This window comes from Balaenoptera musculus, chromosome X (assembly GCF_009873245.2).
Source record: "Balaenoptera musculus isolate JJ_BM4_2016_0621 chromosome X, mBalMus1.pri.v3, whole genome shotgun sequence".
In the NCBI taxonomy this organism is placed as follows: Eukaryota; Metazoa; Chordata; class Mammalia; order Artiodactyla; family Balaenopteridae; genus Balaenoptera; species Balaenoptera musculus.
The window spans coordinates 57,059,523-57,130,767 of record NC_045806.1 but is presented as its reverse complement, the minus strand read 5'-3'; the positions used below and the strand labels follow the sequence as shown (position 1 = coordinate 57,130,767).

Below are 71,245 nucleotides of genomic sequence, written 5' to 3'. Positions count from 1 at the left end.
GTCAATCAGATGATGAATGGATAAACAAAATGTAGCATACCCATATAATGGAATATTTAATCCATGATACAACATGGATGAACTTTGAGAACACTTTGCTAGGTGAAAGAAGCTAGATATAAAAGGCCATGTATTGTATTATATGATTCTATGTATATTAAATTTCCAGAATAAGCAAATCCATAGAGATAGAAAGTAGCTTATTGGTTGCCGGGGGCTGGAAGAAAAAGGTGATGGGTAGTGGTTACCGATTGGTACAGGGTTTTATTTGGGGATGATGAAAATGTTCTGGAAATAGATAGTGGTGATGGTTGCACAACCTTGTGAATATACTAAAAGCCACTTCAGTGGTTTTAAAATGCAATTCATTGTGCACTTTAAAATGTTGAATTTTATGGTATATGAATTATATCTCAAAAAAAAGACCTATGAATGAGGCTTTTCCATGGAGCTGCCAGACTGGTCAATTAGTGATGATTCTCTGGGGATGGGGCTTTTTTGGCTCCTCCAAACTTATTCTGTCCTTTTCATTGCCTCCTAAGCTAATATGGTTCCCAATCTACTGGTTTTCAAGGCTTTTGCAGGGCTGGAGAGGGGGATAAAATGAGCAATTTAAAATACTACAGGCTTGTTGCCCTTACCAAGTTCTTTTATTCAAGAAAAATCAGCTGATTTTCTTGAGTAAACACCTCTAAGATCGTTGCAAACTCTTTTTTAATTTCCAGAGTTCTGAAAAACTTAATTTTGACAATTTTTGCCGAAGTCCTCATTGCTTTCCTGGAGGAATGGAGTTTCAGAGATCTTTAAGTCACCATTCTAGAAGTGATTCTTCCAAAATTGATTTTCATATGTTGATCTTGCATCTTTTTTTTTTTGGCTGCTTTGGGTCGTGAGCTTTCTCTACTTGCAGTGGCGAGCGGGGGCTACTCTTTCATTGCGGTGCGTGGGCTTCTCATTGTGGAGCACAGGCTCTAGGCGTACGGGCTTCCGTAGTTGTGGTGCATGGGCTTAGTTGCTCCACGTCATGTGGGATCTTCCCAGACCAGGGCTCAAACCTGTGTCCCCTGCATTGGCAGGTGGATTCTTAACCACTGCGCCACCAGGGAAGCCTGATCTTGCATCTTATCTCTTTGCTGAATTCACTTATTCTAGAATTTTTTGGTAAATTTCTTGGAATTGTCTGTGTAGACTAACTATCATGTCATCCGCAGATAGGGACAGTTTTATTCCTTTCCAATCTGTATTCCCTTTATTTCCTTTTCTAGCCTATTGTGCTGGCTGGGACTTTCAATACTATGTTGAATAAGAGTGGTGAGGATGAATGTGATTTTTTTGGACATGTTATAATGGAATGTGTCAACCTTGGTGTAGCTACATAACTCAGTTAACCAATATTTTCCAAATTACCAGTTCATATTGTTACAAAATCATGCATGGGTAAAAGATGGAGTCAAAGTGTAAGATAGATCCATGGGTTTTAATGTAAAAGTTCATTCATGAAAAGTTCACTTGTATGGTTCCAGAATTCACACTGCAACTAACCTTTAAGAAGCTGCCACTTGCTTAGTTTTGGTCTTGTATCAAAGAAGAATAGCTTCAATTATCTGAAAAGACTATTTTCCAACTACATATATTTGTAAGAATGGATTTCCTTCATGTACTTCAATCAAGACAACATTATAGTAGGTATAATGCAGAATCAGATATGAAAATCCAGGTGTTCTATTAAACCATTTACAGATCTGTAAAAATGTAGTACAATGGTACTTTCTGCTAATTTTTTTTTGAAAATATAGTTTTCACAAGAATGTGTTATTTATATTAACATAGTCAACCTCATTTTTCAATGAATGTTTTTTAAAATTTCAGTTTTAATTTATAATATGGTAAATATTGATAGCTTTAAGGTAGATAGACAAAATCGCTTTGAGTCCTCAATAATTTTTAAGAGTTATAGGGCCCTGAGACCAAAAAGAATCAGAACTGGGACTTCCCTGGTGGTGCAGTGGTTAAGAATCCGCCTGCCAGTGCAGGGGACATGGGTTCAAGCCCTGGTCCAGGAAGATCCCACATGCCACGGAGCAACTAAGCCCGTGCACCACAACTACTGAGCCTGTGCTCTAGAGCCCTTGAGCCACAACTGCTGAGCCCATGAGCTGCAACTACTGAAGCTTGCGTGCTCTAGGGCCTGTGTGCCACAACTACTGAGCCCGTGTGCTGCAGCTCCTGAAGCCTGCATGTGGCTAGAGCCTGTGCTCTGCAACAAGAGAAGCTACTGGGATGAGAAGCCCGTGCACCGCAACGAAGAGTAGCCCCTGCTCTCCACAACTAGAGAAAGCCCCCACGCAGCAACGAAGACCCAACACAGCCAAAAAATCAATCAATCAATGAATCAATCAACTATTAAAAAAAAAAAGAATCAGAACTGTTTTGGTGTAGGATTGGTCTAGAGCCGTGATTCTCAAAGTGTGGTTCCTGGACCAGCAGCATCAATATCACCTGGGAACTCGTTTGAAATGAAAAGTCTTGGGTGCCACCCCAGACTCAATGAATCAGAAATTCTGGAAGTAGGGTCCAACAATCTGTGTTTTAGCAAGGCTTCCATATGATTCTGTTTATGCTAAAATTTGAGAAGCATTAATACAGCATATTCTGTCAGGATGTTTGACAATGAGAAGAAAAATTGAGTTGTAGCTGCTGAGAGAAGCACAGTCAAAGGAACGTTATTTTCAAAATAGAATATATAGGAACACATTATAGGTAGAATATGAAAAGGCAGGAAGAAGATTGGAGGAGTTGGATAAAGAGGAAGGCATAATTAATGGGTCATATACCAGAAGGAGATGGAAATGAATCTGATCAAATACGTGTACAGAGGGATAAACATTTATTTAGTGCCTGCTGTGTAAGTCAATGCTCTGTGCACTAGAGATAAAAAAACCAGGGAATTCCCTGGCGGTCCAGGGGTTAGGCCTCAGTGCTTTCACTGCCGTGGCCAGCTTTCAATCCCTGGTCAGGGAACTAAGATCCCGCAAGCCAGCAGTCCCCAACCTTTTTGGCACCAGGGACTGGTTTCGTGAAAGACAATTTTTCCATGGGCCGGAGAGGGGCGGGATGGTTTCGGGATGATTCAAGTGCATTACATTTATTGTGCACTTTATTTCTATTTATATTACATTGTAATATATAATGAAATAATTATACAACTCACCATAATGCAGTACCAGTGGGAGCCCTGAGCTTGTTCTCCTGCAACTATATGGTCCCATCTGGGGGTGACGGGAGACAGTGACACCTGAAGTGTTTTGCTTATGTCCAGTCTACTCCGTAATCTCGTTTTGGTTGCTGTCACTGCAGAAAACCCTGCTTCACAAAGATAGGATGTTGGAAATGGAAGCAGGCTTTTCAGTGCTTTTGTGGCAATCTCAGGATATTCCGCCTTGACTTTAATCCGTAACGTATGGAGAATTGAAGTTGTCTCAAACATACTTTTAAGGCCACCATCATTTGCGATCTCAAGCAGTTGATCCTCTTCTAGCACGGACAAAGTCAATTCACCTGGCTTATTTACAAATGGGTTGCGGATCCATTCCTTCCCAGCTTGGGGGTCTTTTGTGGTTGGGAAGTAATGCTCAAACTCTTTTAAAAGCTGAGATAGGTGATCATGCACCAGCTGGGAGAAAGGAGGCCCTGGCTCAGTTTCTTTCAAAATCTCTGCGAATGTTTGAAACATGTCAGAAATCCCAATTTTCACTCATTGCCCCCATAATTCCAGTTTGGCTTTGAATGCAGCCACTTTATCTGCCCACTTGAACACAGTTGTTGTTTTCCCCTGAAGTGACAGTTTGAGTTCGTTGAGCAGGTTGAATATGTCACACAAGTATGCAAGTTTTGCGACCCATTCTGTGTCAGTAAAATGCGCTGCCATTGGTGACTGTTTTTCTAAAGAAATCTCTGGAGCGGCTCTCATAACTCAGAAACTCTGGCCAGTGATCCACCTTTAGAAAGCCATCTCACTTCTGTGTATAAGAGAAGACGTGTGTGCTCTGTGTCCACCTCCTCACAGAGCTGCGCAAACAGACGTGAGTTAAGGGCACGTACTTTAATGTGGTTGATAATTTTTTTAAAAATTTATTTATTTATTTATTTTTGGCTGTGTTGGGTCTTCATTTCTGTGCGAGGGCTTTCTCCAGTTGCGCCGAGCGGGGGCCACTCTTCATCGCGGTGTGCGGGCCTCTCACTGTCGCGGGCCTCTCCCGTTGCGGAGCACAGGCTCCAGACGCGCAGGCTCAGTAGTTGTGGCTGATGCGCTTAGTTGCTCCGCGGCATGTGGGATCTTCCCAGACCAGGGCTCGAACCCGTGTCCCCTGCATCGGCAGGCAGACCCCCAACCACTGCACCACCAGGAAAGCCCCGTGGTTGATAATTTTAATCACATCCTGCAAAATGTTGCTAAGTTCAGGTGACATTTTTCGGCTAGCCAGCATTTCTCTATGGATGACACAGTGCGTAGACTCACATTCAGAAGCAACCTCTTTGACCCGAGTAGTGAAACCAGAAAGACATCCAGTCATGGCAGCTGCTCCGTCCATATATACACTGACACAAAAAGACCAATTCAGTTTTCCTGATACGTAATCATTCAAAGACTTGAATAGTTCTGCAGCTGTGGTGCTGGCTGGCAACAAAAGTGCACATAACATATCCTCATGCACATTCTCCTGAAAAATATGTCACACTAAAACAAGCATTCTTACCTTGTTGTCAACGTCAGTAGACTCATCAACTTGGATTGCATACCATGGTGACTCATTAATCCTCTCTAACAATTGTGCCTCAGTATCCTCTACTACTTCATCAAGTCGTCTAGTATGGTGCTAGCCAAAAGAGGAACACGTGCCACCTCTCCTAAAAGTTCACGACAGATGTCCTTAGCAGCAGGCAGGATCAACTCTTCACCAGTAGTAAAGGGCTTCTTAGCTTTAGCAATGTGGTTAGCCGCTAAGAATGATGCTCTCAGTGCAGACACATTTAATGAAGTGGTGGCCTTCAATAATTGCTTCTGTTCTTCATGTTCATGTTTTTTTCTTTTGAAAAACTCCAAAGGCTTATCTTTTAATGCAGGGTGCTTGGTCTCCATGTGGCAAAGCAGTTTTGAAGGTTTCATGGCTTCGTTGGTTAGCCGGTCACCACATATTATACAAAGCGGGCTTGGAGAATGTGAATCACCTGTTGCAATGAACCCGTAATTTAAGAAGGACTCTTGGTATTTTCTTTTAAATGCAGCTTTCTTTTTGTTGGCAGTCTTAGAGTCTTCTGCTTTCTCATCATTGGGTCTTTCCCCCTTTTCAAAGAAGCTCTCTGGCACGTTTGTTTTTTACTCATTTTGACTAGGGTTAGCCTGTGGGCTTACCAAAACTGTGATTGAGACAAGCGCACAGTGCGGGAAACAAACGTGGACAGAACTGGTAAATAAAATAATGGGTGGGCCATGCGCAGACTAAAATAAGTGTCAGATCCTGACTTAAAACCTGCCACCAGATGCAACTGTACAATTGAAGTACATCAACTCACTTGCCACTATAAAGCCTGCCACCAGATGCAGCTTAATTGTCACTCCCCACTCACTGATAGGGTTTTGATATGAGTCTGCAAGCGATTGATTTATTATGGTCTCTGTGCAGTCAGACCTCTCTGCTAATGATAATCTGTATTTGTAGCCTCTCCCCAGCGCTAGCATCACTGCCTCAGCTCCACCTCAGATCATCAGGCATTAGATTCTCATAAGGAGCGCGTAACCTAGATCCCTCGCATGCACAGTTCCCAGTAGGGTTCACACTCCTATGAGAATCTAATGCCGCTGCTGATCTGACAGGAGGCGGAGCTCAGGTGGTAATGTGAGCGATGGGGAGTGGCTGTAAATGCAGATGAAGCTTCCGCCCAGTGGCCCGCCGATCACCTCCTGCTGTGTGGCCTGGTTAGGGACCCCTGCCGCAAGCCACGTGAGTGGTGTGGCCAAAAAAAAAAAATGTTAATGTGTGGTGCCTCTCTTATAGGAGCTTAAGGTAAGTTTTGTGGAAGATACAGATGTATAAACAGATACATTACACTAGGATAATTGTTTTCATATGAATGAAGTTCCAGTTCCACAGTAAAACAAAAGGTGAACAACTAATTATGCTGTGAAAATTAAGAAGACTGTGAATTTTCTCTGGTTAGGAAAGGGACATAAGTTGGGTATTTTACACTGCAAAGAAGAATTAGATGTTGAGGAGCGCATGAGTTTTTTTAATAAGGTGGAAGGTGAAGTAATTTTTGGGAGAGGTGCAGTAGGAGGTTGTGGTATGTTATGGAGCACTTGAAGAAAACGAAGAAGAGCTGGAACATCTGGGTGGGAAATGTCCTAAGAAAATCAACAAAGAAGGAAACTAATTTTTACTGAGCATATACTATATACTTGACATGGTGCTAGGAGCTGTAACATTCTTGTTTGCTGAGCTAAAGTGAAGGTCCAGTTGAAGTTAGCATACATTTTTAGTGGATCCATTCAGCATAGTTTACTGTCTTTGGATTGATTGTGTTGTCATCATCACTTAGTAGCATATTAGGTGATAGTCTGTCTAGCATTTAGTTCCTTGCATAATGGCAATAATCCTTTGCAGCAGCAGTTCAGGTCCAACCTTGGAGTTTTTCTTCTCTCTTCTAAGGAAGGGAAATTTAAGGTTCCTTGATCCATCAGTATAAGTTGTAATACTGTATAGACCTGCTAGCATATGATTTTACAAGCAGTGAGTACCACACAAGAACAGATAACTTCCTTTGTTACAATTCTTGGCACTGGTGGTAGTTTTGACTGTTAAATATGTTAACATTCTTGTATACTGCCTTACAGTTTACAAAGTGCTTTCATATCTGTGATCTCATTTGATCCTCATAAGATCAATCCTATGTGGTAGACATTACTATCCCTATTTTACGATAAAGGAAATTGAGGCTCAAAGAGGTTGTGACTTGCCTAAGTTCACTGAGCAAAGAAGAGGGGAAGCTGGGAATCCAAATCCTGTATTCTTTTTACTACATCAGTATAGGCTGGGCATCATCCCAGACCTAATGATTCAGAATCTCCAAGTGGTGGGACCTGGGCATGTGATTTCCAGAAAGCTCCACTGGTAAGTATGATGCTCACCAAAGGTTTCTACAGCATTACATCATGCTGCCTCTTCCTTAAGACTTCTTTTACTGGAATTCTATATCATTTGGATTTGAAATATTGATTTCTGGCCCAACAAGATGAATAAATTTTCAAAACTAGCTTGAATTATTAGACCTGTTATTTCCTCTGAGGTAAAATCTCAGTATTTATTTTGTTGTTGAAAGAAAAAGATGTTTAATTTTAGATTATTTACTTAACAATTCAAATTTAGAAATTAAATAAAACAATAAAACAAGATCCAAACTCTACAAATATAAACCTAGATGGTTTTGAAAGGAAATATACCCGAATATCAGTAGTGATCATCTGAGTTTGGAGATCATAGTTGATTTTATTCTTTAAAAATATTCTGTATTTTAAAAGATCCCTGTAAAAGTCATATATTCTTTAAGAAGAAAAAACCAATAAATTGTATTTTATCAATTTCTCATTGAATAAGTTTTTTAATAGTTGCCTTCTACCTCAGTAAGTTTTAGGAAGACATGAAAAGACCTTTGGACCTTTGTAAAATCTGAGTATTGATAGACACTTTATGGATTCTTTGACTATTAAAGGCTTGTATTGTTTTATATCTTTTAAGAACAGAAAGCATCCTCCTCTGATATGATGTTTGTCACTCAGTGTATCTCCTTTATAATAAGATTTTTTTCACCTTGAATAATGTATCAATTAGCATGTATTCATCAAACATTTATTTGTATAGATGGGAATATTATTTTGTAATCTCTATAGATAATTGAGATTTGGCTTATTGAGGTTCTTGTGCTTACAGTTTTTTTTTCTCCTTTAACAAAATCTACTATTAATGCCTTAGAGAAGGGTATCTACTCAGCAAAATGTCAAGCTTAAGATTCAGCAAGTAGATAGAGGAGAAAACTAGAGAGAAGCTGGCTTCTTACATTCTTCATCTTTTCTTCTCTCTACTCAATTCTTTTATTATCCAAAGCACAAAAATATTTGACACCACATAAGGAAGAGAAAAGAAAATAGTGAATGTAGGGATTTTTGCCCCGAGAAAGTACTTCAGAAAATTATTTTTTTGTATATGTCCACGTTTCTTTTAATATGCCTCACCAGCTAAATTCTTTAATGACTGAAACAAGCCTCTTCTATAAGTGTGGAAGTAACGTGTGATTGATGTTTTCGTTCATTTGAGTGTCATAGAATGGTAGAACTGAAAGAAATCTTAAGAGATAATCTAGTACAGTATCCTCGTTTTATAGATGAGGAAGCTAAAGCCATGAGAGCATAAGGTTCAAGGTTATAAGTAATAAATATCAGAGTAGCTCTTCTAGCTCCAAGATAGGATTGCACTAAACTGCCTTTCATAGCAGATGTTCACAGCATTTCAGACTATGAAGTTACTATGAGCCTGTTTTAGGACAAAAGACTGCTATTTAATGTAAAAAACTCCTATAATGTGGAGATAAATACAAGAGCTCTTCAAGCTGGGGAAACATCTCTCAGACATGGCATTATATCATAATATAATAAGATTGTATAATACACCAATTTTGATATTTCCAGAAAAATGAAATAACTCTTGTCGTTCAGTGTCAACTTTGTCTTACCCAAGATTCTTATCACTTATTTCTCTGTATTTTGAGCTGGCTGTTATGTTTAGCTCAACCAGTTAGCATTGCTAAGAAGATTAGAAAAGAAATTAAGACTTTTTAACACCAGTTAAAAATATGTTAGATTTGACTTATAGACAAATAGCTTGTTATTTCATTTTAACCAGTTACTGACATTTTTTTGCTTTCCCAGGCAATTGCTCAAGAGGATTTTCCAAGAGCATCTGCATGTATACTGCACTGTAAAGATATGTTGATGAGGCTGCCCAATATGGTGAGTGAAATCTCTGCCTTTATTCTCTAAGCATTTGAAAATATGCTATATCAAGTTCTAGGAAGAATCATTACTATTTCATGTGATCCTTTAGAGATTATATTTTAGATCAGATGTACTTACTTAGCGAAGCTTTGAAATATTTTGCTTCCTTTGTTCTTTACTAGAAAGGGTTTTTGAAAAAGTGATATGGGTTTTTTCTTTTTTTTTTTTAATAGATCTTGATTGGAGTATAATTGCTTCATAATACTGTGTTAGCTTCTGTTGTACAACAAAGTGTATCAGCCATATGCATACATATATCCCCATATCCCCTCCCTCTTGAGACTCCCTCCCACCCTCCCTATCCCACCCATCTAGGTGGTCACAAAGCACCGAGCTGATCTCCCTGTGCCATGCAGCTGCCCACTAGCTATCTATTTTACATTTGGTAGTGTATATATGTCCATGCTACTCTCTCACTTTGTCCCAGCTTATCCTTCCTCACCCTGTGTCCTCAAGTCCATTCTCTATGTCTGTGTCTTTATTCCTGCCCTGCCACTAGGTTCATCAGTACCATTTTTTTTGATTCCATATGTATATGTTAGTATACAGTATTTGTTTTTCTCTTTCTGACTTAACATCACTCTGTATGACAGACTCTAGGTCCATCCACCTCACAATAAATATATCAATTTTGTTTCTTTTTATGGCTGAGTAATATTCCATTGTATATATATGCCACATCTTCTTTATCCATTCATCTGTTGATGGACATTTAGGTTGCTTCCATGTCCTGACTATTTGTAAATAGTGCTGCAGTGAACATTGTGGTACATATCCGTTTTTGAATTATGGTTTTCTCAGGGTATATGCCCAGTAGTGGGATTGCTGGGTCATATGGTAGTTCTATTTTTAGTTTTTTAAGGAACCTCCATACTGTTCTCCATAGTGGTTGTATCAGTTTACATTCCCACCAACAGTGCAGGAGGGTTCCCTTTTCACCACACCCTTTCCAGCATTTATTCTTTCTAGATTTTTTGATGATGGCCATTCTGACCGGTGTGAGGTGTTACCTCATTGTAGTTTTGATTTGCATTTTTCTAATAATTAGTGATGTTGAGCATCTTATCATGTGCCTCTTGGCCATCTGTATGTCTTCTTTGGAGAAATGTCTATTTAGGTCTTCAGCCCATTTTTTAATTGGATTGTTTGTTTTTTTGATTTTGAGCTCCATGAGCTGTCTGTATATTTTGGAGATTAATCCTTTGTCCGTTGTTTCATTTGCAAATATTTTCTCCCATTCTGAGGGTTGTCTTTTTGTCTTGTTTATGGTTTCCTTTGCTGTGCAAAAGTTTTAAGTTTCATTAGGTTCCATTTGTTTATTTTTGTTTTTATTTCCATTACTCTAGGAGGTGGGTCAAAAAATACCTTGCTGTGGTTTATGTCAAAGAGTGTTTTTCCTATGTTTTCCTCTAAGAGTTTTATAGTGTCTGGTCTTACATTTAGGTCTTTAATCCATTTGGATTTTATTTTTGTGTATGGTGTTAGGGAGTGTCCTAATTTCATTCTTTTACATGTAGCTGTCCAGTTTTCCCAGCACAGCTTACTGAAGAGGATGTCTTTTCTCCATTATATATTCTTGCCTCTTTATCAAAGATAAGGTGACCATATGTTCATGGGTTTATCTTTGGGCATTCTATCCTGTACCATTGGTCTATATTTCTGTTTTTGTGCCAGTACCATACTGTCTTGATTACTGTAGCTTTGTAGTATAGTTTGAATTTGGGGTGCCTGTTCCTACAGCTCTGTTTTTCTTTCTCAAGATTGCTTTGGCTATTCATGGTCTTTTGTGTTTCCATACCTATTGTAAAATGTTTTGTTCTAATTCTGTGAAGAATGCCATTGGTAGTTTGATAGGAATTGCATGGAATCTGTAGATTGCTTTGGGTAGTATAGTCATTTTCACAATATTGATTCTTCCAATCCAAGAACATGTTATATTTCTCCGTCTGTTTATGTCATCTTTGATTTCTTTCATCAGTGTTTTATAGTTTTCTGAGTACCAGTCTTTTGCCTCCTTAGGTAGGTTTATTCCTAGGTATTTTCGTCTTTTTGTTGTGATGGTAAATGGGATTGTTTCCTTAATTTCTCTTTCTGATTTTTCGTTGTTAGTGTATAGGAATACCAGAGATTTCTGTGCATTAATTTTGTATCCTGCAACCTTACCAAATTCCTTGATTAGTTCTAGCAGTTTTCTGGTAGCATCTTTAGGATTTTCTATGTACAATATCGTGTCATTTGCAAACTGTGACAGTTTTACTAATTCTTTCCCAATTTGTATTCCTTTTATATCTTTTTCTTCTCTGATTGCATGGCAAAGACTTCCAAAACTATGTTGAATAAGAGTGGTGAGAGTGGACATCCTTGTCCTGTTCCTGATGTTAGTGGAAACGCTTTCAGTTTTTCACCGTTGAGTATGATGTTTGCTGTGGGTTTGTCATATATCGCCTTTATTGTGTTGAGGTAGGTTCTCTCTATGCCCATTTTCTGGAGAGATTTTATCATAAATTGGTGTTGAATTTTGTCAAAAGCTTTTTCTGCATCTATTGAGATGATCATATGGTTTATATTCCTTAATTTGTTAATATGGTGTATCACAGTGGTTTGCGTATATTGAAGAATCCTTGCATCCCTGGGATAGATCCCACTTGATCATGGGGTATGATCCTTTTAATATGTTGTTGGATTCTGTTTGCTAGTATTTTGTTCAGGATTTTTGCATCTATGTTCATCAGTGATATTGGTCTATATTTTCCTTTTTTTGTGATATATATTTTTGGTTTTGGTATCAGGGTGATGGTGGCCTCGTAGAATGAATTTGGGAGTGTTCCTTCCTCTGCAATTGTTTGGAAGAGTTTGAGAAGGATCGGTGTTAGCTCTGCTTTAAATGTTTGATAGAATTAGGCTGTGAAGCCATCTGGTCTTTGACTTTTGTTTGTTGGAAGATTTTTAATTACAGTTTCAACTTCATTATTTGTAATAGGTCTGTTTATATTTTCTAATTCTTCCTGGTTCAGTCTTGGAAAATTGTACTTTTCCAAGAATTTGTCCATTTCTTCGTGGTTGTCCATTTTATTGGCCTATAGTTGTTTGTAGTAGTCTCTTATAATCCTTTGTATTTCTGCAGTGTCAGTTGTGATTTCTCCTTTTTCATTTCTAATTTTATTGATTTGCATCCTCTTCTTTTTTTTTCTTGATGAGTCTGGCTAAGGATTTATCAATTTTGTTTATCTTCTCAAAGAATCAACTTTTAGTTTTATTGATCTTTGCTATTGTTTTCTTCATTTCTGTTTCATTTATGTCTGCTCTGATCTTTATGATTTCTTTGCTTCTACTGACTTTGGGTTTTCTTTTTTCTTCTTTCTCTAGTTGCTTTAGGTATAGGGTTAGATTGTTTATTTGAGATTTTTCTTGTTTCTTGAGGTGAGATTGAATTGCTATAAACTTCCCTCTTAGAGCTGCTTTTGCTGTGTCCCATAGGTTTTGGGTCGTCGTGTTTTCATTGTCATTTGTTTCTCTGTATTTTTTAAATTTCTTCTTTAATTTCTTCAGTGATCTCTTGGTTATTTAGTAACACACTGTTTAGCCTCCTTGTATTTGTGTATTTTACAGATATTTTCCTGTAATTGATTTGCAATCTTATAGCGTTGTGGTCAGAAAAGATGCTTGATATGATTTCAATTTTCTTAAATTTTCTGAGGCTTGACTTGTGACCTAAGATGTGATCTATCCTGGAGAATATTCCATGTGCATTTGAGAAGAAAGTGTATTCTGCCACTTTTGGGTGGAGTGTTCTATAAATATCAGTTAAATCTATCTGTGTCTATTGTGTCATTTAAAGCTTGTGTTTCCTTATTTATTTTCTGTTTGCATGATCTGTCCATTGGTGTAAGTGGCGTGTTAAAGTCCCCTACTATTATTATGTTACTGTCGATTTTACCTTTCATGGTTGTTAGCATTTGCCTTATGTATTGAGGTGCTCCTATGTTGGGTGCATACATATTTATAATTGTTATATCTTCTTGGATTGATCCCTTGATCATTATGTAGTGTCCTTCCTTATCTCTTGTAAGAGTCTTTATTTTAAAGTCTATTTTATCTGATACGAGTATTGCTACTCCAGCTTCCTTTTGATTTCCCTTTGCATGGAATATCTTTTTCCATCCCTTAGCTTTCAGTCTGTATGTGTCCCTAGGTCTGAAGTGGGTCTCTTGTAGACAGCATATATATGGGTCTTGTTTTTTGTATCCATTCAGCCAGTTTGTGTCCTTTGGTTAGGGCATTTAATGCATTTACATTCAAGGTTATTATCAATATGTATGTTCCTATTGACATTTTATTAATTGTTTTGGGTTTGTTTTTGTGGGTCTTTTTCTTGTCTTGTGTTTCCCCCCTAGAGAAGTTTCTTTAGCATTTGCTGTAAAGCTGGTTTGGTGGTGCTGAATTCTCTTACCTTTTGTTTGTCTGAAAAGCTTCTGATTTCTCCGTCGAATCTGAATGAAATCCTTGCTGGGTAGAGTAATCTTGGTTGTAGGTTCTTCTCTTTCCTCACTTTAAGTATATCCTGCCACTCCCTTCTGGCCTGCAGAGTTTCTGCTGAAAAATCAGCTGATAACCTTATGGGGATTCCTGTGTATGTTATTTTTTGTTTTTCCCTTGCTGCTTTTAATATTTTTTCTTTGAATTTAATTTTTGTTAGTTTGATTAATATGTGTCCTGATGTGTTTCTCCTAGAGTTTATCCTTATGGGACTCTCTGCACTTCCTGGACTTGGTGACTATTTCATTTCCCACGTTATGGAAGTTTTTGACTATAATCTCTTCAAATATTTTCTCAGACCCTGTCTTTTTCTCTTCTTCTGGGACCCCTATAATTTGAATATTGGTGCATTTAGTGTTGTCACAGAGGTCTCTGAGATTGTCTTCAATTCTTTTCATTCTTTTTTCTTTATTCTGCTCCTTGGCAGTTATTTCCACCATTTTGTCTTCCACCTCACTTATTCCTCCTTTTGCCTCAGTTCTTCTGTTATTGATTCTTTCTAGTGTATATTTCATTGCAGTTATTGTGTTGTTCATCTCTGTTAAACATTTCTTGTAATTTTTCAATCCGTGCCTCCATTCTATTTCTGAGATTCTGGATCATCTTTGCTATCATTACTCTGATCCTTTTTCAGGTAGATTGCCTATTTCCTCCTAATTTATTTGGTCTTGTAGGTTTTTACCTTGCTTCTTCGTCTGTGATGTATTTTTTTGCTGTCTGTGTTTTTTTTTTTTTTTTTTTTTTTTGTTGAGTGGGATTGTGTTCCTGTCCTACTGGTTGTTTGGACTGAGGCTTCCAATACTGGAATTTGTAGGCTGTTTGGTAGAGCTGGGTCTTGGTGCTGAGATGAGGACCTCCGTGAGACCTCACTCCTATGAATATTCCCTGGGGTCTGAGGCTCTCTGTTAATCCAGTGGATCGGACTTGGAACTCCCACCGCAGGAGCTTCAGCCCAACCCCCGGCTTGTGAACCAAGATCCTGCAAGTCACACGGGGTGGGAAAAAAAAAAAAGAACAATAACAAAGTAAAAAATAAAATTAGACTAGGAAACTAACAGATACGTTATGAAGAATATAAAGATAAACATATAGATGAAACAACAACTGGAAGGTAAAACTGAACCACAATAGTAAAAAAGAGGAGGAGAAAAAAGAAAAAGTGGAAAAGGCCATGGCTGTGGTGGGTGGGGCCTAAGCAGGGGCAGGGTTTGGATGGTGGGCGGGGCGTATGCTTAGGACCCACAGGGCTGGAAAAGGCCCTGGGGCGTTTAGGGGGTGGGGCTTAGGCTCAAAGGAACTGAAGGGGCCCTGGCGTGCTCTCTACCTCTGATCTCCCTAGCCTCCCTCCTATGCCCCCAGGACCCACATGGCCTCGAGGGGGCCATTGAGGGTGGGGGACCCGGCCTGGGAGCCCAGCAGGTTTCCTGGGCTTGGGTGGGCGGGGCCCACGCCCTCCACTCCTCTCCCACTCCTCTGGTCCTGGAGGGGCCCTCCTGACTGCCTGTCTTCTCCCCCCAACCCCTGGCCTCTCCTGTTCTCCCCCTACACTCGCAGGACCAGCACGGCACAGAAGGGGCCTCTGAGGGCGTAAGACCCTGCCAGAGAGCCGGGCAGACTTCCCCAGCCTTGAGCAGGGGAAATCCTGGGTGCGCTCACCCCTGATCCAAGCCCCTGAGGGTCCCTCCAGGTGTGGGAACCCCTCCCCCTTCTCAGCCACCCCTCAGGGGTTACAAAACTATTATAGGAATAGTACAAAGAACTCCTGTATACCCTTTTACCAGAGACCCCGTTCAAGTTTCTCAATATTGTTCTTTACACAGAATGGATTCAACCTAGGATTCACCTAGTCGCCAGTCTCTTTCAGTGGAACACTTTCTCACTCTTCCCTTGACTTTCATGACCTTGACAGTTTTGAAGATTACAGAACAGTCATTTTGTAGAATGTGACTTAATTTGTTTTTTAAAAAGTAAAAAGAAATTTTATTGAGATATAATTGACATATAATATTGTATAAATTTGAAGTGTATGACATGTTGATTTGGTACACTTATATGTTGCAATATGATTACTGCAGTAGTGTTAGCTAACACCTTTATCATGTCACATAAATATCATTTTATTGTGTTGAGAACAGTTAAGCTCTAGTCTTTTAGCAATTTAAAAATTTATAGCACAGTATTGTTGACTGTAATCACTATGTTGTACATTAGATTTCTAGAACTTATCTACTAGTTGCAAGTTTGAACCCTTAAATCCTTCCCAGTTCCCCCATGCTTACCAAATTAAGGTTTGTTCAAAGTTGCCTCATGATTAGACCAGGTTATGAATTTGGGGCCAAAAGATCATAGAAGTGATTCTATTGGGTGGCATGCAGGATCAATTTACTCTATTGTTGGTGGTGCTAACTTGGATTTCTTAGTTAAAATGGTGTCTTCCAGGTTTCGCCTATGTAAACTTAAGTATTTTTTCCCTTTGTTATTTCTAAGTGTTTTGTGAGGTGATACTTTGAGACTATGTAAAATCCAATTTCTCATCCCACTTGCACCATCCATGGAGATTTCTTGCCTAAATTAGTACTGTGAAGGTTGACAACTGGCTATTTTTCTAATTCCATCCTTCTTTTTATATTCATTTGCTGACATTCTACTATAATTTTTACTGTGCTAAAATATATAAAATTTGCCATTTTAACCATTTTAAGTGTACAATTCAGTGGCATTAAGTACATTCACAGTGTTGTACAACCATCACCACTCTGTACCCATAGAAATTATGTACCTATTACACAATTACTCCTCATTACTGCCTCCCCTGCTAACCTCTAATTTACTTTCTGTCTCTATGAATTTGCTTCTTCTAAATATTTCATATAAGTGGAATCATACAATATTTATCCTTTTATGTCTGGCTTATTTCATTTAGCATTAATATTTTCAAGGTCCATGTTGTGGCATGTATCGAAACTGTATTCCTTTCTATGGTTGAATAATATTTCATTTTATGTATATACCTCATTTTGTTTATCTGTTCATCAATTGATGGATGCTTGAGTTGTTTCCACCTTTTGGTTATTGTGAATAGTGCTGCTATGAACATTGATGTACAAGTATCTGTTCGAATTCCTGTTTTTAATTCTTTTGGATATATATCTAGGACTGGAATGGTTGGTAACATGGTAATTTTATGTTTAACTTTTTGAAGAACCACCAAACTGTTTTTCATAGTGGCTGCACCATTTTACATTCCCACCAGCAGTTGAATGAGGGTTCTAGTTCCTCCACATCCTCACCAACACTTGTTATTTTCTGGGCTTAAAAAAATTATTATTCTAGCCATCTTAGTAGGTGTGAAGTGGTTTCTCATTGTGCCTTTGGTTTGCATTTTCCTGATATCTAATGACATTGAGCATCTTTTCATGTGCTTATTGGCTATTTATATAGCTTCTTTGGAGAAATGTCTACTAAAGTCCTTTGCCTCTTTTAAAATTCGGTTGTTTTTTTAAGATTACAAATGTATTAATATCAAGTTAAATGTTGTTATAAATGGTGTTATAAGCTGCTGAACATTAAAAGAAATTAGCATTTCTTCTGGTGCCAGTTTTTACAAAATGCTGTGAACTGAACTGTGTCCCCTCTGCCCCGAGTTCAGATGCTGAAGCCCTAACTCTCAATGTGTTTGGTGATAGCACCTTTGGGAGGTAATTAGGTTTAGACGAGGTAGGGCCCTTGTGATGAGATTAGTACCCTTATAAGAAGAGGCACCAGAGAACTTGCTTTCCTCGCACCCCCTGCCCCACCATGCAAGAAGGAAGCTGTCTGCAAACCAGGAAGAGAGCCTTCACCATAGAAGAGTGTTGGCTAAACCTTGATCTTGGGACTTTCTAGCCTTCAGAACTGTAAGAAATAAATCCTGTTGTTTAAATAAAAAAATAAATAAATAAAATTGGGTTGTTTTTCCTACAGTGAGGTATCACCTCACTCCAGTCAGAATGGCCATCATCGAGGTTCTTCCCTGATGGCGCAGTGGTTAAGAATCTGCCTGCCAATGCAGGGGACAAGGGTTCGAGCCCTGGTCCAGGAAGATCCCACATGCTGCAGAGCAGCTAAGCCTGTGTGCCACAACTACTGAGCCTGAACTCTAGAGCCTGCGAGCCACAGCTACTAGGCCACGTACCACAACTACTGAAGCCCGTGCACCTAGAGGCCGTGCTCCGCAAAAAGAGAAGCCACCGCAATGAGAAGCCTGTGCACTGCAACGAAGAGTAGCCCCTGCTCGCCGCAACTAGAGAAAGCCTGTGCGCAGCAACGAAGACCCATTACAGCGATAAATAAATAAATAAATAAATAAATTTTTAAAAAATTAAAAAGAATGGCTATCATCAAAAAGTCTAAAAATAAATGCTGGAGAGGGTGTGGAGAAAAAGGAACCCTCCTACACTGTCAGAGGGAATGTAAATTGATGCAGCCACTATGGAGAACAGTGTGGAGGTTCCTTAAAAAACTAAAAACAGGGTTACCATATACGATCCTGCAATCCCACTCCTGGGCATATATCCGGAGAAAGCTATAATTCAAAAAGATACTTGCACCCCAATGTTCATTGCAGCACTATTTACAATAGCCAAGACATGGAAGCAACCTAAGTGTCCATCAACAGATGAATGAATAAAGAAGATGTGTGTGTGTGTGTGTGTGTGTGTATATATATATATGTATATATGAACACAATGGAATATTATTCAGCCATAAGAAAGAATGAAATAATGCTATTTGCAGCAACATGGGTGGACATAGAGATTATCATACTAAGTGAAGTAAGCCAGACAAAGACAAATATGATACTGCTTATATGTGAAATCCAAAAAAAAAAGATACAAATGAGCTTATTTACAATATACAAACAGACTCAGAGACATAGAAAACAAACTTTTGTTTACCAAAGGGGAAAAGTGGGGGGAGGGATAAATTAGGGGTTGGGATTAACATATACACACTACTATTTATATAAAATAGATGACCAACAAGGACCTACTGTATAGCACAGGGAACTATGCTCCATACTCTGTAATAACCTATATGGGAAAAGAATCCCTCTCTCTCTCTCTCTCTCTCTCACTCTCTCTCTCTCTCTCTCTCTCTATATATATATATATACACACATGTATATATAATATACATATATATATGTATATATATATGCAAACGTATATATATATATACATATATATATGTGTATATATATGTATATATATCTGAATCACTGTGCTGTACACCTGATAGCATGACATTGTTAAAATCAACTATACTTCAGGAAAAATAGGGCTGTTTTGCTTTTGGTTGTTGAGTTGTAAGGCTTCTTTATATAGTCTGGATATTAAACCCTTATATGATTTGCAAGTATTTTTGCCCATTTTGTGGGTTGTCTTTTCACTTTTTTTTTTTTTCACTTTTTTTGATAGTGTCCTTTGATGAACAAAATTTTTTCATTTTGATGAAGTACAATTTATCGGTTTCTTTTGTTGCCTGTGCTTTTGGTGTCATATTTAAGAAACTATGACCAAATTCAAGGTCATGAAGGTTTTCCCCTATATTTTTCTCTGAGAGTTTTACAGCTTTAGCTCTTAAATTCAGGCGTTTGATCCATTTTGAGTTAATTTTGTGTATGGTGTAAGGTAAGGGTCTAACTTCATTATTTTACATGTGGATATCCAATTATTCTAGTACAATTTGTTGAAGAGATTATTCTTTCCCAATTGAATGTTCTTGCATCCTTGTCGAATCCTAAAGATGCTACCAGAAAACTACTAGAGCTAATCAGTGAATTTGGTAAAGTAGCAGGATACAAAATTAATGCACAGAAATCTCTGGCATTCCTATACACTAATGATGGAAAATCTGAAAGTGAAATTAAGAAAACACTCCCATTTACCATTGCAACAAAAAGAATAAAATATCTAGGAATAAACCTACCTAAGGAGACAAAAGACCTGTATGCAGAAAATTATAAGACACTGATGAAAGAAATTAAAGATGATACAAATAGATGGAGAGATATACCATGTTTTTGGATTGGAATAATCAACATTGTGAAAATGACACTACTACCCAAAGCAATCTACAGATTCAATGCAATCCCTATCAAACTACCAATGGCATTTTTCACAGAACTAGAACAAAAAATTTCACAATTTGTATGGAAACACAAAAGACCCCGAATAGCCAAAGCAATCTTGAGAACGAAAAATGGAGCCGGAGGAATCAGGCTCCCTGACTTCAGACTATACTACAAAGCTACAGTAATCAAGACAGTATGGTACTGGCACAAAAACAGAAATATAGATCAATGGAACAGGATAGAAAGCCCAGAGATAAACCCACACACATAAGGTCACCTTATCCTTGATAAAGGAGGCAAGAATACACAGTGGAGAAAAGACAGCCTCTTCAATAAGTGGTGCTGGGAAAACTGGACAGGTACATGTAAAAGTATGAAATTAGAACACTCCCTAACACCATACACAAAAATAAACTCAAAATGGATTAAAGACCTAAATGTAAGGCCAGACACCATCAAACTCTTAGAGGAAAACATAGGCAGAACACTCTATGACATACATCACAGCAAGATCCTTTTTGACCCACCTCCTAGGATAATGGAAATAAAAACAAAAATAAACAAATGGGGCCTAATGAAACTTAAAAGCTTTTGCACAACAAAGGAAACCGTAAACAAGACCAAAAGACAACCCTCAGAATGGGAGAAAATATTTGCAAGGGAAGCAACTGACAAAGGATTAATCTCCATAATTTAAAGCAGCTCATGCAGCTCAATATCAAAAAAACAAATAACCCAATCCAAAAATGGGCAGAAGACCGAAATAGACGTTTCTCCAAAGAAGATATACAGATTGCCAACAAACACATGAAAGAATGCTCAACATCACTAATCATTAGAGAAATGCAAATGAAAACTACAATGAGGTATCACCTCACACCAGTCAGAATGGCCATCATCAAAAAATCTAGAAACAATAAATGCTGGAGAGGGTGTGGAGAAAAGGGAACCCTCTTGCACTGTTGGTGGGAATGTAAATTGATACAGCCACTATGGAGAACAGTATGGAGGTTCCTTAAAAAACTAAAATAGAACTACCATACGACCCAGCAATCCCACTACTGGGCATATACCCTGAGAAAACCATACTTCAAAAAGAGACAAAAAAAAAAAAGAGAGAGACATAGGGACTTCCCTGGTGGCGCAGTGGTTAAGAATCCGCCTGCCAATGCAGGGGACCCGGGTTCGAGCCCTGGTCCAGGAAGATCCCACATGCCACAGAGCAACTAAGCCCATGTGCCACAACTACTGAGTCTGTGCTCTAGAGCCCGCGAGCCACAACTACTGAAGCCCACATGCCTAGAGCCCGTGCTCTGTAACAAGAGAAGCCACCACAAAAAGAGAAGCCACCACAACAAGAGAAGCCCGCGCACCGCAGCGAAGAGTAGCGCCCACTCGCCACAACTAGAGAAAGCCACGCGCAGCAACGAAGACCCAATGAAGCCAAAAATAAATAATAAAATAAATTTAAAAAAAAAAGAGACATGTACCACAATGTTCATTGCAGCTCTATTTACAATAGCCAGGACATGGAAGCAACCTAAGTGTCCGCTGACAGATGAATGGATAAAGAAGATGTGGCACATATATACAATGGAATATTACTCAGCCATAAAAAGAAACGAAATTGAGTTATTTGTAGTGTGGTGGATGGACCTAGAGTCTGTCACACAGAGTGAAGTAAGTCAGAAAGAGAAAAACAAATACAGTATGCTAACACATATATATGGAATCTAAGAAAAAAAAATGGTCATGAAGAACCTAAGGGGCAAGATGGGAATCAAGACAGACCTACTAGAGAATGGACTTGAGGATACCGGGAGGGGGAAGGGTAAGCTGCGACAAAGTGAGAGAGTGGCATGGACATATATACACTACCAAACGTAAAGTAGATAGCTAGTGGGAAGCAGCTGCATAGCACAGGGAGATCAGCTCTGTGCTTTGTGACCACCTAGAGGGGTGGGATAGGGAGGGTGGGAGGGAGGGAGACGCAAGAGGGAAGAGATATGGGAACATATGTATATGTATAACTGATTCACTTTGTTACAAAGCAGAAACTAACACACTATTGTAAAGCAATTATACTCCAATAAAGATGTTAAAAAAATAAAATAAACTAAAATCTTCACCATCTTAAAAAAAAATCATTTGACCATAGATATCAGTTATATTTCTGTGCTTTCTATTGTATTGTATTGGTCTATATGTCTATTTATATACCAGTATCACACTGATTATTGTAACTTGGTTGTACTGTACATTTGAAATCAGGAAGTGGGAGACCTCCAACTTTGTTCTTTTCCAAAATTATTTTGGCTCCTCTGGGTCCCTTGAGAATCTATATGAATTTTAGCATAGGTTTTTTTTTTTTTAGTTTTATTTATTTATTTATGGCTGTGTTGGGTCTTCATTTCTGTGCGAGGGCTTTCTCTAGTTGCGGCAAGCGGGGGCCACTCTTTATCACGGTGCATGGGCCTCTCACTATCGTGGCCTCTCCTGTTGCGGAGCACAGGCTCCAGACGCGCAGGCTCAGCAATTGTGGCTCACGGGCCCAGTTGCTCCACGGCATGTGGGAACCTCCCAGACCAGGGCTCGAACCCATGTCCCCTGCATTGGCAGGCAGACTCTCAACCACTGTGCCACCAGGGAAGCCCTTAGCATAGGTTTTTAAAATTTCTTCAAAAAGGGCTATTGGGCTTTTGATAGGTGTTACGTTGAATCTATGTATCTCTTTGGATAGTGTCATTTTTACAATACTGTCTTTCAACCCATGAGAGTGAGATGTCTTTCTGTTTATTTAGGTCTTTAATTTCTTTCAGCAGTGTTTTCTAGTTTTCAGTGTACAAGTCTACACCTCCTTGGTTAAGTTTATTCCTAAATATTTTATTCTTTTTGATGATATTGTAAATGGGATTTTTTTCTTAATTTTCTTAATTGATTGCTCATTTCTGGTGTATAGAAATGTAACTGATTTTGTGTGTTGGTTTTGTAACCTGCAATTTTGCTGGATTCATTTATTACCTCTACATTTTTAAAAGGTTCTTTAGGATTTTATACATAGAAGATCATGTCACCTGTGAATAGACATAGTTTTACTTCTTCCTTTCCAATATGGATGTCTTTTGTTTCTTTTTCTTGTTTAATTGCTCTGACTAGAACTTCCAGTACTAAGTTGAATAGGAGTGATGAAAGCTGGCATCATGTCTTGTTCTTGATTTTAGAGGACAAGCTTTCTGTCTTTCACCATTGAATATGATGTTAGCTGTTTCTCATATACAGCTTTCACCATGTTGAAGAAGTTACCTTCTATTCCTTCTTTGTGCGTTTTTATTGTGAAAGGTTGTTGGACTTTGTGAAATGCTTTATTTTTAATCAATTGAGATTTGCGTGTGTTTTTTTCTATAAATTTTGATACATCATATTGTTTTCTTTATTGAGAGAAGATTGCGCTCATCAGGCAGCTTTACTGCTTAGTACTTCAGTGTATATTTCTTAAGAATAGAATAGCCCCTCTTTATAAACACAGTAAAGTGATCAAATTCAAGAAATTTAACATTCATAAGTTCTTTTTTTTTTAAGGGCATGTCCTAAAGCTTTTTTATTTTATTTTATTTATTTTTTGGCTGCATTGAACCCATGGCCCCTGCATTGACAGGTGGATTCTTAACCACTGCGCCACTAGGGAAGTCCCATAAATTCTTTAGTGTACAATCCATATTCTAATTTTGTTAATTGTACTTTATTATTAATTTTTTTAATAATTTTTTTTTTGGCCATGCGGCATGTGGGATCTTAGTTCCCTGACCAGGGTTCAAACCTGTGCCCCCTGCATTGGAAGCATGGCATCTTAACCACTGGGCCACCAGGGAAGTCCTAATTGTACTTTATAGCATATGTTTTTTCCCTCCAGTCCAGGATCCAGTTCAGGGTTATGCTTTGCATTTAGTTGTTCTGTCTCTTTAGTATCCTTAGTAATTTGCCTTTATCTTTTATGAAATTGGCATTTTCAGAAGAGCTTTATTGAGGTATAGTAAATCACATACATTTAAATTGTACAGTTTGATGAGTTTTGGCATATGTGTACACTCATGAAACCATCATTACAATCAAGATTATGAGCCTTTCCATAACCCCCAAAAGATTTCTTTTGTCCTTCCTCTTCCCCCTCCCCTGCCACCTCCTTCATACCCAGGCACCACTGATTAATTTTGTCTTTATAAATTTGTCTGCATTTTCTGGAATTTTTATGTAAATGGAATCATACAGTATATCCTTTTTTTGATTTGGCTTCTTTCACTCAGTATAATGATTTTGAGATTTATCCATGTATTTTTTCATATCAATAGTTCTTTTTTATTGCAGAGTAAAATTCTATTATATGGATATACCACGATTTGTTTATCCAGTCATCTGTTGATGTATATTCAGATTTTTTCCAGTTTTTAGCTGTTTTTAAATCTAATACAAATAGAACTTCTTTAAATATTCATGTATAAGTTTTTGTGTGGATATATGTTTTTATTTCTCTTGGGTATCGTAGGAGTGGAATGGCTGAGTCATATGTTAGATGTATGTTTAACATTTTATGAAACTAGTACAGTGTTTTCCTAAGAGGTTGAACCATTTTATGCTCCCACCAGCAGCATATGAGAGTGCAGGTTGCTTTACATCCTTACCAACACTTGGTATGGTCAGTCCTTTTACTTTTACCTATTAGAGTTGTGATATAGTGGTTTTATTGTTCCTTTATAAGAATTGAATTGCTTTTCTATTTGTTTTCATGATTATTCCTTTGTCTTTAGTTTTCAGCAGTTAGCTTATGGTGTGTCTGAGCATGATTTTTTTTGGACTTATCCTGTTAGGGATTTGCCGAGCTTCATTTTTTTAAACAATTTTATTGAGGTGTGATTGACAAACCAAAAACTGCATAATTAATCTATAAAGTTTGACAAGTTTAGAGGTAAGTATACATCTGAGAATTCATCACCACCAATCCGTGCCATAAACATATTAATTACCTCCAAAAGTTTCCTACCACCCTCTTTATTTATTATTATTTTTATAAGAACACTTAATATAAGATCTACCCTCTTAGAAAAATTTTAAGTATACAGTACAGTATTGTTAACAGGCAATATGCTGTAAAGTAGATCTCTAGGACTTATTCATCTTGCATAACTGAAACTTTGTACCTTTTGACTAATACCTCCTCATTTTCTCCTTCCTCCACCCCTGGAAGCTACCATTTTACTCTGTGTTTCTATGAGTTGGACTATTTTAAATTCCTCATATAAGTCAGATCATGTAATATATTTGTCCTTTTGCACCTGCTTTTTTTCCCCTTAATATTTATTTATTTGGCTGCATTGGGTCTTAGCTGCCGTGCACAGTCTTCTCTCTAGTTGTGGCGCGCAGGTTCCAGAGCGCATGGACTTGGTTGCCCCTTGGCACGTGGGACCTCAGTTCCTGGACCAGGGATCAAATCCGCGTCTCCAATACTCGGTCTCCAATTTTGAGCTCTCTTTCTCCTTTCTTGATTGAGCCGGCCTCTGAAAGGTTGGAAATAGATTCACTGGTGGTTTTTGTAAGGTTGCTGATCTGAGACATAGCTGAAGGTTCCTTTGCGGTTGGCTGGGGCGATTTATGGGGAATATTTGAGGGGGTGGCTGGGGAAGAGGACACCATGCTGGCTGTTGAAGTGGACAGAGGCGAAGTCGCTCTGGATGCATGAGTTGTCTGCAGGCCGTCGGCTTCATCTTCTGCCTGCACCTTCCTCGTCAACTTTGAAGGTCGGGTGAATATGCCCTTTAAAGGCTCACACTGGAAATACCGAATTCCTGCCACTGAACCATCATTCTTGCCTATGGGTTCATCTAAAACGATCCTGGCCCGTTGGCCTGGTGCAAACTGGGTTTCTCCCAGGAACTGGATAAATCCAGTCTTGTTCCCATTCACCCAGACTCACTCTCCAACTCGAAAATCATCCACAAACTCCTCTTGTGTCTCAGCAGACGGAGTGCTTGATGCTTTTTCACTGGTTATTGTTTTTTCTCTTGGAGCTGCAACAGAAGCAGGTGTCTTTAAGGCTGTGCTTCCAGGCTTAAGGATCTTCGTAGGGGCCTTAAGCCCACTTGGTTTTAGCATACTCATTGTCCTTAGTATATCAGAGCTGTTTTTCCTTTGCCTGTTGCCACTATCTTTCTCCAGTCATTGATAGAACTGTGGGTGTTTCTATAGTGGAGTCAGTCTCTGGGTTAAATCATCGCTCGCTGCCGCCACCTCGGTCGCCGCCAGTCACCGCCACCTGCCCCACTGCAGCAGCAGCAGCAGTAGCAGTAACAGCAGCCGCGCGGCCACCGCCTGCTGCCTCCGGGCTCGTCGGCTCCGGGTGGGGGAGAGCGTGACGCGCCGCCGCGGGGCCGGGCAGGCGGGCATGTGCCGCCTCTGCACCTTTTTTTTTAATGTAGCGTAATGTCCTCCAGGTTCATCAATGCTGTCACAATTGGCAGTTTTTCCTTCTTTTTTTTATAGCTGAATGATATTCCAGTGTATACATATACCACATTTTCTTTATCCATTCTTCCATCAGTGGACATTTAAGTTGCTTCCATGTCTTAGCCATTGTGACTAATGCTGCAGTGAACGTGGCAGTGCAGATATCAATTTGAGATTATGATTTCAGTTCCTTTGGTTGGATCACATGGTAGTTATGTTTTTAATTTTTTGAGGAACCCATAGTGTTTTCCATAGTGGCTGTACCAATTTATCAATTTACATTGCATTACAAGGATTCCATTTTCTCCACATCCTCAGTAGCATTTGTTATCTCTTGTCTTTTTTTTTATTCTTTTTTTAATAAATTTATTTATTTTATGTATTTATTTTTGGCTGTGTTGGGTCTTTGTTGCTGCGCGTGGACTTTCTCTAGTTGCGGCGAGTGGGGGCTACTCTTTGTTGCAGTGCGCGGGCTTCTCACTGCGGTGGCTTCCCTCATTGTGGTGCATGGGCTCTAGGCGTGTGGGCTTCAGTAGTTGTGGCACGCGGGCTCAGTAGTTGTGGCACACAGGCTCAGTAGTTGTGGCGCACACGCTTAGTTGCTCCGCGGCATGTGGGATCTTCCCAGACCAGGGATCGAACCTGTGTCCCCTGCATTGGCAGGTGGATTCTCAACCGCTGCGCCACCAGGGAAGCCCCTCTCTTGTCTTTTTGATAATACCCATTCTAAAAGGTGTGAGGTAATATCTCATTGTGGTTTTGATCTACAATTTCCTGATGATTAGTGATGTTGAGTACGTTTTCATGTACCTATTGGCCAAGTGCCTGGGACACCAATGGTTGGGAATTTAGGGTTTTTTTTGTTATAATCTTATAGGTACTTGATGCTCTGTTCTCTTTTTTTCAGTCTTTTTTCCTGTCTGCTTTTTAGACTGGATAATTTATATTGATCTATTTTCAAGTTTACTGTCTCTCTCCTTTTTCACATCCATTCTGCTATTGAGTCCATCCAGTGAGGTGTTTGGGTTTTTTTTTTTTTAATTTTGCTTATTATATTTTCCAGTGTGAACATTCCCATTTGGTTCTTTATAGCTTCTATTTCAGGTGTTAGCAAACTTTCTGTAAAGGACAAGATATATTTTAGGCTTTGTGAATCACATACAGTCTATGTTGCATAATCCTTTTCAACAATCTTTCAAAATGTAAAAATAATTTTTGCTCATAGTCTGTGTTGGCCCACAGCTTGCAGTTTGCTGATCTCTGTTCTGTTTATTTGATGAGAGTTTCTATTTTTCTGTTTGTGTTGAGAGTGTTCATAATTGCATGTTCGAACAGTTTTATAATGGCTGCTTTAAAGTCCTTACTAGGTAATTCCAAATTCTGTGTCATCTCATTGTCAACTTCTGTTCATTGTCTTTTTTCATGTGAGTTGAGATTTTTAAGGGTCTTCATAGATTAGTTTTTTATTGTGTCTAGATATTTTGAATATTATGTTATGAGCCTCTGGGTCTTGTCTAAATTTTATAGAAATGTTGATGTTTTTATTTTAGCTGTCAATCAACCTGGTTAAATTCATGCCACAGTTTTTCAAATTCTGGGGGCTGTGGTTCCAATATCAATTTAGTTTTCAAAGCCTGTGCAGTGCTATTCAGATTTGTCCTGCATGTGCAGGACACTCATTGGTCAGTCTGGTACTAGTGGATGTCTGTCCCTTAGTTCAGTTCTCACAGTCTTTGGTATGCTGATCAGGATTAGATCCATGCTTGCTCAGGCTGTTTATAAACAACATGATGGTGTTGCTTTTCTGGGCTCCTCTCTCCATCATCTTTTTAGTAGGTTCTGGTTCCCTTGAGCTACCCTTTTCAGTCCTCCAGCCAGTGACTCTCCATATCTGCAGTTGGACTACATCTGGGGCCAACCAGTGGGAAGTCAGAGAGAAAAAAAGCAATGTTTTTTCCCCATCCTCTTGGAACTGCAGCTCCCTGAATGGAGAGAAAGGTTTCTCTCCTCAAAGTTTCAATTCTTGTGGTTTCCCCTAGCTGCATTGTTGTTGCCACCATGGAATTGCTTGGGGACTGAGTCACAGAGAATGGAGGAAAGAAAAAATAAAAACCAAAACAGGATTTCTGTACTCTCTCTGAATAACTCAAGCCAGAACTAGAGATGCTTTCTCAGTCTGAAGCACAATGCTCACTGCTTAGTTTCTGGCTATGCATTAATTTAGACTAGGGTATACCAGAGGGAAAGAATGGTAAGTTCACTACCAGGTTGGTGTTACTTTGAATTCTGGTATTCTTCCCCTATCTGCCTTCTGTTCTTTTCTTTTCCGAGACTTTGAATAGCTCCATGCAGTTAGTTCAGGTTTTATAGTTAACATTCATTCAGTGGGAGAGAAAGGGTGGCATGTGTTTATTATATCTTACATGCTCAGAACTGTAACTCTATTTATTTTGATACTCAAATTTTCCCAGATTTGGCCGCTAGGAGCCCCTTTAAGCCGACTTCTATGTCTTTTTAACATATTGCTATCGCTTGTGAACATTTCTTTCCTTTCTGGCTCCCTAAAATGTTCCAGGCTCGTCCTGTACTCTCCTGCTCAAGCCATGGAATTAGCTCTTTTTCTCTCAGGAGCCTTGGTTCCTTTTGGTGGAAAATGTTATTCAGAAGCCAAAATCTGGGCACTAGGTGTGCTTATTGTTTTGGGGTGTCACTGCTGTCAGATCCTCTCAGTGAACTGAGCATATATATACACTTAAACATTTGTTTATATACATATATATTTATATATAACATATACATATGTAATATATACACACATTTCCACCCATATTTATCTGTGTCATGTATCTATCTATCTATCTATCTAATCTACTGAAAACCATGATACCTTCAATTCTAGTCCAACACCAAAGTATTCATCTTAGTGTTCTTCCTTTCCATATTTCTAATTCTCTTCTCCAGTAATGAGGAACCTGGCTTCTATTATCCTTAATGTATTTGCTTATTTAATCAGTCCCTCTGTATGTAACCAGTCTCCCATCCCCTCTGCCACCCTCTCCAGTGTGAGGGTGCCCTACTCTCCCTGTTCATGCTCTGAATCTTTATTCTGGGTGTACATCCTCCTCACCCTGGTCCAACACCGTATGCCTGGCCATTACTCCATGTAGATGCTCTGTTACTGGGCTCTGACTCTCTGTGCTCATCCCCTGGGTGAATGAACAATACATTTTTATACTGCTAGAATCTTATCAAGGAAACCACGCAGTTCCCAGAGTCTCTGTCCCTCTGGAAAATTATAGAACTTTAAAAGTAAATTCCTGAAACCCTGTAAGTCAAGTGATTATGTTACAGAGAAGAGAAAGTGTACACAGAAACTGGGTACGAGGCATGGCTGACTTGATGTCAACATGTCTGTATTCCTTAGAAGAGGATTTTATGAAGTTCTAAAAAACCAAAAACCAAAATACCTACTCTAAAGTAAAACTCAATTAGCTTCTATTTTAAAGTACATGTATGCCACACAACACTTCTAGGAGCTTGATGGAAGTGTTGCGAAATCATGCGAATCATGCGAAATAATGAAATGGTTGGAAATAATTGGTTTGGTGTATAGCTTCTGTAGGTACATAGTGAAAAATCAATTAACTGGATTAATTGGGACATAGTGATATGTTGTTTAACTGAACTTCGTTTTGTGAGAGGAAATTCTAGCAATTTAAGCATTTATTTAAAAGTTTGCATATACTTACTTACCTTGGTAAGTAGAACATAGAGACAGTTTCTTTGATATTTGAGACTCTTGTAATTACTCAAAACAAGGTTCATGATCTGTGTAGAATATTATAGAAGGGACTACTTACTAGAGTGGCCAGTTGTAAGATATTTCACTGCTCTGAAAATCAGTGTCCTCATCCTGTAAAATGATTGCATGACAACAAGTTAACAAGTGTCCCTTCAGTACAAAAATTCCTATTCTTGATTTAGAGAGGCCCTGGGCCAGATCCCAGAATGTATGTGTCTATGTGTGCATTTTTAATGGCAAAAATCTCTTAACAGGTTGTTTACTTATTTAACTTTTTCTCCTCAAAGTTTGAAACTTTAATCAGAATTTTATTTTTATTAGTTGATTTGTGTGTTCGACTTGCTTTTATCTTTCATTTCTATTCTTAGCTTGCTCTAGAATTTATTTTCAGTGTAGAGTTTTAATTCATTATGAAAGTTTCATTTACACAAGGAAAAAGGCCAGTGGGACTCTGGAACCCTTCGAAGTAATTAATTCAAGATCCAGCTAGATTTCATTGCTGTTCTGTAGGGGCACAAAGCTTTTAAGTGAAGTCTAAGCTGCCTGGACTTTATTATCATGATTTTATTCTCTTTTGCCTACTTAAACTTACCATTTTATAGCCAAATATTTGAAACATATGTGTAAGATTGTGTATGTCTCTCCTTCCATAGCAAACTCTAATCTCATAGCACACAAATGAATTACTCCTCTGAAAGTAAAATTCAGTTTTCTGCCTGTTGTGGCTAGTGGGATATGATTGCTTTCTCTGACCCTTTCCACCCACTGCTTCGTGTATCTGGGAGAGTGTTAACTCACTTAAGGGTATCAACTTCATTACAAACTCAGAATCATTTGAGCCTTAAATATGACTTACTGGAATCTTTGTAATGGCATGTTCCATTAAATTTTAAGTGAGTTATATACTTTTTAACTAAATACCTATAGCATATGGAAAGCCTGGTCAGACTTGTTCATGTTCTTGGCTGCAGTGAGGCTCTTTATGTAGCCATTAGAACATTAATGCTTCCAACAAATATCAATGTTTATTTTTAATTCAGGCTATCATTGTTATTTTTAAATGTATATGGTTTACTTTTTATGCCTACTTTTTATGCATAATTTTAATTTTTTATCAGTGTATATATGCACATAGTTTAAAGAGAAAAATAATTCTACAATTCATGTTTCAAAATTACCTGTCCCACACCCCTCTTCTTTTAGTACCTTTAAAATGTTACTCTACCATCACTTCTATCTAGTTACAGAACATTTTTAGCACCCCAAAGTAAAATCCCATACTGTTGGAAACACCAGTCTGCTTTCTATATCTATGGATTTAATTTGTGACTGAATGATATTCCATTGTATGGATATACCACAGTTTCTTTATCCATCATTGGTTGATGGACATCTGAGTTGTTTCCACCTTTTGACTATTGTGAATATTGCAGTTATGAACATTTGAGTACAAGTATTTGAGTACCTGTTTTCAATTTTTTTAGATATATACCTAGGACTGGAATTGCTGGGTCATATGATAATTCTGTGTTCAACTTTTTGATGAAGTGTCAAATTGTTTTCCACATTGGCTATATATACCACTTTACATTATCATCAACAATGTATGAGGGTTCCAGTTTCTCCATTTCCTCACCAATGCTTCTTATTTTCCGACTTTTAAAATTAAAGCCATCCTAGTGCGTGTGAAGTGGTATCTTGATTTGCATTTCCTTAATGACTTAATGTTGAATGACTTAACGTTGAACATCTTTTCATGTGCTTGTACAAATGTTCACCATTTGTATGGCCATTTTCTGTTCTTTGGAGGAATGTGCGTTCAAGTCTTCTGCGCATTAAAAAAATTTTTTTAATTAAAAAAATTTTTGACTGCACCGCATAGCTTGCGGGATCTTAGTTCCCCGACCAGGGATTGAACCTGTGCCCCCTGCAATGGAAGCGTGGAGTCCTGACCACTGGACTGCCAGGGAATTACCATTTGCCCATTTTTAAATTAGATTATCTTTTGTTGACTGAGTTATAGTATTTTGGCTACTACACGTGTGTCAGATATATCGTATGATTTGCAGATATTTTCTGTATACTCTATGTTGTATTTTCATTCTCTTGATAGTATCCTTTCATGTACAAAAGTTTTAAATTTTTTTTTAAGATTTTTTTAATGCTTTTTATAAAATTTATTTTTTTAATTTATTTATTTTTGGCTGCATTGGGTCTTCGTTGCTGTGCGTGGGCTTTCTCTAGTTGCGGAGAGTGGGGGCTACTCTTCGTTGCGGTGCGCAGGCTTCTCATTGTGGTGGCTTCTCTTGTTGGGGAGCACGGGCTCTAGAGTGCAGGCTCAGTAGTTGTGGTGCACGGGCTTAGTTGCTCTGTGGCATGTGGGATCTTCCCAGACCAGGGCTCAAACCCGTGTCCCCTGCATTGGCAGGCAGATTCTTAACCACTGCGCCACCAGGGAAGCCCCAGAAGTTTTAAATTTTGATGAAATCCAACTTATTCACTTTTTCTTCCATTGCTTGTGCTTTGGGGTGTCAGATCTAAGATTCCACTGCCAAATCCAAGGTTATGATAATTTACCCATGTATTTTCTTCTAAGGTTTTTTTTTATAGTTTTAGCAGTTAAAATGATAAGAATCTTTGACTCATTTTGACTTAATTTTTGTATATGGTGTTAGGTAGGGGTCCAAATTCATGTAGAAATCCAGTTTATCATTTGTTGAAGAGAGCATTTTTTCTCTTAATTGGTTTTGGCACTTTTGTCAAAAATCAATTGACTTTAGATGTCAGAGTTTATTTCTGTGTTCTCAGTTCTATTCCATTGGTCTGTATGTCTTTTCATTATGCCAGTACCATACTGGTGTTTTAAAATTATTTATTTAAAAAATTTTATTTTATATTGAAATACAGTTGATTTACAATATAGTGTTAGTTTTAGGTGTGCAGCAAAGTGATTCAGTTATACCTATACATATATCCATTCTTTTTCAGATTCTTTTCCCATATAGGTTATTACAGAATACTGAGTAGAGTTCCCTGTGATATACAGTACCATATTGTTTCAATTGCTGTAGCTTTATTGTACTGTACATCTGAAAAACAGATGTTTGAGACTTCCAAATTGTTTTTCTTTTTCAAGATTATTTTGGCTATTCAGGGTTCATCGCAATTCCATCTCAGTTAGAGGATTGGCTTTTCTATTTTTGCAAAAAAAGGCTGTTGGGATTTCGATAGGGAGTCCATTGAATCTGTAGATCACTTTGGGGAGTATTGCCATCTTAACAATGTTAATTTTCCCATTCCATAAACATGGGATGTCCTCACATTTATTTATGTTTTCTTTAGTTTCTTTCAGCAATATTTTATAGTTTTCAGTGTACAAGTCTCGTACCTTCTTGATTAAATTTATTCCTAAGTATTTTAATCTTTTTGATGGTGTCGTAAATGGAATTGTTTTCTTACTTTCCTTTTCAAGTTGTTCATTACTAACATATAGAAATATAACTGATTTTTGTGTGTTGATTTTATATCCTGCAACTGTGCTTAAATTCACTTATCAGTTCTAGTAAGAATGTGTGTGTGTGTGCACTTTAACTTGTGTGTATTCCTCAGGATTTTCTACATTTGGGATCATGTCATATGTGAATAGAGATAATTTTACTTCTTCCTTTCCAATCTGGAGGCCTTTTATTTGTTTCCCTTGTCTAATTCCTCCAGTTAGAACTTCCGGTACAATGTTGAATGAAGTGGTGAAGGCAGGCATCCTTGTTCTTCATCTTAAGGGGAAAGTTTTCGGTCTTTTATCATTGAGTATTATGTTAGCTGAGGGTTTTTCAAAAATGCCCTTTATTAGATGGATGACGTTCTCTTTCATTTCTAGTTTGTTTAGAGTTTTTTTTTCATGAAAGAGTGTTGGGTTATTGTTAAATGCATTTTTCCGCATCAGTTGAGCTAGCACGTGTTTTTTTTTTCTTTCATCCTATTAATGTGGTGTGGTACATTGATTTATTTTCTTATGTTGGACCACCTTTGTATCCTGGGATAAATTCCACTTGGACATGATATATAAATTAATCCTTTTTGTGTATTCCAGGATTCTATTAGCTAGTACAGTAAGTCCCCTACATACGAACCTTCAAGTTTAGAACTTTCAAAGATGCGAACGTGTGTTTGCATGTCCAGTCATGTAACTTAGTTCACGTGTCTGGTGTACATTGTCACGTGCATGCATCCTCTACAAGTGGTTGTGCTTTTTTGTGCTTTACTGTACATTACTGTATACAGTACAGTAGTACAGTAACTTTATTTCAAGCCCAGGATGTCTGGAAGCAAGCGTAAAAGCAGCGGTGATGTAGCTGGTACTGCTAAGAAGCGCCAAGCGATAGTGATAGAAACAAAAGTGAAAATAATTGAGAGAGTGGAGCGAGGCGAAAAGATGGTAGACGTCACTCGTTCTTATAACATGAGTCATTTAACCATCGGCACAATTCTAAAGAACAAGGACAAGATCATGGAACATGTGAAGTCCGCTGTGCCAGTGATGTCGACAATAATATCGAAGAAGTGTGTAAAAGTGATGGAGGAGATGGAGAAACTTCTCAGTGTGTGGATGCAGGATCAGCATCAGCGTCGAGTCCCGTTCAGCTTAATGCTGATTCAAGAGAAAGCTAAAAGCCTTCAAGAGAAACCTAAAAGACTTGAGAAAGAAACATGGCGAAGAATCAGAGGGAGCATCTTTTAATGCCAGCCATGGGTGGTTTCATCGGTTCAAGGTTAGAGCCAACCTTCACAATGTAAAAGTAAGTGGTGAGGCAGCGAGTGCAGATATGGTAGCTGCCTGGGAAGTTCCTGAAACGCTTTGAGAAATTATTGATGAAGGCACGTATTTACCTGAGCAGGTTTTTAATGTGGATGAGATAGGACTGTACTGGAAGAGGATGCCAGACCAAAGTTACATCAGTAAGAAAGAAAAGTTGATGCCCAGCTATAAAGCAGCAAAATAGGCTAACTCTGTTGTTTGTTGGCAATGCTTCTGGCAATCTGAAGCTGAAGCCTCCCTTAGTTTATCATTCAGAGAACCGAAGAGCCCTTAAAAACATAGCCAAGGGCTCTCTTCCTGTTGTGTGGAAGAGTAACCCCAAAGCCTGGATTACACAGGCCATTTTCCAGGACTGGTTTTTCCACCACTTTATCCCAGAGAGAGAGAAATATTGCTTGGAGAAGGACATCCCATTCAACATTCTTTTGCTGCTCGACAGTGCTCCAGGCCGCCCCCCATTCATGGACGACTTTCATCCCAACGTCAGAGTAGTGATTCTGCCACCAAATACTACTGAATACATTGCTCATCCAGCCTATGGACCAGGGATTTATAGCGACTTTCAACAAATGTTATTTACGTCACACTTTTCATCAGACAGTAAAGGTTAGTGACGAATCAGGAACAACCTTGCAGCAATTTTGGAAGGATGATAATATCTACAAGGCCATAAAAAACATTGACTTTGCTTTGTGTGAGGTTGTGGCTGTCACCATGAATGGGGTTTGGAAGAACCTTTGGCCGCAGTTTGTTCATGATTTTTGTGGATTTGAGAATGTGGATGAGGAGTCCAAAGAGGTCTTCAGCAACTTAGTGACCCTCAGCGAGAAGCTGGAGCTAGATATGAAAGAGGACGACTTCACTGAACTCCTTGCTGTGCAACACGAGGAGCTTACTAATGAAGACCTGATGGAATTGGAGGCCCAGAGAAAGGACGAAGAGAGACAAGAGGAAGAAGTAACTGAAGAACTGAAGAGATTCACGATGCAGGAGATGGCAGCGGATTTTCTTTATTTGAGGAGGCACTGTTAGTTTTTGAGGCATAGGACCAAACGTAGAACAGTACTCGAAGGTTGCAGCAGCTGTTCAGAATGCAATCCAGTGCTATGGTGTCACCTATGATGAGAAAAAAGGAGCTACTACCCAGACATCACTGGACCGTTTTTTCAAGAGAGTAGATAGAATTGAATCCAGCAAGGAACCAGAACCTGTGCCACCAACGTCAGACATGAGTGAGATTGCAGCTTGCCCTCCGTCACCTATTGCTGATGATCCTTCAGCTCTACCATCTCCCACCTCCTCTCCTGTTCACTCAATGCCAACCCCTGTATGCCAGCTGTTGTACTACTCTACTTTTCAAGGTGCTGAACTGTAAGATTAAAAATTTGTGTGTGTGTGTGTTTGTTTTTTATGCATTATTTGTGTTAAAAAGTATTATAAACCTATTACAGTAGAGTACTATATATCCGATTGTGTTAGTTGGCTAACTTTGTTGGACTTATGAACAAATTAGACTTATGAATACGCTGTCGGAATGGAGCTCATTCGTATGTAGGGGACTTACTGTATTTTGTTGAAGATTTTGCATCTATATTCATAAAGGACATTGTAGTTTTCTTATTTTGTGATATCTTTATCTGGCTTTGGGATCAGGGCAATGTTGGCTTCATGGCATGAGTTAGGAAGGGTTCCCTCACATTCTATTTTTTGGAAGAGTTTTAGAAAGATTGGTGTTAAATCTTCTTTAATTGATTGATAAAATTCACCAGGGAATCCATTTGGTCCTGGACTTTTTTCAGAGGAGTTTTTTGATTCCTGATCCATCTCTTGTCATAAATCTATTCAGATTTTCTATTTCTTCTTGAGTCAGTTTTGGTAGTTTATGTGTTTCTAGGAGTTGTCCAACTAGGTTATCTTACTTCTTGGCATACTATGTTCATGGTAATTCCTTATAATCCTTTTTATTTCTGTAAGGTCCATAGAAATATTCCCACTTTCATTTATGATTTTAGTAATTCTTTTTAGAAACTTCTTTTTTTGTTAGTCTAGCTAAAGGTTTGTCAATTTTACTGATCTTTCAAATAACAAACTTTTGGTTTGATTAATTCTATTGATTTTCTTTTCTCTATTTTATTTATCTCTAATTTTTTAATTTTCTTCCTTCTGCTAGCTTTTGGTTTAGTTTGCTCTTCTTTTCCTACGTGTTGATTTGAGATCTTTATTTTTAAAATTTATTTTATTGAAGTATAGTTGATTTACAATGTTGTGTTAATTTCTGCTGTACAGCAAAGTGACTCAGTTATACATAATTCTTTTTCGTATTCTTTTCCATTATGGTTTATCACAGGATACTGAATATAGTTCCCTGTGCTATACAGTAGGACTGTTGTTTATCCATTCTATATATACTAGTTTGCATCTCCTAATTCCAAATTCCCAATCCACCCCTCCCCCAGCCCCCTCCCCCTTGGCAACCACAAGTCTGTTCTCTATGTCTGTGAGTCTGTTTCTGTTTCATAGATAAGTTCACTTGTGTCGTATTTTAGATTCTGCATATAAGTGATAACATATGGTGTTTGTCTTTCTCTTTCTGACTTCACTTAGTATGATAATCTCTAGGTCCATCCATGTTTTTGCAAATGGCATTATTTCATTCTTTTTTATGGCTGAGTAATATTCCTTTATATATATACCACATCTTCTTTATCCATTCATCTTTTGATGGACATTTAGGTTGCTTCCATCTCTTGGCTATTGTGAATAGTGTTGCTGTGAACATAGGGGTTTATGTATCTTTTTTGAATTATAGTTTTGTAAGATTTTTTTTTTAATGTAGGTGTATATAGCTATAAATTTCATTCTGAGCATTGCCTCTGCTGAATCCCATAAGTTTTAGTATGTTGTGTTTTTATTTCCATTCATCTCTACATATTTTCTAATTTCTCTTGTGATTTCTTCTTTGACCCATTGCTTGTTTAAGAGTTTGTTGTTTAATTTCCACATATTTTTGAATTTTCCAGTTTTCAAGTTTTATTCCATTGTGGTAGGAAAAGATGCTTTGTATGATTTCAGTGTTGTAAAATTTATTGAGACTTGTGGCACAACATATGATCTATCCTGGAGAATGTTCCATGCGTACCTGAGGAGAATGAGTATTGTGCTGGTTTGGGGTTGAGTGTTCTGTATATGTTTATTAAATCTAGGTGGTTTATAGTATTGTTCAAGTCTTCTATTTTCTTTTTGATCTTTTGTCTGGCTTTGTACATGATTGAAAGTGAGGTGTTGATATCTCCAACTGTAATTGTAGAACTGTTTGTCCTTTCACTTGTGTCAGTTTTAGCTGCATATATTTTAGGGGTCTGTTGTTAGGTGTATATATGTTTATAATTGTTATATTTTCTTGATAAATTTACCCTTTTATCAATATGTAATGTTCTTTGTCTTTTGTAACAATTTTTGACTTAAAGTCTATTTTGTCTGATATTAGCATAGGCACTCAGCTCTCTTTTGGTTCCTATTTGCTTAGAATATCTTTTTTTCATGTTTTCATTTTCAGTCTATTTTTGTCTTTGGATGTAAACTGAGATTTTGTAACCAGCATATAGTTTGATCATGGTGTGTTTAAAAAAAATTTAGCCAATCTGCCAATCTCTGCCTTTTAATTGGGGAGTTAAATTACATGTAATTACTGTAAGAAAGGACTTCTGCCATTTTCCTGTTTGTTTTCTATATACCTATATATGTGTCATATCTTTTTGTTCCTCATTCCCTCCACTACTACCTTCTTTTTTGTTTAATTGCTTTTATCTAGTATTCCATTTTGATTTCCTTCTCATACCGTTTTCACCATATGTTTCAGTTACTTTCTTACTGGTTATTCTGAAAAATATAATTAACGTCGTAAACTCATAAGAATCCAGTTTGAATCAATACCTATTAGCTTCAATATTATACAAAAAGTCTGCTGCTATACATCTCCATTTACAAATTACATATTTATATATTATGTGCCCATTAGCATAGACTTATACTTATTTTTAAATGTATTTTTCCTTTAAATCATATAGAAAAAAATGAGGAGTTATGAACCAAATATACAATAATTCTGACTTTTATATTTACCTACTTACCTTTACCCTTATTTTTATTTCTTTGCATTACTATCTAGCATGCTTTTATTTCAGCCTGAAAAATTCTATTTAGCATTGTAGAACAGGTCTACTAGAGACAAACTCTCTCAACTTTTGTGTATATGAGAATGTCTTAATTTCTCCTTCATTTCTGAAAGGATAGTTTTGCCACATAGAGAACTTTTGGTTGAAAGTTGTTTTTTCATCACTTTAAATATGTCATTTTACTGCATTCTGACTTGTATGGGAAATCAGCTGAAGTTTGAGGATCCCTTGTACATGACTAACTGCATCTTGCTTGTTGCCTTCAAGATTCTTTGTCTTCTGATGGTTTGGTTATAATGTGTCTCAGTGTGGATATCTTTTTTTTGTTTGTTTTTAATAAATTTATTTATTTATTTTTGGCTGCGTTGGGTCTTCGTTGCTGTGTGCGGGCTTTCTCTAGTTGCAGCGAGCGGGGGCTACTCTTCATTGCGGTGCGTGGGCTTCTCATTATGGTGGCTTCTCTTGTTGTAGAACACGGGCTCTAGGCGCAAGGGCTTCAGTAGTTGTGGCACGTGGGCTCAGTAGTTGTGGCTTGCAGGCTCTAGAGCACAGGCTCAGTAGTTGTGGCGCATGGGCTTAGTTGCTCCGCGGCATGTGGGATCTTCCCAGACCAGGGCTCAAACCCGTGTCCCCTGCATTGGCAGGCAGATTCTTAACCACTGAGCCACCAGGGAAGTCCTGGATATCTTTGTGTTTATTCTATTTAAAGTTTGTTGAGCTTCTTGGACTTGCAGATTTGTATCTTTATCAAATGTGGAAGTCTTGGGCCAATATTTCTTTGAGTATTCTTTCTGCTTTTTTCTCTGTCTTCTCTCCTTCAGGGACTCTGATTTTACATACATTGTTGTTGTCTCATGGGTCTCAGGCTCTCTTTATTGTTCTTCATTCTTTTTTCTTTCTGCTCCTCAAACTGAATAATTTCTATTGATCTACTTTCAAGTTTGTTGATTCTTCTTTCTGATCTAATCTTTTTTTGAAACCCTGTGGTGAATTCTTAATTTCAATTATTGTACTTTCCAGCTCCAGAATTTCTTTTCTTATATATGTAATTTCTATCTCTTTATTGATATCCTCTATTTGGTAAGACATTTTTATCCTTGTTTCCTTTAGTTCTTTTTCCATGAATTGCTTTAGCTCATTGAGCATATTTAAGACAGTTGATTTAAAGTCTTTATCTTTGGAATTCCCTGGTGATCCAGTGGTTAAGACTTGGTGCTTTCCCTGCTGGGACCTGGGTTCCATCCCTGGTTGGGGAACTAAGATCCCGCAAGCCATGCAGCGTGAAAAAAAAAAAAAGAAGCCTTTGTCTTTTATGTCCAGTATCTGTGCTTTCTTAGGGACAGTTTTCCTTCCTTCCTTCCTTCCTTCCTTCCTTCCTTTCCTTTCCTTTCCTTTCCTTCCTTCCTTCCTTCCTTCCTTCCTTCCTTCCTTCCTTCCTTCCTTCCTTCCTTCCTCCCTCCCTCCCTCCCTCCCTCCCTCTCTCCCTTTCTTCCTCCCTCCCTCCCTCCCTCTCTCCCTCCCTCCCTTCCTTCTTTTCTTCTTGTGAAAGGGCCATAATTTTTTGCTTCTTTGTATGTCTTATTTTTTTGTTGTTAAAAAGTGGACATTTTCAATATTATAATGTAGTAACTTTGGAAGTTAGATTTTCCCCACTACTCACAGTTTGTTGTTCTTGCTGTGGTTTGTACTTATTTGTTTGTTTAGTGACTTTTCTAAACTATTTTTTTAAGACTGTGTTCTTTGTCTCCTTTACTCTAAGTTGCAGGCAGCCTTTATCTATTTATTTATTTTGGCAGCGCTGGGTCTTAGTTGCGGCACACGGACGTCTTAGTTGTGGCATGCATGCGGGATCTAGTTCCCCTACCAGGGATTGAACCTGGGCCCCCTGCATTGGGAGTGTGGAGTCTTACACAGTAGACCACCAGGGAAGTCCCCACAATGAGATATTGCTTCACACTCATTAGGATGGCCAAAACAACAAAATAACAGGTGTTGATGAGGATGTGGAGAAACTGGAACCCTCATACACTTGCTGAGAATGTAAAATGATGCAGACATTATGGAGAACAGTATGACAGTTCCTCAGAAAATTAAAAAATAGAATTAGTGTATAATACAGCAATCCCATTCTGGGTATATGTCCAAAAGAAATGAAAGCAGGTTCTTGAAGAAATATTTGCACACCCATGTTCATTACAGCATTATTCACGGTAGTTGAGAGGTGGAAGCAACACAAATGTCCATTGACAAATGAATGGATTAAAGAAGAAAGGTAGTATACACATACAGTGAAATATTATTCAGTCTTGAAAGAAATCCTGTCAACTGCTACAACATGGGTGAGCCTTGAGAATGCTATACTAAATGAAATAAGTCAGTCACAAAAAGCCAAATATTTTATGATTTCCTTTATACGAGGTATTTAAAGTAGTCAAACTCACAGAAACAGAAAGTAGAATGGTGATTGCCAGGGGTTTAGGGAGGGGCAAATGAAGGGTTATTGTTCCGTGGGTAAAGAGTTTCAGTTTTGCAAGATGAAAAAGTTCTGGAGATCTGTTGCACAACAATATGAACATAGTTAACACTACTAAATTGTACACTTTAAATGGTTAAGATGGTACATTTCGTTACATGCTTTTTACCACAATTAAAAACTTTTCTTCTTTTACTATCATTTTACTGGGGTGTTAGGAGAGAGCAGAGGTAGTTGTGCATGCTCAATCTGACATCTTTAACAGGAATGTGATGCTGGCTTTTTTGTTTGTTTTCTCTGCTTTTTGTTTCCTGTTTACTTTTTCCCACCTTCCTGTGGGTTAGATGAACATTTTTAGAATTACATTTTATCTATATTATTTTTGAGTTCTGTTTTTATAAGGACAGTCATGATGGATTTAGGATGCACCCTAATCCAGTATTACCTCACCTTGATTACACTGCAAAGACCCTATTTCCAAATAAGGTAACGTTCACTGGTTCCAGATGGACATGAATTTTGGGAGGAGGGCACTATTTAACTCAGTGTAGTCTTGATAGCATAAGTCCTTTTATTTTATTCTTCTTCAATGTTGTTTTAGCTGTTCTGGGCCTTTTACTCTTCCATATTCCTTATAGAGTCAGCTTGTCAGGTTTGGTGAAAAACTATTGAAATGGCATTTGATTTATAATTAATTTGGAGAGCATCACTGTCTTTATAATGCTGAATCTTCTTATCAATGAATGTGATATGTCCTAATTTATATAGTCTTCTTTAATGTATTTCAACATAGTTTTGTAATTTTCTGTATAAAGATATTTCAGTCAACTTGCTGTCATAAGTGATATCTTAGAGTTTACATTTTTATTTGTTTGTCATTGGTGTATAAGAATGCAGTTGCTTTTAAATGTTTATTTAATATCCAGCAACTTCTCTGAACTCTTTTATTAATTCTAATAATTTCATCTGTAAAGTTTCTTGGATTGTTTGCATTTGCATGTTTTTACCATCTCTTTCTTTTGTCTCTAGCTCTGTTGCTATCTATTTCACATTATAAATTACTAGAGGACAGACACCTTTCTTTAATATGCTTTGTAGAGTAAATGGACATTGAATTGCATATTGAAAGATATGAAAGGAGACTCATAGCTGGTGTTTAAGGAAAGAAAACTTTTGGTATCTTGCACAGAGTTAGAGCTGATAAAGGGAAAAGCAAATGTAAAGAGAGGGGAAAGGACTGAATTAGAGGATCAAGGATATGTAACAGAAAAGTAATTATTAACTATATCTTCGTCAGGATGGGGCTACCAGTAAAGGACCTTGAAGTTCAGAGTTAAGAGTTTGTATTTTGTTTAGAAGGTGATTGATAAAACTATACTGTTAGAAAACTCATGATTTTCATTCTAAAGGTCAATGAAATTATTTAGTGTGCTTTTGATGGGCTTAAGGTTTAGACAAGACCTGAAAATCCAGGGCAAGAAATCTTATAATGAGAGGAAATGATCAGATAAAGGTTGGAGAGGAGCTAACTGTAGTGTTATTCACTTAAAAAGAATTAATGAATTAAATAAGCCAACTCTCTTTTTTCTGAGACATCCTTCCTGTATCCCAAAACTAGATTAGGAATTACTTAAGGTGTTGACATGATGGCAGAAGGTAATGCTGTATTGTTTAGAGGCAGAGAAATAAAGTGTTTGGAAAATTGTATCTTAGAGCACCAGGAGAAATAACTAATGACCTATTGTTTATTATTACTGAGACATCTGAGGATTAGAGAAAGCTGAGTAAGGGAAGGATTGGAAGGTAAATGTCTTAAAGCCATTAAGGAAGAAAGGCAGGCAATTATCATTCAATTATTGTTACACAATTATAATTGAACAAAATGTAAAAATACATGATCTATAAACCTTTAAAAGACAACAAAATCTCAAAGAAAAATAGCTTGGAACTTGGAAATAAAAAAATAATAGGTTTGGGCTTCCCTGGTGGCGCAGTGGTTGGGAGTCCGCCTGCCAATGCAGGGGACACAGGTTCGAGCCCTGGTCTGGGAAGATCCCACATGCCGCGGAGCAACTAGGCCCGTGAGCCACAACTACTGAGCCTGCGCGTCTGGAGCCTGCGCTCCGCAACAAGAGAGGCCGCGATAGTGAGAGGCCCGTGCACCGCGATGAAGAGTGGCCCCCGCTTGCCACAACTAGAGAAAGCCCTCGCACAGAAACGAAGACCCAACACAGTCATAAAAATAAAAAAATAAATTTAAAAAAACAAAAAACAAAACACCTACTTTAAAAAAAAATAATAGGTTTGCTTTTTCTGAATTTTAAGAACCTAATTTATAAAGTAATTCACAGAAAATGAAATTATCTAGTTAATTAAAAATAAAAAGGGGACTTCCCTGGTGGTCCAGTGGTTAAGATTCCGTGCTCCCAATGCAGCGGGCATGGGTTCGATCCCTGGTCAGGGAACTATCAATAGATCCCTCATGCCACGACTAAGAGCCCACATGCCGCAACTAAAAGATCCCACATGCCGTAACTAAAGGTCCTGCACACCTCAATGAAGATCCCGCGTGCTGCAGCTAAGACCCAGCACAGCCAAATAAATAAATAAATATTTTTTAAAAAAGCCTCATACTGAACTCAAAAGTTAGTGATCAAACTCATTTTTAGCTGCAGTATCTAACTGAGTTTTAAAAATCATCTATATAGTCTCATCGTGGCATTGTAAATTAGGTATTCGGTTGGATCTTCTATTTCTGGGCCAGTAGATGAAGCAGTGGCTGGAGTTTCTAGAGATTCCATGAGTTCTGGTCCCATAAATCCGTTTCTATATGACCAGTATACAACAGACTTACAGATCTACCTTCTTTGTGTTTTTTTGTCACTGTGTATTACTTGCAAAATGAGATGTTACCACTCCATGGAAGGCCAGGAACGTATTTTCTAAAGAGATGTTTGTATAAATCTTAGTACTAAATACCCCATTAGAAATGTTTCATGAGGACAGAGATTTTTGTCTGCTTTGTTCACTGATATGTCTCTAAGGCCTAAAATAGTGCCTAATAGATAAGACATGCTTAGTAAATATTTATCATTGAATGTATAAATGAATGAGTGAATGGAGCAGTACTGGTAGTTAAAAGATTTTTTTTTGGTCATTACATTGAAAATATGCTGCAGGTCTCTTGAAGGATATCTTAGTATTTTGTAGCTTTGGTCTCATAAGTTTATTGTTTTATATTCTTTTCTCCCCTAGGAAGTAGTATTTAATGTAAGTACACTTGAAGGGATTGCGAGGGAAGATAAAAAAAAAAACACTGAGGAAATTGAATAAAGACTCAGTACATTTAAATGTTCATCAAAAGTTTTACTTTCCATTTTTCTCTGTGTAAGTTAGTTGCAAGCCTCTCTGCAGCAAGTGGGTATAAGCTGCATTATTCCAGTATAGCTACATAACTGGTGTAGCCCTGTGTGAACCTATGGGATCTGGGGCATGTAATGAGTTAAGCTTTTTCTGCTGAAATGTCGAGAATGCATTTAAATACTTCTGGATTCTTGCCAGACCCACATTACCAAGACTGTTCTTTATTTTAGATTCAAATATACAGTAGGTCTGATGTGCTCAGGCATGCATATTGAACTTCTACTTTCTGAATGTACTGTACTGTAATTCAAAGGGAAACTTTTTTGAAGCAAGACAGCTCTTTACACATTACTTATGAATAACTTCCCTCAGATCTTGGATTCTTAATTGAGGATCTGCTTCTGTAGTCTTACTCAGGTTAAACTTACAAAGGACTCCTTTATATGGATAGAATCAGATTCTGGCTAGATGGTTTCTATAAATAGTGAGGGGATATTTGGGTAAATTATTAGAATTAAGTTTTTTTTCTTTTATGCCATTTCCCAGTATTTTGATGAATGAAAATTCTGTACGATATGACATTAACACAGCGACTGAGATGCTGATTAAGCTGTAAGAGTATTTTCCTATGGCATCATTCACATACTTGTTCCTACTTCTATCTCAGTGGTAATTTATGTAAAGAAAATTTTTGTTGTTATCAAGAGATCCATTAAATCAACTATTTCTAAATAAGTCTTATGACTAGATAGTGCTTTGGACACATTTCACGTTTTTTAAATTTGTCTTAATTTTGAAAGGTATTCATTCAATTTTTGCCCCCCTCAGTGGTGATTTTGTTTTCTTTGAATATACTCTTTTCTAATGTCTTTTACTGAATCTGGCAACTTACAGAGGCATTTTAGCCTGCTCTTTTGCTGGGCAATGATTAGTTTTCCCATTTCCTGTTACAAAGGATCTTTCAAGTTCTATTAGTAATGTATTGTATTGCCTTTCCATAGGTAACTAATGCCACACCCTGAATATTTTTTAGCTCCTCTTTATATAAATTGAGAGGTTTTGATAAGGATGAGTGGGTTATTTTGATGTACAGAACACTAAGTATGTCTTAAAGACTCTGAAATGCTATAGTTTTTTTAATGTTAAGAGAATCATGAATCTGACATATCTTGTTTTTTTTCTTTTAACATTGTAGACCAGATATCTTCATGTTCTCTGTCATAGCTTTGGAGTACAAACCTACAAGCTGAATAAATATGAACAAAGTTCTTTCTGGCTCAGGTAATATAAAAAAATAATAAATATAAATTAACGATTATTATCATAGAGTTCAGTCAATACTTACTATAGGGTACTTTGGGAGTTTAAACATTTTCTGATTTCAAAAGTCAACATGCTAAATTTATTTACTCCTTTAACATGTATTGTTTATTATTCTTATATGTTGCCAGTTGATAGAAAAATGTATTCTATTCTTAATAACATAAAAGCATGTTCTCCCTCCATTCCTCCTTTGTATCTTCATCAAGAATATGGAAATCCTTATTTTTTGCTTTGGTATGTATTGCTGTCTGCTAACCCCAGAGTATAAGGGCAGGTGGGTAAATAGTAGGATCACCTAAAATTATTAGTCTTAAGAGAATCTTGGTATTTTAATATCAGTCAAGTACGTATATATTAAGCACTTACTGTATGCTTAGAACTACACTAAGATTTGTACTGTTGTGTTGAATCTGGAAATATCATGGAATAGTGCAAAAATATAGCAACTATATGCAAGAATCCTGTGTTTCACTGAATACCTATGCCCAGTACAGGTTCTGACATAATAGTAGATACTCAGTAATTGCTAGTGAATTTCTGTGAAAAACCTATTTTTCTGGAGATGTCACATAAAGTGCTTTGAATTTTCTTTTCCTTTTAAATTAATTAATTAATTAATTTTTGGCTGTGTTGGGTCTTCGTTGCTGCGCATGGACTTTCTCTAGTTGCGGCGAGTGGGGGCTACTCTTCTTTGCAGTGCGCGGGCTTCTCATTGCGGTGGCTTCTCTTGTTGCAGAGCACGGGCTCTAGGCGTGCGGGCTTCAGTAGTTGTGGCTCACGGGCTCTAGAGCACAGGCTCAGTAGTTGTGGTGCATGGGCTTAGTTGCTCTGCGGCATGTTGGATCTTCCCAGACCAGGGCTCGAACCTGTGTCCCCTGCATTGGCAGGTGGATTCTTAACCACTGCGCCACCAGGGAAGTCCCAAGTGCTTTGAATATCAGGGGATTATGGGTAAAATATAGCAAATCAATTCCTAAATGTTTCCCTTCTCTGAGTATGGGGTTAGTTCTAGTTATTTGGAGATATTCTCTTGATTAGTCTAACTATTGTGAAAATTATATTTACCATTAATGAAATAAATAGAAATATGGTCATTAAGATTATAGTACTCATAGGCATATATCTCTCTAATAAAATACTTATGCAAATAACTTGTTTATGTAAAAGACTTTTTAGAGCCCAAAGATTGATCAAACTCTGTAAAGAACTATGCCTGACAGAGCAGGCTTATGCAGTTATAAGAGATATACTTGTCTCAATTTAGAATGCTTCATACAAGTGGAATATACCTGAAATGTTTATTATAAATCACATTTATCAATTGAATTATTAAAAATATACCAAAGGAGCTACCTAGTTTAGCATAGGTTTACAAGTTTCCTTTAAATGAACAACCTTTTTATAAAGTGAATGAGTGAGTTCTATTCCAGGATTTGGCAGTATTTTGGGGAGGAGCACTCACAAAGGTTATGGCATCAACCTATCAAAAGATTAGTATGCCAAGGAGACAGGAATGGGAAGGACAAAAAAAGAAAAAAAGGATGCTGTGGTGCCATGGATGGCTTCTGGAAGCTTAAGACTATGGAGGTGAGCCTGTAGTTTATGCCAGAATGAACATAAACATGAATGCTCTCTAGCAACTGCTTATAAGAGTAGGCTGAGGCTTGAAGTGGCATAAATGTAGGTTATTATCGTATATGCCATGGATTGTTGACCTCTTATCTGTCATCATCTTTTTTAGAAAACCTTACAGAAGGAAAATATGACAGTGATAGAGCATGGCTGATATTTATATCATAAGCTAACTATATCAGATTTTTACTCTCTGTTTAGTGTCTGTATTATTAGGAACATTATTTGACCCACAGTCATATTTAGATAATAACACATTTATAGAGCACCACTATGTTTTTGACTCTTTTTGTATTCTTGTCACTAGAATGAGATTGGGGAAAACAGGAAGGACTTGAATTCTAGCCCTAGTTATTATATATTATTTTAATCTTTCTGCCAGATTATTTTTCCACATCTTTTGGGGATATAAAAATAACTTAGTGAAGTATTGTCAAATGCCTTGAAAAGGATTATATTTTAATGTATTTAAAAAGAGGCAAAAATAATTATCAACATTGTGATACCTACTTTTTAGAATTATTCTAGAGATTAAATACGATGATGCATATATTGTAGTGTTTAGTAACATGCTTGGGAAATAGAAACTGCTCAATATATGGCAGTAGCTGCTGCTATTGCTAGGTGATGTGTTTGCTATTTACTGCAAATGGGCACTAATGTGGCTGCTTCACTAGTATATTCTAAAATTTATCACAGTGAAATCAAACGCAGATTACTTGTTGACTTCCCAGGTAAAAATATTATAAAGACAGACACCCACATCTTTTTATCATATACTGCCATTCTTTGTGGCAATTCTTCTTTGTGCTTTAATTATCTGTGTGTTGAGAAAACTGTTGGGAGCAGTTGGTGATACAAGCAGGAATGAATAGCTGCTAATTAAGCACCTTTCTCTGTAGATTTTGTACTAGAAGGAGGGCATGGAAGGTGAGTGTACTTTCTACAGGCTTAACTCTTTTGAGAACAGTGGATATCTTAAGCTAGAGGTTATATACAATTTGGAAATACCCATTCAGTCTAAAAGGAAAACCCCTCATTTTTTCACAGATGATAAGATACCAAAATTGCTGTAGTATATTAGAATTCTGTTGAAGTAGAAGCCTAGAAGATAAAGGGTGGTAGTGGGTATTGCTTAAAAGCTCTTTTCTTTCCCTCAGTTCTTGTTAACAGATCTCAGTTTAGGACCTTGGTCAGTTTTTGTCTCCCTCTTGCCTTTTCTTTTGCTAAGAAAACTTCATAAATAGCTGCTGCTTTCCTTGATTTCTGCCACATTTTTCTGGGGGTATTTTTTTTAAAAATTTATTTATTTTTGGCTGCATTGGGTCTTCGTTGCTGTGCGTGGGCTTTCTCTAGTTGCGGCCAGCGGGGGCTACTCTTTGTTGCGGTGTGCAGGCTTCTCATTGTGGTGGCTTCTCTTGTTGTGGAGCACGGGCTCTAGGCACACAGGCTTCAGTAGTTGTGGCGTGCAGGCTCAGTAGTTGTGGCTTGTGGGCTCTAGAGCACAGGCTCAGTAGTTGTGGCTCACAGGCTTAGTTACTCCACGGCATGTGGGATCTTCCTGGACCGGGGATCGAACCCGTGTCCCCTGCATTGGCAGGCGGACTCTTAACCAGTGCGCCACCAGGGAAGTCCCTCTGACACACTTTTTTGATTATGCCCCCTTATTAGAGATGCCACAGATTAAGAAAGGCCACTATAATTCTGAATGAAATTGGGAATCCTTAAGCTTACTTTACTGTTGGCATCAAGGTACCTGCCTCAGTGTATTCAAATGACAAACTCAGTTAGGACTCCATAGAATATAAAATTTCAGATCTTTGAAACGAGCTTTGGAAATATGTTTAAGAGGTTTTCTTGTTTAATAAAGTACAGTTTTTCTTTTTCTCCCTTTTTGTAATTCTTGCTATACTGAGCTCCTCTGTCTGCTCCTGGCAGAGGCAAGAATAAGTAGGTGGGAAGAGACTGTTGATATAGAACTTTCTTCTGCACTCTAGGGGATTTGTTAGTGGCCTCTCAGTTGTCCTGGTAGAATTTGAATTTAGTGTTTAGTCTTTTAAAGTCCTATCTAACAATTTGGACATATATTTTGCTGAACTTGGCTTTTTAGAAAAGGTTTACAGAAATTTCACTCTAACTAATTAGTATTCTACAAGAAGTACTGTAAACCAAACAACAGAAATGAGTCCAACTCAAAAGGCTTTGGAATTACACTGATTTACTGCAAAGACTTTGCAGATTTTTTTTCCCCCGGGAGAAAAATGTCCTAATCCCCATATCTTAGTCATATTCTTTTTTTTTTTAACATGATAGAATTTATTTATTTATTTTTAATTTATTTTAAAACAATTATTTATTTTATTTATTTATTTTTGGCTGCGTTGGGTCTTCATTGCTGCACGTGGGCTTTCTCTAGTTGCGGTGAGCGGGGACTACTCTTCCTTGCGGTGCGTAGGCTTCTCATTGCACTGGCTTCTCTTGTTGTGGAGCACGGGCTCTAGGCACGTGAGCTTCAGTAGTTGTGGCACGCAGGCTCAGTAGTTGTGTCACACGGGCTTAGTTGCTCTGCGGCGTGTAGGATCTTCCCAGACCAGGGCTCAAACCCGTGTCCCCTGCATTGGCAGGCGGATTCTTAACCGCTGCACCACCAGGAAGTCCCACCTTAATCATATTCTTTATCAAGGATGATTTTTTCCTTGATTTCTAGTAGTTCTTTCTAATTCACTCAACTGTGTTCCTTGGAGCTACTGGCTGGTAAACACTTGGGGAGGCTTACTTTTCCCCTTTTGCTCTAAGACCTATTTTCTAATTACGGCAAATTAAGTTTGGGAGAGAAGAATCAAAATGAAAGGGTAATACCCGTGGATATAGTAAAAATAATGTTTAAAACTTCTTTGCTGATTGGGGACTTCCCTGGTGGTCCAGTGGTTAAGACTCTGCACTTCCAGTGCAGTGGACGTGGGGTCGATCCCTGGTCAGGAACTGAGATCCCACATGCCATGCTGAGTGGCCAAATTAAAAATAAATAAATAAATAAATAGAATTAATTAAAAAAAAACTTCTTTGCTGATTAAAGCAGTTATATGTGCTAATTATAAAAATTTAAATGTCACAAAAAAAGTAATATGGAATGTGAAAGTCCCCTTTAATCCCACACTCATAAATGCTCAGTATTAACATTTTACTTTGTTCTTTTTATTGTTTTTCAAAAATAGTTTTTAAAAACTCTTAATATATTAAACGACAAGGAAAACATGAGAATCCTTGACATGTATTTGGAAGATGTAAGGAGTTGAGTTTTTTCAGAATGGACAGTAAATAAAGAAGGTTAGTGAAATGAAACTGAGCCCAAGACTATACACAGGAAAATTCCTAATTGGTGACCTCTTGTTGTAGTAGAGACAGTGAGATAAATTGGGAAAATGACAGAAAACATTTGAATTGGATAGAATCCTGAAGAATTGGATAAAACCCTGAAAATGTTTTGTAAAAAATAATCTAATATTGATCTTAATAACTGAAATTTAAATGACCCTACTGCCTTAAGCTACACGTCAGAGACTAAGTGCTTATAAATTTCTGTAGAGGAGAGGCCTTTGTAGGTTACCAAAAATGAGAATATTTCTCAGCTCCTTGTGTGAGAGGCCTGGGTTGCTTTTCTCCTCTCAGCATCCAAAGAAAGCATGGTTTCTTTAGCATCCTTCTGAGACCATAAGGTCTCATTTCGTATTTTCTTAAAAACACACACACACACACACACACACACACAACCTAAACTTAATGTTGCTAGATTTTTGGATGTGAATAAATAATTGGGTAAGTAGTATGTTAGAGGAGGAGTAATTTTTTAGCTCCTTTTCTAACACCATTTTAAATTTCTCTAAAACGAATCTAAAGCCTGTCTTAGTTGGCAGCTAATGTGAGTTGTTTCCTAGTAGTTGGGGATAGTTTTTATGTTAGATGTAGTATCCTCAAGTGGGAAGAGAAGTGTGTCTCTTTCTTGTTCTATAAAACTTTTTGTATCTCTCATGGAATCGAAAGAGGAGAATTTAACAAAAATTATAGTGTTAGTTTCTAAATTTATAGTGCTTAGAGTTAGTAAACCCAGATTATGTAATTTCTATGACGGTTTTAAAAAATAGTTATTATGTTTACAATAAGGACAGTGTTAATGAGATATTTTTATTTATCACTATTTAGCCTTTACTATGGTTGTATAGGAATATGTGACACCAGAGGTCTTCTAATAAGAAGGGAAACAACAAAGGAAATATACATAAATGTATTTATATGCACAAATATTAACGGTTCAATATATGAGCCCAAGGGAAGTTTGTATCAGTTTTAATGCTACTTAATATTCATTGCTTTATTTTTGCTTCTGTTCTCAGCCTGAGACCTTGAGATTTTGACAATATTATCTGTAATCAGGCAGTGTGATCTAGGGAAAGAGCACAGAGCTAGCATTAGAAAATCTGTTACTAATCAACTGTGTGACCTTGGGTCGCTCACCTAACTACTATGTGCTGTGATATAGTCATCTGAAAAATTAGTGCAACATTATTTGTGTAGGTGGCTTGTAATGAAGATAGTATAAGTAATACAATAGTACTTTGAAAAGTTAAGGGTATTATATGATCATAGACTATGATAAAATTATTAACTGTAAAAATGATCATATAGAAGACATGTTTTAATGGAAAGTGGAATGTATTAGCACCATCTTGTGGAAATATAACAAATTGTATAGTAGCAATTTTAATAAGAAGATAATTTACTATAGATAACACTTTATAGCTGTAAGAACCCTTACAGATCATCTAGTTCAGAAATTAAGAAACTGTGTTCTGTGGTACCCTTAGGTTCTGCCAGAAGAGCTTCAGAATCTCCTTTAAGAGGAGGAGACTTATTCACACTTCTCCAAGATCCCCATCTTGCTTCAGAGAAATTAGGCTTTAATCAGTTTCCTATGTAGTATGTCCTTTTAAGATTTTGTTTGAAAAATATGATTCATCTGCTTAGAGTTTAAAAAATGATATCAATCAACTTCATCTTGTACAGATAAGGAAATGGAAATTTGGAGAGATTAAGAGATTTATACAAGGGGACATAGCTGAGGCACTAGATATGAATAGTCTTTCTCCAAAGGTCAGTAGTGATGTCACCCCTATTTGATTCCTGATTTTAGTAATTTGAGTCTTTTCTCTTCTTGGTTAGTTTAGCTAGCTAAAGTTTTGTCAATTTGTTGGATCTTTTCAAAGCACCAACTTTTGGTTTTCGTGATTTTCTCTATTGTTTTTTAAGTATTCTATTCCATTTATTTCCACTGTAATCTTTATGACTTTTTCCCTCTGTGCTTGCTTTAGGTTTAGTGTGCTGGCTTTTTTTTTCCCCCTAAGATGGAAGGTTGAGATCTTTTTTAATATTGCTGTTTATGGCTAGGATATTTCCCCTAACCATTGCTTTAGTTCCATCCGATAAGTTTTGGTATGTTTTGTTTTCCTTTTCATTCAGCTCAAGGTATTTTCTAATTTCCCTTGTGATTTATTCTTTGACCTGTTGGTTATTTAGGAGTGTGTTGTTTAATTTCCAAATAACTTAGTTTTGTTCTTGACTTCTAATTTATTTCCATATAGGGAGAGAACATATTTTGTATGATTTCAATCCTGTTAAGTCAACTGAGGCTTTTTAAGGCTTAGAATATGTTCCATTCTAGAAGAATGTGTAGTCTGCTCTTATCTGGTGCAGTGTGGTGTAGTTGTCTGTTAGGTTAGTAGGTTTATACTGTTGTTCAAATCTTCTGTATCCTTTTTGATGCTCTGCCTACTTGTAATATGCATTACTGAAGGTGGGACACTGACATCCCCAACTATCATTGTTTAATTATGTACCTGTCCATTCAATATTGTTGACTTTTGCTTCATGTATTTTGGGGCTCTGTTGTTAGGTCCATATATGTTTATAATTGTTATATCTTCCTGATGGATTAACCTTTTTATCATTACAAAATATCCTTCTTTATCTCTAGTAACATTTTCTTTTGTTTTGAAGTCTGTTTTGTCTGATATTAGTATAGCTACTCTAGTGCTCTTATGGTTGTTATTTACATGGTATATCTTTTTCCATTCCTTTACTTTCATCCCCTTTGTATCTTTGAATCTAAAGTATGTCTCTCATCAACAGCATATAGTTGGATCTCGTTTTTTAATTTAGTCTGAAAATCCCTGCCATTTGATTGTATTGTTTAATCCATTCATATTTCATGTTAATATTTTTAAAATTTATTTATTTTTATACAGCAGGTTCTTATTAGTTATCTATTTTATACATATTAGTGGATATATGTCAATCCCAATCTCCCAATTGATCCAACCACCACCACTCCCTCCCGCTTTACGCCCTTGGTGTACATACGTTTGTTCTCTACATCTGTGTCTCTATTTCTGCCTTGCAAACCAGGTCATCTGTACCATTTTTCTAGATTCCACATATATGTGTTAATATACGATATTTGTTTTTCTCTTTCTGACTTACTTCACTCTGTATGACAGTCTCTAGATCCATCCACGTCTCTACAAATGACCCAGTTTCGTTCCTTTTTATGGCTGAGTAATATTCCATTGTATATATGTACCACATTTCTTTATCCATTCATCTGTCAATGGGCATTTAGATTGCTTCCATGACCTAGCTATGGTAAATAGTGCTGCAGTGAATATTGGGGTGCATGTGTCTTTTTAAATTATAGTTTTCTCTGGGTATATGCCCAGTAGTGGGATTGCTGGGTCATATGGTAGCTCTATTTTTAGTTTTTTAAGGAACCTCCATACTGTTCTCCACAGTGGCTGTATCAATTTACATTCCCACCAACAAAGCAAGAGTGTTCCCTTTTCTCCACACCCTCTCCAGCATTTGTTGTTTATAGATATTCTGATGATTCTAACTGGTGTGAGGTGATACCTCATTGTAGTTTTCATTTGCATTTCTCTAATAATTAGTGATGTTGAGCAGCTTTTCATGTGCTTCTTGGCCATCTGTATGTCTTCTTTGGAGAAATGTCTATTTAGGTCTTCTGCCCATGTTTTGATTGGGTTGTTTGTTTTTTTTAATATTGAGCTGCATGAGCTGTTTATATATTTTGGAGATTAATCCTTTGTCCGTTGATTCATTTGCAAAATTTTCTTCCATTCTGAGGGTTGTCTTTTCATCTTTTTTGTAGTTTCCTTTGCTTTGCAAAAGCTTTTAAGTTTTATTAGGTCCCATTTGTTTATCTTTGTTTTTATTTCCATTACTCTAGGAAGTGGATCAAAAAAGATTTTGCTGTGATTTATGTCAAAGAGTGTTCTGCCTATGTTTTCCTCTAAGGGTTTGATAGTGTCTGGCCTTACATTAGGTTGCTCATATAAGTAGAGTCATATATTATTTTTTCTTTTGTGATTGGCTTATTTTACCTAGCATAATGTTTTCAGGTTCATCCATGTTGTAGCATGTATCAGTATTTCATTGCCTTTTATGGATGAATAATATTCTGTTTTATGGATTTACCACATTTTGTTTATCCATTCATCAAATGATGAACATTTGGGTTGTTTCCATCTTTTTTGCTATTGTGAATAATGCAACTATGAACATTGGTATATAACTCTGCTTGAGTCCCTACTTTCAATTCTTTTGTGTATATACCTAGAAGTGGAATAGCTGGGTCGTAAGTGGGTATTTTATACTATATCATTTAAATTTATTGAGCAATTTAAAAAATTATATATTCTTTTAATTATTTTCTTTCTGGTTGTTCTGGGGCTTACAACATACATCTTAATTTATTAGAAGTTACTTCGGATGTATGCTAACTTTATTCCAGTAAAATATAGGAACTTTTCTTCTATATAACTCCATTCCTGTCTCTCTTTTTTTGCTATTATTATTATACATATGATGTCTGTATATATTTTAAAACTCAACAATATATGCTTATAATTATTGCTTTATATAATCTTAATGTATTTTAAAGAAGAGTAGAGAAAAAAGGAGAGCATAAATATATATTTATAGAATTTTAAAATATATTGACCTTCTTATCAGTTTTGGTTTTCTTCATTTATTCATGTAGATTTGAATTACCATCTGGTGTCATTTCCTTACTCTAATTATAATTTCATTCCAACCTGTGCTTCTTTGTGTTGTTATTGTCAAATATATTACATATGTAATGCCCCAACAATAAAATTTTATGGACTTTTATATAGGTGCTTTTTAAATAAGAAAGGAAAGAGAAGAAATATGTAATCATGCTGATTTTTTTATAATTATCTACTTAATTACTTTACTAACACTTTTTTTTTCTTGTGAATTCGAATTGATATCTGATGCCACATGCTTTCAGCCTGGAGACTGTCCTTTTGTCTTTTTTGTAAGGCTAGCAAGAAACTCTTAGTTTTTGTTTGCCTGGGAATGTATTTATTTAGTCTTCATTTTGAAAAATACTTTTCCTAGATACAGGATTCTTAGTTGATAGTTTTTTTTTTCTCTTTAAGCCTTTTGAATATGTCATCCCTGCCTTCTAGCCCCCATTGTTTCTGATGAGGAATCAGCTGTTACTTACTGTCATTCCCTTTTACATGATGAAACATTTTTCTCTTATTGCTTTCAGTATTTTCTCTTTGACCTTGAATAATTTGGCCATAATGTGTCTGGTTATGGATTTCTTTGTGTTATCCTACATGGAGTCTTTTAAGCTTCTTAATGTGTAGATTATTGTTTTTCATCAAATTTGGGACATTTTCAACCATTATTTCTATCCCTTTCTCTCACTTCTCTCCTTTTGGTACTCTGATTGTGCATATGTTGGTGTGCTTAATGATGTCACACTTTTCTCTGAGGCACTGTTCTTTTTCCTCATTTTTTTTATTCTTTAGATTTGTATAATCACTATCAATCTGTCTTCAAGTTTATTTATTCTCTTTTTGCCTGCTCAGATCGACTTTGAGCCTCTTCTAGTGAATTTTTCATTTCAGTTACTGTACTTTTCAACTTGAGAATTTCCACTTTTTTAAAAATGATTTCTATCATTTAATATATTCTTATTCTCTATTTGATGAATCATTGTTATCTTACCTTCCTTTAATTATTTAAACATGGTTTCCTAAAGTTTTTTGAACATATTTCCAGTAGCTTCTTTTTTTTTTTTTTTTTTTTTTTTTTTTTTTTTTTTTTTAAACATCTTTATTGAAGTATAATTGCCTTACAATAGTGTGTTAGCTTCTGCTTTATAACAAAGTGAATCAGTTATACATATACAATATGTTCCCATTTCTCTTCCCTCTTGCATCTCCCTCCCTCCCACCCTCCCCATCCCACCCCTCTAGGTGGTCACAAAGCACCGAGCTGATCTCCCTGTGTCCAGTAGCTTCTTTGAAGTATTTTTCTAGTAAGTGTAATGTCTGGGACCTCTCAAAGGCAGTTTCTATTGCCTGCTCCTTTTCCTCTGTATGTCACATTTTACTGTTTTATTGCATGTCATGTAATATTTTGTTGAAAACTAGACATTTTGGATAATATATTGTAGCAAGTTTGGATACCAGTTCCCCCACTTTCTGGAACTTATTTTTCTTTTTATTGCTTGTTTGGTCATCTATTTGTTTGGTCACTTGACTGGACTAATTCTGTGAAGTCTGTTTTTCTCACAGTATTTGACCTCTAATGCCCCTGCTGAGAGTTTTTTCTCCTGTTTTTATCTTTTCATGGTTTTCTGGGGTTCACCCCTGCATCTGGATACACAAGCCCCTTGTTGGTCAAAGGTTGTTTTAAGCCAGTTCAACTTTCACTCTTTCCTGTTGGATGTGTGTTTGGCTTAAATACTATCTTCACAGTTCAGTCAATTTATCATTTTGCCCTGTATTCATCCAGGGGGTGGTAGCTTGTAGGTCCTTTCTCTGGTCATGCCTGAGTGGGCAGTCTTGAGCATGTGCACAGTCTCCAACACCCCCCTCCCCAGTTATGAGTGTGATTGGATATTTTTAAGACAGAATTTTTTAGAGCAGTTTTAGGTTTACAGCAAAATTGAGAGGAAGGTACAGAGATTTCCCACATACTCCCTTCCCTACCACATGCGTAGCCTCCCCCATAATCAATATCACTCACCAGAATGGTGCTTTTTTTTTTTTTAACTAAGGATAAACCTACATTGACACATCATAATCACCTAAGTCCATAGTTTACCTTAGGGCTCACTGTTGCTGTTGTACATTCTGTGGGTTTGGACAAGTTTATAATGATATGTATCCATCATTATCGCATTTTAGTATCATACAGAATAGTTTCACTGCCCTAAAAATCTTCTGTGCTCTGCCTGTTCATATCTCCCTCCCCCCAACCCCTGTCAACCACTGACCATTTTAGTCTCCAAAGTTTTGCCTTTTCTGGAATGTCATATAGGTTGGAGTCATACAGTATGTAGCCTTTTCAGGTTGGCTTCTTTCACTTAGTAATAATACATTTAGGGTTCCTTCATGTTTTTTCTTGGCTTGATAGCTCATTTCTTTTTCGTGCTGAATAATATTCCATTATCTGGAATGTACCACAGTTTATACATTCATCTACTGAAGGCCATCTTTGTTGTTTCCAAGTTTTGTCAGTTATGAATAAAGCTGCTATAAACATCCATGGGCAGCTTTTGATATAAGTTTTCAATTTCTTTGGGTAAATACCAAGGAGCATGATTGCTGGGTTATATGGTAAGAGTGTGTTTAGTTTTATAAGGAACCACCTAACTGTCTTGCAAAGTGGCTGTACCATTTTGCATTCCCACCAGCAGTATATGAGTTATGTTCTCCCACATTCTCACCATCATTTGGTATTGTCAGTGTTTTGGATTTTGGCCATTCTAATAGGTGTGTAGTGGTATTTTATGATTGTTTTAATTTGCATTTCCTGATGACATATGATGCGTGGAGCATCTTTTCACAGGCTTATTTACCATCTGTATATCTTTTTTCGTGAGATATCTGTTAAGAACTTTGGCCCATTTTTAAATTGGATTATTTGTTTTTTTATTAAGAGTCTTTGTATATTTTGGACATCAGTCTTTTATCAGATGTGTCTTTTGCAAATCTTTCCTCTGAGTCTGTGACTTGTCTTCTAAATCTCTTGATACTGTCTTTCACAAAGCAAATGTTTTTAATTTTTAATGAAGTCTGGCTTATCAGTGATTTCTTTCATGGATTGTGTCTGTGTCTTTGGTGTTATATTCTTTTTTTTAATTTTTAATTTTATTTTTGGCTGCATTGGGTCTTCATTGCTGCGTGTGGGCTTTCTCTAGTTGCGGCGAGCGGAGGCTACTCTTTGTGGTGGTTTGCAGGCTTCCCATTGTGGTGGCTTCTCTGTTGCAGAGCACGGCCTCTAGGCACATGGGCTTCAATGGTTGTGGCACGTGGGCTCAGTAGTTGTGGCTCACGAGCTTAGTTGCTCCATGGCATGTGGGATCTTCCCAGACTAGGGATCGAAACTGTGTCCCTTGCATTGGCAGGCAGATTCTTAATCACTGCACCACCCGGGAAGTCCTTTAGTGTTATATCTCAAAAGGCATCACCATACCCAAGGTCATGTAGGTTTTCTCCTATGTTATCTTCTAGAAGTTTTATAGTTTTTCACTTTGCATTTCAGTCTGTGATCCATTTTGAGTTAATTTTAAATTTTTGTGAAAGATGTAAGGTCTGTATCTAGATTCCTTTTTTTTTTTTTGCATGTAGATGTCCAGTTGTTCCTGCACCATTTGTTGAAGAGACTAACTTTGCTCCATCGTATTGCTTATGCTCCTTTGTCAAAGATTAGTTGACTATATTTATGGTGGGTGCTTTGTTCTGTTCCACTGATCTATTTGTCTTTTCTTTTGCCAATATCTTGATTACTGTAATAAGGAACTGTCTTTGATAGCTGTAGCTTTATAATAAGTCTTGAAGTCAAGTAGCAGCAGTCCTATATTTTGTTCTTTTCCTTCCATATTGTGTTGGCTATTTGGTCTTCTGCCTCTTCATAGACACTTTAGGATCATTTTGTCAGTCTCTAATATAACTTGCTAGGATTTTGATTGGGATTGCATCCGATCTATAGATCAAGTTGGGAAGAATTGGTATCTTGAATTTTTCTATCCATGAACATGGAATTTTCTCAATTTGTTTAGTTTTTCTTTGATTTCATTTATCAGAGTTTTATAGTTTTCCTCATATATTGAAATAGATCTTGTACATATTTTGTTAGATTTATATCTAAGTATTTCATCTTTTAGGTGCTAATATAAATAGTATTGTGTTTTTAATTTTAAATTCCACATGTTCATTACTGGTACATATGAAAGCTATTGATTTTGTATGTTAGCCTTGTATCCTGAAACCTTACTATAATCACTTATTAGTTCCAGGAGTTTTTTGTTGATTCTTTCAGTTTTTTTGTAAATTTTCTCTTTTTTAAAAATTAATTAGTTTATTTATTTTTGGCTGTGTTGGGTCTTCATTGCTGCACGTGGGCTTTTCTGTAGTTGTGGCGAGCAGGGGCTACTCTTTGTTGTGGTGCGTGGGCTTCTCATTGCGGTGGCTGGCTTCTCTTGTTGCGGAGCACAGGCTATAGGCACGCGGGCTTCAGTAGTTGTGGCTTGCAGGCTCTAGAGTGCAGGCTCAGTAGTTGTGGCGCACGGGCTTAGTTGCCCTGTGGCATGTGGGATCTTCCCGGACCAGGGCTCGAACCTGTGTCCCCTGCATTGGCAGGTGGATTCTCAACCACTGCGCCACCAGGGAAGCTCTTTGTCAGTTTTCTACATAGATTATCATGTCATTTGTGAGCAAAGATAGTTTTATATCTTCTTTCTCAATCTGCATATCTTTGATTTCTCATTTTTGCCTTACTGCATTAGCAAGGACTTCCAGTATGATGTTGAAAAGGAGTTGTGAGAAGGGACATCCTTGTCTTTTTCCTGAATTACTGGAAAACTTTCAATCTCCTCACCCTTAATTATGATGTTAGCTGTATATTATTTGTAGATGGTCTTTATCAAGTTGTTACTAGTTTAATGAAAGGTTTTTTATTTTTTGATCATGAATGGGTATTTGATATTTTTCAAATGCTTTTCCTTCATCTACTGATGTGATTTTTTTTAGTCTGTTGATGTGATAGATTACATTAACTGATTTTTGAATGTTGAACCAGCCTTGCATATTTGGGATAAATCCCACTTTGTTGTGGTGTATAATTTTTTAAAATTTGTTTTTGGATTCAATTTGCTAATATTTTGTTGGAGGATTTTTGCATCTATGTTCGTGACAGATATTGGTCTATTCATTTTCTTTTAATGTCTGTCTGGTTTGGGTATTAGGGTAATGTTGGCCTCATAGAATGAGTTAGGAAGTTTTCCTTCTGCTTCTATCCTCTGAAAGAGATTATAGAGAATTTATATAATTTCATCCTTAAATGTTTTATAGAATTCCAAAAAACTACTACAACTTATCAGTGAATTCAGAAAAGTTGTATTTCTGAATTCTGTTGTATTTCTATACTTTAACAATGAACTATCAGAAAGAGACATTAAGAAAACTATCCTATCGATCACATCAAAAAGAATAAAATATCTAGGAATAAATCTAAGGAGGTAAAAGATTTGCATTCATACACAAACACACACACAGTGGAATATTACTCAGCCATAAAAAGAATGAAATCTTCCCATTTGCAACAACATGGATGAACCTAGAGAGTATTATGCCAAGTGAAATAAAGTTAGACAGAGAAAGATAAATACTGTAAGGTTTCACTTTTACGTGGAATCTAGAAAGAAAACGAATAAATATAACAAAAGTTATAGATACAGAGAACAAACAAGTGGTTGCCAAAGGGGAGGGGTTGGGGGGGGAGGAGAGAAATAGGTGAGGGAGATTAAGAGGTACAAACCTCCAGTTGCAAAATAAATGTCAGAGGTATGAAATGAATGGTATGGGGAATATAGTCAGTCAATAACTATCTAATATCTCTGCATGGTGACATATTATAACTAGACTTATCATTGTGAACATTTTGAAATGTATAGGGAATATCCAATCACTGTGTTTTGTAACAGGAACTAACATAGTGTTGCAGGTCAATTATACTTCAGAAACAAACTCATAGGAAAAGAGATCAGATTTGTGGTTACTAGAGGTGGGGAGTAGGGAGAGGGAGGATTGGATGAAGGCAGTCAAAAGGTACAAACTTCCAGTTATAAGATAAGTAAGTACTAGGATTTTAACGTACAACATGATAAATATGACTAACAGTACTGTGTGTTATATATGAAAGTTGTTGAGATAATAAATCCTAAGAGTTCTCATCACAAGGAAACAATATTTTCTATTGATTTAATTTTGTATCCATATGAGATGATGGATGCTCACTAAATCATTGTGATAATCATTTCACGATATATGTAAGTCAAATCATTATGCTGTACACCTTAAACTTGTACAGTGCTGTTTGTCAATTATATCTCAATAAAACTGGAAGAAAAGTTTGATAGAATTCAGCCGTGAACCCATCTGGGCCTGGTGCTTTCTATTTTGGAAGGTTAATAATTTTTTTTTTAAATCAGCTTTCTTTTAATGTTGATCCATACAAGTTCAGAAACACTGACCTGTAGGGTCAAGTGCAAACTCCTTAGAGCAGCACGTGTCTCATCTCCATCACCCTCCAGCTTCCTTCCTGCACCTTCCCCCATGCCTGCTTCTTACTTGACTAGAGCTGGAAGGTTAATAATTTTTGATTCAATTTATAAAATAGATACAGGTCTAATCAGACTGTCATTTCTTTTCACGTGAGTTTTGGCTGCTTGGGTCTTTCAAGGAATTGGTCCATTTAATCTAGGTTCTCAAATTTGTGGACATAGAGTTGTTCATAGTATTCCTTTTAATACTCTTTAAATTTTCAAGGGGTCTATAGTGATGTCCCCTCTTTCATTTCTGATGTTAATAATTTGTGTCTTCTATTTTTCTTAGCCTGGTTAACAGGCTTATTAATTTTATCAGTTGCTTCAAATACCAGCTTTTGGTTTCATTTATTTTCTCTATTGATTTCCTGTTTTTAATTTCATTGATTTCTGCTCTAATTCTTATTATTTCTTTTTTTCTGCTTGCTTTTGATTTAATTTCCTCTTTTTTCCAGTTACTTAAGGTGGAAACTTACTGATTTTAGATATTTCTTCTTTTCTAATATATGCATTGAATGCTATAAATTTCCTTCTATGTACTGCTTTTGCTGCATCCCACACATTTTGATAAGTTGTGTTTTCATTTTCATTTAAACTACTTTAAAATTTCTGTTGAAATTTCTCCTTTGACCCATGTTTTATTTAGAGTATTGTTTAATCTCTACATATTTTGGAATTTTCCTGTTATCTTCCATTATTGATTTCTATTTTAATTCCATTGTGGTCTGACAGCAGATATTATATGATTTCTGTACTTCAAATTTGTTACAGTATGTTTTATGGCTGAGAATGTGGTCTATCTTGGTGAATATTCCATATGAATTTGGTAAGAATGGATCTAGTAGTCTGTACATTTCAGTAATATGCAGTTGATTGATGGTGTTGCTGCATTCAACTATATTCTTACTGATTTTGTGCCTGTTCTATCTGTCCATTTCTGAGAGAGGGATGTTGAAATCTTCAACAGTGATAGTAGATTCATCTATTTCTCCTTGCTGTTCTATCAGTTTTTGCCTCACATAGTTTGATGCTCTGTTGTTAGGCTCATACATGTTAAGAATTGTTATGTTTTCTTGGAGAATTGACCTCTTTATCATTATGTAATGCCCTTCTTTATCCCTGATAATTTTCCTTACATTGAAATGTGCTCTATCTGAAATTAATATAGCTACTCCTGCTTTCTTAGGATAGTGTTAGCATGGTATATTTTTCTCCATCCATTTACTTTTTATCTCTATGTGTCTTTATATTTAAAGTGGGTTTCTTGTAAACAATGTATAGTTCAGGCATTTAAAAAAATCCGTTCTGACAATCTCTTTTAATTGGTGCACTTAGGCCATTGAAATTCAAAATGATGATAGATACAGTTGGATTAATATCTACCATATTGTACTGTTACTGTCTTCTATTTGTTGTTCTTGTTCTTTTTTCCTATTGTTTTCTTCCACTCTTCTGCCTTTTGTGGTTTTAGTTGAGTATTTTATATGATTCCATTTTTGCTCTTTTCTTAGCCTATAGGTTAAAATTTAAAAAACTTTTCTTAGTGGTTGCTCTAGAGTTTGCAATATACATGTACCACTAATCCAAGTACACTTTCAAATAACACTGTACCACTTCATGAGTAGTGTGAGTACCTTATAGTATCAAAACTCCTCCCTCCCACCCCTTGTATCATTGCTGTCATTTATTTCACTTTATTCTGTGTCATTTATTTCACTTTATTGTCTCTGTATATATACATATATATACACACACACACAGAAGATATATAAATATGCACACATTATTGAACACATTTTTATTGTTATTATTTTGAACAGTTATCTGTTAGATCAGTTAAGGGCAAGAAAAGTAAATTTTTATTTTACCTTCACTTATTCCTTCTTCCATGCTCTTACTTACTTTATGTACATCCACGTTTCTGACCTATATTATTTCTCTTCTCTCTGGAGAACTTCTTTTACCATTTCTTGCAAGGCCAGTCTGTTGGCAACAAATTGCCTCAATTTTTGTTTGTCTGAGAAAGTCTTTATGTCTCCTTTACTTTTGAATGATATTTTCACAGGGTACAGAATTGTAAGTTGATGCTGTTTTTCTCTCAGTACTAAATATTTCACTCCACTCTCTTCTTGCTTGTATGGCTTCTAAGAAGTTGGATATAATTCTTATCTTTGCACCTTTTAAGATAAGGTATTTTTTTCCTCTGGCTTGTTTCAGGACTTTTTTCTTTATCTTTGATTTTCTGTAATTGGAAAATTATATGCATAGGTGTAGTTTTTGGTATTTATCCTGCTTGGTGTTCTCAGAGCTTCCTGGGTCTGTGGTTTGGTATTGGACATTAATTTGGGGAAATTCTCAGTCATTATTGTTTCAAATGTGTCTTCTGTTCCTTTCTTTTTTCTTTTGGTATTCCCATTACACTTACATTACACCTTTTGCAGTTGTCCCACAGTCCGTTGACATTCTGATCTTTTTTTTTTTTCAGTCTTCGTTCTCTTTGCTTTTCTGTTTTCAAGGATTCTCTAGCTCATAGATTCTTTCCTCAGCCATGTCAAGTTTATTAAAAAGTCCATCAGAGACCATCTTCATGTTTGTTACAGTGTTTTTTATCTCTGGCATTTCTTTTTGCTTCTTTCTTAGCCTTTCCAGCTCTCTGCTTATGTTACCTGTCTACTTTATCCATTGGAACCCTTAGCATATTAATCATAGTTATTTTAAATTCCTGGCCTGATAATTCCAACATCACTGCCATGTCTGGTTCTGATGCTTACTGTCTCTTCAAATTGTGTTTTTTGCCTTTTGGTATGCCTTGTACTTTTTTCTTGGTAGTGGGACTTGATATACTTGGTAAACGGAACTACTGTAAATAGGCCTTTAGTAATGTGGTGGCTAGGTGTGGAGGAGGGAGAGGCCTATAGTCCTATGACTAGTTTTCAGTCTTTTCGTGAGTCTCTGCCTCTGAACTGTGAACTTCACACATGTTTCTCATTTTTTTCCTCCCCTCTTAGGTGGTACAGAATGGCTAGCGTAGACTGGGGTTGAGTATTTCTCTTCCCCAGGTCAGTTAGCCTCTGATAATACCCCAGGAGGTTAGGCCCTGGTTCACTAGTTTGCCCTGAGGGCAGGCCTTGTTAAGAACACAACTACTGAAGCCCGTGTGCCACAACTACTGAAGTCCATGCACCTAGAGCCCATGCGCCGCAACAAGAGAAGCCACCGCAGTGAGAAGCCCGCACACTGCAATGAGGAGTAGCCCCTGCTCGCCGCAACTAGAGAAAGCATGTGCGTAGCAACGAAGACCCAACGCAGCCAAAAAAAAAAAATTTAAAAATTAATTTTAAAAATTATTTAAAAAAAACCACCAAACACAAGTGCCCCTCGGAGACACAGTAAATATTTTTGTCGTTCACAAAAAAAAAAAAAAAAAAAAAAAAGAACAGATTGCTCTGGACTGTTTCAAAATGGTTCCTTTTTACCTTTTCCTGCCAAAGCCCAAGGGAATTTTTCTATGATATTTACTGTGGGAATCTGGTTGAGCTCCTGGAGATTAATCTGACGATATTGTGGGTATCCCCCTTTAACTATGTCCTCTTGGAGTTTTAACTCTCAGACTTGTCCACACTGAACCTCCAGCAGTCTGTCAACTACAGTTCTCAATTTCCTGCCCTAGCAGTGGTGCCCTTGGTAGTTTTTACTTGTGAATCTCTCCTGTGCTAAGCGTCAACTCTTTGTATTTTTGCCTGTCTCCCCAATCTTGGGGGTAGTGGTTTGCCCTGTGTCCTCACCTCTCTTTTGGATCCAAGGAGAGTTGTTGATCTTTAAAAGTCTTTCTAGTTTTTTACTTGTTAGGATGGAGTTGTGACTTCCAAGCTCCTTACATGTGGAGCCATAAGCTGGAAGTGTGATTTGATTTTTAAGCTTGGCTTCCTTACCATCACCCCTGGATAAGAATAGCTTAATTTTCAGTCCGTGTTTGGTCAGAGGTTTTGATAAGCCCCTTGAGCCACTCAGGCTCAAGGCTGTTTGCTGATGAATCTGTGTATGACTTGAGGAATGCTTTCTAGTCCCATATTTCCCTCTGATTGTTCCTGAGTGGGTGCAGCCTAGAACATATGCATAGCCTTCTGTATCCCCAGGGATGAGTGTGACCCTAGGATTGTTCTTGTCTCTTTCCCTGGTTCTCTCTGTTCAAACTTCTGGCTTGTCTGCTATTTCACTTGTTGCTACTATTATCTTGGAGGTACCAGCCCCTTCTTAATTGCTCACCAGCAAGATCTCCATTGTTTTTGACTATGCCTTTAGGCAGGAATCTCTCCTTGCTGTTTCAAATAAAGTCATTCCCCTTAGGCAGAAATGCTGAGCTCTTCCTCTTTGTTGCCCACTTCTTCCCCTGGGTGGAAACTGGCACACTGCTGCAGCTGGGGGCAGGAGCATGGCAGCTACTCTTGCAGTGACACCCCTACTATATGAGTAGTTGTTGGGGAGATGGTAGCCCCTAATCTACTTAGCATGCCCTCCTGTCCTGCATCCTCTGCCAAATGAGCCAGCCTGGGTGAAAGGGCTCAGGGTCCCAGTATTCTTGAGCTGTTACCCCTGGGGTAGAGCCCTTACCCTAAGAGTGAGAACTGAGTGGGGAAAGGAAGACCCAGTCCTCTCGTTGTGCCTGCCAATAATAGCACTTTGCAACACAGATCTGGGAAAGATGAGAGAGGCTGGCAGCCTGAGTCTAGGACCTGGAGGGAGAGGGAATTCCCACTTTCTTTTTGTTTTAAATTGAAGTTGACTTTCAACATTATATCGGAGGGAGAGGGAATTCCCACTTCCTTTTGTTTTAAATTGAAGTTGAGTTTCAACATTATATCAGTTTCAGGTGTACAACATAGTGATTTGATATTTTTGTATATTACAAAATGGTCACCATGATAAGTATAGTTACCACTTTTCACCATACAAAGTTATTATAGTATTATTGCCTATATTCCCTATACTGTACGTTATGTCCCCGTGACTTATTTATTTTATAACTGGAAGTTTGTGCCTCTCTATCTCCATCACCTATTTCACTCATCTCCCCACCCCACTCCCGGATTCCTACTTTCCTGACAGCACTCATCTGGAGTAGCTTCCATGACATGGAGGTGGTATGGATAGGAGCAGGTCATGGCTCAAATGCCACAGACTCCCACTGTTCTTACTGAGATTCAGTTGATTTTTTTTAAATAAATGTTTTTCCACTTGCTGTATGCCCTTAGGACACTTTCCAGAGACCTTAAGTGGTTGTTTTAATGATTTTTCCAGGCAAATGGTTGTTTCACTGGGGAGAGGGGGTCCAAGAGCTCCTTAATACCACTGTTGCAGAAGTTCCATTTTCATTGATTATTTTAAAAACTGGAAGTAGAAGGTTTAATGTACCAACAGACACCTCTATGAGATAGGGCTTACAATGAGGCCATTATAATGTAGGCCAGCATTATATCCTTGTTAGCAAGCTGAAAACTCAGTTTGGTAGCTATGGGTCTTTTAAAAAGTAAAAGTAAAAGGAATACTTCAAAGTAATGGCTTCAATTTAGTCCAGTTCACCAAAATTTTATTGACTTCCTCCCTTGGAATACCAATTTTATGGTGAGTGATCTTTGTTTTACTTTTTAAGTTTTTTTTGGAAAACCTGAGGCTCATATTAATACATTATTTGTGGTTATCAGAATGTCCTGTAGATAATATGGTATGGTAATTAAAGCAGAGAACTGAAAGTCAAATTTCTTTTCTCCCCATCCCCTTACTCTCATTTTTAATACCAATCTAGGAAATATTAGAAATCACTTAACTGCTAAATTAGTTCATTCAGCTGCAAAATGGAACTAATACTGTGCGTCACAAGGGTGTTGTAAAGCTTAATAAATATTGCTAAAGCATTTGTTTCCATGAAAACTCCTGTATTTGTTTTATTTTAAAAATATATTTCTTACACTTTAAAATGTGCCCATAAAGTAAGGGCTTGTACACACATGTAAAATCGTTTAATCTAGTGTGTATATAGCCAAATGGAAAAGAGCAGTAATATAATTATAGTGTTGATTTGTTGGATATATATCCTAAGGAAATTGTGGCTTTCTTTTCTTTTCTTTTCTTTTTTAATGGGTGTTGAATTTTGTCAAAAGCTTTTTCTGCGTCTATTGAGATGATCATATGGTTTTTATTCTTCAATTTGTTAATGTGGTGTATCACATTGATTTGTGTATATCGAAGAATCCTTGCATCCCTGGGATAAATCCCACTTGATCGTGGTGTATGATCCTTTTAATGTGTTGTTGGATTCTGTTTGCTAGTATTTTGTTGAGGATTTTTGCATCTATATTCATGAGTGGTATTGGTCTGTAATTTTCTTCTTTTGTAGTATCTTTGTCTGGTGATGGTAGCCTCATAGAATGAGTTTGGGAGTGTTCCTTCCTCTGCAATTTTCTGGAAGAGTTTGAGAAGGATGGGTGTTAGCTCTTCTCTAAATGTTTGATAGAATTTGCCTGTGAAGCCATCTGGTCCTGGACTTTTGTTTGTTGGAAGATTTTTAATCACAGTTTCAATTTCATTACTTGTGATTGTTCTGTTCATATTTTCTGTTTCTTCCTGGTTCAGTCTTGGAAGTTTATACCTTTCTAAGATTTGTCCATTTCTTCCAGGTTGTCCATTTTATTGGCATAGAGTTGCTTGTAGTAGTCTCTTAGGATGCTTTGTATTTCTGTGGTGTCTGTTGTAACTTCTCCTTTTTCATTTCTTTTTTTTTTTTTTTTTTTTTTTTTAAATTTTTATTTATTTATGGCTGTGTTGGGTTTTCGTTTCTGTGCGAGGGCTTTCTCTAGTTGTGGCAAGTGGGGGCCACTCTTCATCGCGGTGCGCGGGCCTCTCACTATCGCAGCCTCTCTTGTTGCGGAGCACAGGCTCCAGACGCGCAGGCTCAGTAATTATGGCTCACGGGCCCAGTTGCTCTGTGGCATGTGGGATCTTCCCAGACCAGGGCTTGAACCCGTGTCCCCTGCATTGGCAGGCAGATTCTCAACCACTGCGCCACCAGGGAAGCCTCCTTTTTCATTTCTAATTTTATTGATTTGAGTCCTCTCCCTCTTTTTCTTGATGAGTCTGGCTAAAGGTTTATCAATTTTGTTTATCTTCTCAAAGAACCAGCTTTTAGTTTTATTGATCTTTGCTATTATTTTCTTTGTTTCTATGTCATTTATTTCTGCTCTGATCTTCATGATTTCTTTCCTTCTGCTAACTTCGGGGGTTTTTTGTTCTTCTTTCTCTAATTCCTTTAGGTGTAAGGTTAGATTGTTTATTTGAGATTTTTCTTGTTTCTTGAGGTAGGCTTGTATTGCTATAAACTTCCCTCTTAGAACTGCTTTTGCTGCATCCCAGACAAATCCCATTGTCATTTGTCTCTAGGTATGTTTTGATTTCCTCTTTGACTTCTTCAGTGATCTCTTGGTTATTTAGTAACATATTGTTTCGTCTCCATGTGTTTGTGTTTTTTACGTTTTTTCCCCTGTAATTTATTTCTTATCTCATAGCGTTGTGGTCAGAAAAAATGCTTGATATGCTTTCAGTTTTCTTAAATTTACCAAGGCTTGATTTGTGACCCAAGATGTGATCTATCCTGGAGAATGTTTTGTGTGCACTTGAGAAGAAAGGGTAATCTTCTGTTTTTGGTTAGTATGTCCTATAAATATCAATTAAATCTATCTGGTCTATTTTGTCATTTAAAGCTTTTGTTTCCTTATTTATTTTCTGTCTGGCTCATCTGTCCATTGGTGTAAGAGATTTTTCTTGTTTCTTGAGGTAAGCTTGTATAGCTATAAACTTCCCTCTTAGTACTGCTTTTCCTGCATCCCATAGGTTTTGGATCGTCGTGTTTTCATTGTCATTTGTCTCTAGGTATTTTTTGCTTTCCTCTTTGATTTCTTCAGTGATCTCTTAGTTATTTAGTAACATATTGTTTAGCGTCCATGTGTTTGTGTTTTTCACGTTTTTTTCCCTGTAATTCATTTCTAATCTCATAGCGTTGTGGTCAGAAAAGATGCTTGATATGATTTCAGTTTTCTTAAAGTTACTGAGGCTTGATTTGTGACCCAAGATGTGATCTATCCTGGAGAATGTTCCGTGCGTACTTGAGAAGAAAGTATAATCTGCTGTTTTTGGATGGAATGTCCTATAAATATCAATTAAATCTATCTGGTCTATTGTGTCATTTAAAGCTTGTGTTTCCTTATTTATTTTCATTTTGGATGATCTGTCCATTGGTGTAAGTGAGGTGTTAAAGTCCCCCACTATTATTGTGTTACTGTCAGTTTCCTCTTTTATAGCTGTTAGCAGTTGCCTTATGTATTGAGGTGCTCCTATGTTGGGTGCATATATATTTATAATTGCTGTATCTTCTCCTTCGATTGATCCCTTGATCATTATGTAGTGTCCTTTCTTGTCTCTTGTAACATTCTTTATTTTAAAGTCTATTTTATCTGATATGAGTATTGCTACTCCAGCTTTCTTTTGATTTCCCTTTGCATGGACTATCTTTTTCCATCCCCTCACTTTCAGTCTGTATGTGTCCCTAGGTCTGAGGTGGGTCTCTTGTAGACAGCATATATATGGGTCTTGTTTTTGTATCCATTCAGCAAGTCTGTGTCTTTTGGTTGGAGCAT

At 37.2% G+C, this 71,245-nt stretch overlaps 1 pseudogene; it reads right to left on the bottom strand.

The window, feature by feature from the left end:
• Positions 1-25,235: 25,235 nt before the first annotated feature.
• LOC118888295 lies at positions 25,236-25,907 on the bottom strand (annotated as a pseudogene).
• Between the last annotated feature and the right edge of the window lie 45,338 nt (positions 25,908-71,245).